Source organism: Thalassophryne amazonica, chromosome 5 (genome assembly GCF_902500255.1).
Source record: "Thalassophryne amazonica chromosome 5, fThaAma1.1, whole genome shotgun sequence".
Classification (NCBI taxonomy): Eukaryota; Metazoa; Chordata; class Actinopteri; order Batrachoidiformes; family Batrachoididae; genus Thalassophryne; species Thalassophryne amazonica.
This window is the reverse complement of record NC_047107.1, coordinates 76,212,849-76,284,937: the sequence shown is the minus strand read 5'-3', so window position 1 is coordinate 76,284,937 and position 72,089 is coordinate 76,212,849. Positions and strand designations below refer to the sequence as shown.

Sequence of the window (72,089 nt, the reverse complement as noted above, 5' to 3'; positions counted from 1 at the left end):
ATGCATTTTTGCCCAATGATAAAATAAAAATCGTACGCTTCTTATTATTCAATAATATTCATTCTTTTAATCGTGTGCGACATACGAGGTCTGTTAGAAAACTATCTGACCTTTTTATTTTTTGCAAAAACCATATGGATTTGAATCACGTGTGATTGCATCAGCCAAGCTTGAACCTTCGTGCGCACGCGTGAGTTTTTTCACGCCTGTCGGTTGCTTCATTCGCCTGTGAGCAGGCTTTGTGTGAGCAGTGGTCCACCCCTCTCGTCGGATTTTTATTGCGAGTAAAATGTCTGAACGATTTGGAGCTTTGCTGCATCAAAGTTTTCCAGAAACTGTGAGAGACAGCCAGGTGGACACCATTCGGAAAATTCAGATGGCTTTCACGGACGATTTTATGGGGATCACACAGATTAAGGAGTGTTACAGCCGGTTTAAAGACCGCCCACAGCGGCTGAGAGCTAATACTACTAATACTATTTATAATAATAATAATAATAATTTCAACAACTAAAATGTTTAGAGAGAATTTAAATATTAGAAAAATGTTAGAAAGAATTTAACAGTTACATTCATTAAAAAATTGCAGGTTAGAAATTGCAAGTTTTACTGTTACATTGCTGTCAACATTTAAATATAAGGTCAAGAAAGATGTCTTTATTTTATTTTATGTTTTGGGGAGGTGATGGTCTAGTGGTTAAAGCGTTGGGGTCCAGAGGATCCTTGGTTCAAATCCCCGCCTGAATGGAAAATCACTAAGGGCCCTTGGGCAAGGTCTTTAATCCCCTATTGCTCCCAGTGTGTAGTGAGCGCCTTGTATGGCAGCACCCTGACATCGGGGTGAATGTGAGGCATAATTGTAAAGCGCTTTGAGCGTCTGATGCAGATGGAAAAGCGCTATATAAATGCAGTCCATTTACCATTTAGATCATTTCCAAAGTGAACGCTGTGTTGATCCGGGACGTCGTCTGACTACCACAGAAATGGCAGAAGACGTGGACATCAGCACTTTTTCGGCACATTCCACTGTTACAGGAGTTTTTGTCATGGAAAGAGGAGCGGAGGAATGCGCCACAGACCCGCTCATGGCCCGGGACAAAAGCACCTCCGTGTTGGTCTCACAGGATGGCTTTCAGATGGCTTTCAGTGGCTTTTCAGTCGTGTGACTATCCGAGAAATTGTGGATGAGCTGGACATGCCAGAACATGTCCTGTGAGGCTTCATCACGGCGTTGCTTTGTGCCATGCGGCTCCGTCCCGACGCGCAAATTCCTCCGTACGTCTGTCTCAGTGTGCCGAAAAAGTGCTGATGTCCACGTCTTCTGCAATTTCTCTGGTAGTCAGACGACGTCCCAGATCAACACAGCATTCAGTTTGGAAATGAATGGCACATTCCACTGTTACAGGAGTTTTTGTCATGGAAAGAGGAGTGGAGGAATTCGCGCGTCGGGATGCAGCCGCATGGCGCAAAGCAACGCCGTGATGAAGCCTCACAGGACATGTTCTGTTAAATAGGAGTCCAAAAATAATTCTGACTATATCATCCATGATGCCATGCACCAACTTTGTGTACTTCCAACAAAAAACCAGACTGTGAAAGAAGAAGCGACAAAAAAATGGTGTCAGAAATTAGTCCATCTTTTCATTCAAACTTCCTGCTAACATCTCTTCATGCCTCCAGACAGCTTACAGTGCAGTGTGTTTGTTTTGTGTGTGTGTGTTAGGAGAATTAGCACTGTCAATTAACTTCTCCAAATCAACATCCATCAGCAAAACAAACTCCGAATGTTTAGCTAAACGCTGCCTGCGCTAGTGGGTTTGCAGAGTGCAATGGTACCAAATGTATGGAACCAAATTTGCACGCTAAATGGAACCAAATTGCACTCTAAATGCAACACAGCACAAATGGGATGAATAAACCATGTCACGTGGCATACAAAGCACCAATCAAATGACAAGTATCTACTCAGCCGTTACATATATATAGTAGTGGATTGATGAGCCGTACTCTGCTGTGTGCAACTTTCAACACTAATATTTCTGAATGTGTGGGCCTCAGAATAACTTTAATACTTTCCTTAATTTAAATTTGTTTTACTGGCTCGATATCCAGGTAAGAACAATATTTTAACATGTATTTTGCAAGCTTTTTTCCATGTGTTTTCACTTGCGTATCCACATTGAAAATGCACATGAAATATTTACACCCGGGGATTTCCTCAATATTTTGCCCAGTTAAGAGGTGTCATGTTGCTGTTGATGAAGGGACATTTGCGTATAGTAGGCAGCATTGTTAGTGCAGACTCGAGTTCTTAAATAGGGCTCTGTGGGTTTTCCACTGCAGGGAACACCCCTTACAGTGTGCATTTTTTCATCTGTGAAACCACCGAATTACAAAATAAAGCACATTATTATCTCTTTACCGGGGTGTTGCCAGGCCGATAGCGTAGATTTATGTCGATGCTACCTGGCTATACCCGCCCGTTGTGCGTAAACAATGACGTCATAGCGCGCGCAGCCCAACAACTCTCCACAGAGGAAAAGATGAAAAGACGAGAAGTGCATGTTGCTCGCAATATGGATATTCCAGATGATTTTCTCATGGATAGTATGACAATGAACAGCACCCAAAGCAGCCAGCTTGACGACGACGCACTGGCGAATTTGGAGAGCAGTGTGCGTCAGCCGCTATACCCAACCGATGTGAGTAAACAAATGACGTCATAGCGCGCAGCCCAACAACTGTCCTCAGAGTGAAACATAAAAAGGCGAGAAGTGTGTGTTGGTCCCAATATGGATATTCCGGATGATTTTCTCATGGATTGTACGACAATGAACAGCAGTCAGCAGCCAGCTTGATGAGGACGCACTGCCAAATTCGGAGAGCAATGCGCACCAGCCGGCACGACAAAAGTTAAAGTGAGCCAACTTTTTATGTACACATTACGTGTTGTGTATCTCAGTAAAGTCATAATAAAGCAAATACAATGCTGTTGTCGTACGGTATGCATTTTCAGAGGCCTGACGTCCATGCCCAGTTGCCCTCGTCTAACTCGGGCGAATATCTGTCATTGCGGGTGACGGCATGGACGGAGGGACTCAGAAAATGCATACCACCCTCCAAAAGCATGTTATTGTATTATTAGCCAGACGCTGCTAAGTGAAAATCATCGCTGCTACCGGAAGTCCATTGACCTGCTAAAAAAATAGATGATGATGATGCAATGTATTCTGAGCCAATTTTTCATATATGCAGTAGAGAGAATTCACTTTAAATATGGCACCAAACTGCAGCATAAGTCACTTCAAAGTGCTATACAGTGCATCTGGAAAGTATTCACAGCACTTCACTTTATCCGCATATTGTGTTACAGACTTATTCCAAAATGGACTAAATTAATTTCTTTCCTCAAAATTCTACACACAATACCCCATAATGTGAACATGTTTTTATGAGATTTTTGCAAATTTATTAATAATAAAAATTCACAAACTTTGATATGAAACTCAAAATTGAGCTCAGGTGCATCCTATTTCCACTGATCCTCCTTGAAATGTTTCTGCAGGTTAAATGGAGTCCACCTGGAGTAAATTTAATTGGTTGTACATGATTTGGAAAGACACACACCCGTCTACATATAAGGTCCCATAGTTGACAGTGCATGTCAGAGCACAAACCAAACATGAAGTCAAAAGCATTGCCTGTAGACCTCAGAGACAGGAATGTCTCGAGGCACAAATCTAGGGAAGGTACAGAAAACATTTCTGCTGCTTTGAAGGTCCCATTGAGAATAGTGGTGACCATTTCAGGACACAGGCACAGAAAATGACAAAATACAGGAAAAAAAAGCACTGGACAGCAATGAGAGATCACTAGGAAACATAAGGTAATCAATCAATCAATCAATTTTATTTATATAGCGCCAAATCACAACAAACAGTTGCCCCAAGGCGCCTTATATTGTAAGGCAAGGCCATACAATATTTACGTAAAAACCCCAATGGTCAAAACGACCCCCTGTGAGCAAGCACTTGGCGACAGTGGGAAGGAAAAACTCCCTTTTAACAGGAAGAAACCTCCAGCAGAACCAGGCTCAGGGAGGGGCAGTCTTCTGCTGGGACTGGTTGGGGCTGAGGGAGAGAACCAGGAAAAAGACATGCTGTGGAGGGGAGCAGAGATCAGTCACTAATGATTAAATGCAGAGTGGTGCATACAGAGCAAAAAGAGAAAGAAACACTCAGTGCATCATGGGAACCCCCCAGCAGTCTAAGTCTATAGCAGCATAACTAAGGGATGGTTCAGGGTCACCTGATCCAGCCCTAACTATAAGCTTTAGCAAAAAGGACAGTTTTAAGCCTAATCTTAAAAGTAGAGAGGGTGTCTGTCTCCCTGATCTGAATTGGGAGCTGGTTCCACAGGAGAGGAGCCTGAAAGCTGAAGGCTCTGCCTCCCATTCTACTCTTACAAACCCAAGGAACTACAAGTAAGCCTGCAGTCTGAGAGTGAAGCGCTCTATTGGGGTGATATGGTACTATGAGGTCCCTAAGATAAGATGGGACCTGATTATTCAAAACCTTATAAATAAGAAGAAGAATTTTAAATTCTATTCTAGAATTAACAGGAAGCCAATGAAGAGAGGCCAATATGGGTGAGATATGCTCTCTCCTTCTAGTCCCCGTCAGTACTCTAGCTGCAGCATTTTGAATTAACTGAAGGCTTTTCAGGGAACTTTTAGGACAACCTGATAATAATGAATTACAATAGTCCAGCCTAGAGCAAATAAATGCATGAATTAGTTTTTCAGCATCACTCTGAGACAAGACCTTTCTAATTTTAGAGATATTGCGTAAATGCAAAAAAGCAGTCCTACATATTTGTTTAATATGCGCTTTGAATGACATATCCTGATCAAAAATGACTCCAAGATTTCTCACAGTATTACTAGAGGTCAGGGTAATGCCATCCAGAGTAAGGATCTGGTTAGACACCATGTTTCTAAGATTTGTGGGGCCAAGTACAATAACTTCAGTTTTATCTGAGTTTAAAAGCAGGAAATTAGAGGTCATCCATGTCTTTATGTCTGTAAGACAATCCTGCAGTTTAGCTAATTGGTGTGTGTCCTCTGGCTTCATGGATAGATAAAGCTGGGTATCATCTGCGTAACAATGAAAATTTAAGCAATGCTGTCTAATAATACTGCCTAAGGGAAGCATGTATAAAGTGAATAAAGTTGGTCCTAGCACAGAACCTTGTGGAACTCCATAATTAACCTTAGTCTGTGAAGAAGATTCCCCATTTACATGAACAAATTGTAATCTATTAGATAAATATGATTCAAACCACCGCAGTGCAGTGCCTTTAATACCTATGGCATGCTCTAATCTCTGTAATAAAATTTTATGGTCAACAGTATCAAAAGCAGGACTGAGGTCTAACAGAACAAGCACAGAGATGAGTCCACTGTCTGAGGCCATAAGAAGATCATTTGTAACCTTCACTAATGCTGTTTCTGTACTATGATGAATTCTAAAACCTGACTGTAACTCTTCAAATAGACCATTCCTCTGCAGATGATCAGTTAGCTGTTTTACAACTACCCTTTCAAGAATTTTTGAGAGAAAAGGAAGGTTGGAGATTGGTCTATAATTAGCTAAGATAGCTGGGTCAAGTGATGGCTTTTTAAGTAATGGTTTAATTACTGCCACCTTAAAAGCCTGTGGTACATAGCCAACTAATAAAGATAGATTGATCATATTTAAGATCGAAGCATTAAATAATGGTAGGGCTTCCTTGAGCAGCCTGGTAGGAATGGGGTCTAATAGACATGTTGATGGTTTGGATGAAGTAACTAATGAAAAATAACTCAGACAGAACAATCTGAGAGAAAGAGTCTAACCAAATACCGGCATCACTGAAAGCAGCCAAAGATAACGATACGTCTTTGGGATGGTTATGAGTAATTTTTTCTCTAATAGTTAAAATTTTATTAGCAAAGAAAGTCATGAAGTCATTACTAGTTAAAGTTAAAGGAATACTCGGCTCAATAGAGCTCTGACTCTTTGTCAGCCTGGCTACAGTGCTGAAAAGAAACCTGGGGTTGTTCTTATTTTCTTCAATTAGTGATGAGTAGTAAGATGTCCTAGCTTTACGGAGGGCTTTTTTTTATAGAGCAACAGACTCTTTTTCCAGGCTAAGTGAAGATCTAAATTAGTGAGATGCCATTTCCTCTCCAACTTACAGGTTATCTGCTTTAAGCTGCGAGTTTGTGAGTTATACCACGGAGTCAGGCACTTCTGATTTAAAGCTCTCTTTTTCAGAGGAGCTACAGCATCCAAAGTTGTCTTCAATGAGGATGTAAAACTATTGACGAGATACTCTATCTCACTTACAGAATTTAGGTAGCTACTCTGCACTGTGTTGGTATATGGCATTAGAGAACATAAAGAAGGAATCATATCCTTAAACCCAGTTACAGCGCTTTCTGAAAGACTTCTAGTGTAATGAAACTTATTCTCCACTGCTGGGTAGTCCATCAGAGTAAATGTAAATGTTATTAAGAAATGATCAGACAGAAGGGAGTTTTCAGGGAATACTGTTAAGTCTTCAATTTCCATACCATAAGTCAGAACAAGATCTAAGATATGATTAAAGTGGTGGGTGGACTCATTTACATTTTGAGCAAAGCCAATTGAGTCTAATAATAGATTAAATGCAGTGTTGAGGCTGTCATTCTCAGCATCTGTGTGGATGTTAAAATCGCCCACTATAATTATCTTATCTGAGCTAAGCACTAAGTCAGACAAAAGGTCTGAAAATTCACAGAGAAACTCACAGTAACGACCAGGTGGACGATAGATAATAACAAATAAAACTGGTTTTTGGGACTTCCAATATGGATGGACAAGACTAAGAGTCAAGCTTTCAAATGAATTAAAGCTCTGTCTGGGTTTTTGATTAATTAATAAGCTGGAATGGAAGATTGCTGCTAATCCTCCGCCTTGGCCCGTGCTACGAGCATTCTGGCAGTTAGTGTGACTCGGGGGTGTTGACTCATTTAAATTAACATATTCATCCTGCTGTAACCAGGTTTCTGTAAGGCAGAATAAATCAATATGTTGATCAATTATTATATCATTTACCAACAGGGACTTAGAAGAGAGAGACCTAATGTTTAATAGACCACATTTAACTGTTTTAGTCTGTGGTGCAGTTGAAGGTGCTATATTATTTTTTCTTTTTGAATTTTTATGCTTAAATAGATTTTTGCTGGTTATTGGTGGTCTGGGAGCAGGCACCGTCTCTACGGGGATGGGGTAATGAGGGGATGGCAGGGGGAGAGAAGCTGCAGAGAGGTGTGTAAGACTACAACTCTGCTTCCTGGTCCCAACCCTGGATAGTCACGGTTTGGAGGATTTAAGAAAATTGGCCAGATTTCTAGAAATGAGAGCTGCTCCATCCAAAGTGGGATGGATGCCGTCTCTCCTAACAAGACCAGGTTTTCCCCAGAAGCTTTGCCAATTATCTATGAAGCCCACCTCATTTTTTGGACACCACTCAGACAGCCAGCAATTCAAGGAGAACATGCGGCTAAACATGTCACTCCCGGTCCGATTGGGGAGGGGCCCAGAGAAAACTATAGAGTCCGACATTGTTTTTGCAAAGTTACACACCGATTCAATGTTAATTTTAGTGACCTCCGATTGGCGTAACCGGGTGTCATTACTGCCGATGTGAATTACAATCTTACCAAATTTACGCTTAGCCTTAGCCAGCAGTTTCAAATTTCCTTCAATGTCGCCTGCTCTGGCCCCCGGAAGACAATTGACTATGGTTGCTGGTGTCGCTAACTTCACATTTCTCAAAACAGAGTCGCCAATAACCAGAGTTTGATCCTCGGCGGGTGTGTCGCCGAGTGGGGAAAAATGGTTAGAAATGTGAACGGGTTGGCGGTGTACACGGGGCTTCTGTTTAGAACTACGCTTCCTCCTCACAGTCACCCAGTCGGACTGCTTTCCCGGCTGCTCGGGATCTGCCAGAGGGAAACTAATGGCGGCTAAGCCACCTTGGTCCGCACCGACTACAGGGGCCTGGCTAGCTGTAGAATTTTCCACGGTGCGGAGCCGAGTCTCCAATTCGCCCAGCCTGGCCTCCAGAGCTACGAATAAGCTACACTTATTACAAGTACCATTACTGCTAAAGGAGGCTGAGGAATAACTAAACATTTCACACCCAGAGCAGAAAAGTGCGGGAGAGACAGGAGAAGCCGCCATGCTAAACCGGCTAAGAGCTAGTAGCTGCGCTAAGCTAGCGGATTCCTACACACACACAAAGTGAATAATGTGTAAATAATTTAGAGGTGATTCAGCAGAGGGAGTGCTTTAGTTAAGGCACGTAAAGATTACACTGGGAAACAAATCGTTATCTAGATAACTAGATCAATCTAACTGCGCAGATTAAACAGCTAACAGATACAGAAAAACACCGCTGTGCTCCGGAACAGGAAGTGATACAATACCGCAGTGAGAGCCAACCACCAGTAGAGGCAAGCAAGAGTGCTCATATCCAAGAAGGTAAGAATGCTTAGTGAACAGAGGTTTTAAAGCACGAGAACTAATCACAGAAAATAAAGTGGTATCCACAAAGCGGAAGTCAAGACAGCAAAAAAAAGGCACGGTTAGGTACTATCAAAAACATACCAAAAGTGGGAATGGAAACTCTACTGAGACATTTACCCACCCAGGGTGCAGCTGTGGTAAGAAAACTCCCTAATCCTTTTTCTTCTTTTTTTTTGATCATTTGAAAAAAAAAAAAACCTCAAGCCGACCAGACTCAGTGATCTGGTGGACAAAAACTATTTTTGGGCAGGAGTGGTTCACTAGTGAGGACTATGGATTGGAATTTGTTTTGAAGTTTAAATTCAAGGGGTGAATGTGTGTGCCTTGGTGTATGTATACACCCTACTGAGCTCCTTTTTTGTTGAACTTAAGCCATAATGTCCTAATCCATCCGTTTCAGTCTATTCTCATGACTATGAGGTCATGCTGGAGGCTGTGGGCCATAAATAAGGGTAATGCCATGAATTAAAGAAAACAAGAAGTCCAGTTTTTCATTTGTGATGCAGAGCGGCAGACAACTAAAATAACACAACAGCTCACTTCCTGATCCACTCAGTCAGTGTTTTGTTTTTAGATTTGTCCGTCACAGGCAGGTTTTTGATTGTGTTGTACTGTAATTTGCTTTATCTCCTTTTTGATCTTTTATCTTTAGACTGACAAACCACTTCCATTATCACAGGAAGTGACCTGCCCTGTTTATTTCTGCTGCTGTGTAACAGCAAGCTTTTACATCCTTAAAAAATCTGGACACAACTCAGCAGCTTGTTTGCGACATCATCTTAGCTGAATTTAAAAAATTATTTATAGTTGTTTAGCGTACATCTTAATACACGCTTAAGACGTTTAATGTGAAGCTGTGATATTTCTCCCACGGTGACACAAAATCAATATCTTCTAAATAAACCTGAGTGGCGTTTCAGGCGGCATGTTGGCGCTGATCTGTTGGGCTTGCGAGTCTTTAAAAGGTTTGATGGAGAGTCATTCATCCAGATAGTTTAGACAGCCATCGAGTTGCTGATATGAAATAGCGTCTCAATAGCTTGTTATCGACTGTTATGGTGTTTTACCATTTATTTTGATAAGTGAAATCAAATCCTGGATGTGGGCCAGGCTGCTATTACCAACTGAGCTACAGTGCTGTGTGTGTGCTCTCAGAGGGGTGTGAGGCCGTGTTTGTGCATCTTGAGAGTGAGGTGAAAAACAATGCCATTATTGTTAATTTCTTAAATGGGAAATGGACCGAATTTGTTGGGTTTTTCCATTTGATGCAGATGCTCAAAATGTGACACACACACACACACACACACACACACACACACACACACACACACACACACACACACACACACACACACACACACACACACACACACACACACACACACACACACACACACACACACACACACAGTGGCCGATGTCAGCATGCTGCCAAGCAAAGTGCTCAGCTGCACACTAGGAACATATTGGAGATGGACTTTGCCCAAGGGGTGTTAGTAATTTTGCTGTCTGACAGAGAATCAAACCAATGATTCTCTCATCTTGACCAGCCCACGCTTTAATGTGCAGAGTTGTGACTAGAGCAGTGGTGGGCACAGATAACCAAAAAATTAACTTCGATAATAGATAATCAGATAACTGAAAAGTTATCTTTGATAAAGATAAAACGATAAACCACCCAAAAATGTATCGGAAGTTACAGATAACCGATAACTTCCAATATTGTCTCTGGTACATTTGCAACTACTAATAAACTGAATTTGAGTTTTAACGCCACAATAGGTTCTAGTAATATTAAAAGTGACAACAGACCCAAACAATGAGGCCACACTTTTGTCTTTGAACATCTTGCCTGTGCTGGAAGCTCTTGTTTACTACACAGCTTCCAGCACAGAGGCACCCTGAGAGCAGCTATAAAGCCAGCTCTTTGCCAATCACAACGCTCCAGTCAGGCGGCGGTCTTGGAAAATAAAGTCATGCTGACTTATGGTTTTGATTTATAAATAACATTAATACCGTATCAGTATGGTGTTAAAGGAAATTTTTTTTTTTGTGTGTGTCACTAGTTCTCTTTTGCCTGCAGAGGATAGAGTGGTTTCTTCTGGAAGCAGCTCTTTTCTGTTTGCAGAGGGTAGAACTATACATCTGTTAGGAAACTTTTAACAGGTAGGTGCTCAACTGATTTTAAATTTTAAAAGGGTTTGTCACTGTTCATCTTTGTTTACTATGTTATCGGTCTAAAAGTTATAGAACGAAAATGTATCGGAAGATAATTAGTTTGATAATGTTTTTTAAAGTTATCTAAAAAGATAATCCGATAATGAAAACATTATCTTTGATAATTATCTGTTATCGGGGAACTGTGCCCACCACTGCACTAGAGATGTCACAAGGGCCAAAATTCTGAAAACACGACTCATTTTTCTGCAGTATTATTAATAGTACTGTAGGCAATAACTCCCCCCTCTGGGTCAGGGGCAAATTATTGCCCCAAGTGGAGGAGTTGAAGTATCTTGGAGTCTTGAGTGTGGGTACATTGGTGTGCAAGATCGATACATGGATCGGGGTGGTGTCTGAAGATTTATGGTTGCTGTACCAGACCATGAAGAAGGAGCTGAGCTAGAGGTCGAAGCTCTAAATTTAACAGCCAATTTACACCCCTATCCTCACCTATGATCATGAACTTTGGGTAATGACTGAAAGAATAAGATCATAGGTGCAAATGGTGGGAAATGAGATTCCTCCTTTGGGTGTCTGAGCTTACACTCCTGGACAGGGGTAGAAGCTTGACTATCCAGGAGAGACTCTGAGTAGAGCCGCTGCTTCTTTGCATCGAAAGGAGCCACCTGAGGTGATTCGGGCATTTGGTGAGGATGCTCCCTGGTTGCCTCCTGAGGGGGGTCTTCCAGGCACGTCCAACTGGGAGGAGGCCCCTGGGGAAGACCCAGGACATGCTGGAGGGATTATATTTCCCACCTGGTTTGAGAATGCCTCGGGATTCCCCAGAAAGAGTTAGAGAACTTGTCCAGTGATAAGGAAGGGTAGGGTGAGCTGCTTGGTCTGCTGCCACTGCGACTCAGACCTGGATAAACGGCAGAAAATGAATGAATGAATAAAAGAATAGGTGCAGAATATGCAATTCTTCCATAACTGCTGTTAAATAAGAAAAAAACATTTATATGAGAGCAATAAGTGCACCATCATCATCAATAGCTCCGCCCGGATTTGTTAACAAGGAAAGAGTCCGGCATAAAAGTACTTTGCGTTAAAGGCAAATGACCAATGAATAACAACTGAGTGGAACAAGCTGTTGGCAAACAGAGATCACAAATTTAGTAAAGTACCAAAAAACCCAGGAATTTTTAAAGATTTCAAGAGTTCATGTTGAGACCATTTTAATTGAGCTTACCAATCCTACATAAGCTGAAACATAGTTGTTATAAAGTAACTATAGCTTGTAGTACTGTCCTGACTGTTCTGTGTCCTGTCCCGTCATTTTGAACTTGTGGCACTTGGAAATATCAAAGCATATCAAAGTTGTCTGATGTTGCCACAAGCAGCATCAGACAACAGAGCAATGTAAATCTCAGCAACAAAAGGCAATAATAACAGTGGTTTGAACAACAGTGGTTCAGGTGTGACTATAGCTGCGACCCTTCTGAGGCGGCATTTGTCTGTTGCATAAGTCATAAGAGGCATCTCTCTCTCATTATGTACCTTCATATATATATATATATATGCAAGATGTGGCAGTCCTATATGTGTGTGTGTGTACACAGTCAAGAACTGTTTAACTTCACTGTCATTGTTAAAAATACTAAATTTCTACTATCATGACAAACACAATCCAGAGTGTATCACTTTAAGATGTGATTAGTGACCATGACACACACACACACACACACACACACACACACACACACACACACACACACACACACACACACACACACACACACACACACACACACACACACACACACACACACACACACACACACACCTTGTTTGATATGCATAACTCATTGGTAAGCCTCTTTCAGTATTCTGTCACAAGAGATAGAGTGCAGAAAGCAGAACAGGGTGACTTTATAATCCCCACTGGTTACGTACTCCACCCAACTGACTCCTTTACTCCTCACCCACTTCTTTATTTATCCTTTCCATTTCTTCTCAGCTTCTCCACCCAGCTCACATTCACACATTTCTGATCTCTTATGGTATGAAGAAGTTCTCTTTATTATTTTACTCATTTTGATTTATTCCATTATATCCTTTCAGCTTTCCTGACCAACCTTTTTCCTACACAGTCTTCCAAGAGATTTCTTCTCTCTTTTTTATTATTTCACCACCTTAACAAAGCTGTTTTTCAAAGACATTAAACTAAATTCCATGATCTCTGTCCTCTATGTACATTAATTCATTCCCTTTTAAATATGTTCTGGCTGTTTTTTTTCCTTCAAATGATTTAAAAAATAAATAAAAAAGACTAGCTTGTTGCCGATGGGGATCCATGGGCTCTTATTTTTATTTAACCAGGTTAGTCCATTTGAGATTGAGATCTCTTTTGCAAGGGAGACCTGGACAATTATGAAGTGTCCAATTCACCGAACCTGCATGTCTTCAAATGTGGGAGGAAACCAATGCACCTGGAAGAAACCCACGCAAGCATGGGGAGAACATGCAAACTCCACACAGAAAGGCCACAGGTGGGACTCGAACCCATGACCTTCTTGCTGTGATTCAACAGTGCTAACCACTAAGCTGCCCAAATAAAATAGGTAGCTGATATTTTTCAAGGGTAGTAATAAATTGTGCAAAGTTTTTTGGCAATGTTCCTTCATGACCCAATATACATAAGCATACCAAACAGTAAATGTCAGCTCTCCCCAGTTTGCCCATGTTTGAAATCGCACGCACGCACAAACAGAGATGTGGTGGAAGACATCAAATGCAGTACACTTTTCACTCATGGTAATGGCAACACGGCCCTTAACTAAACTGACTAAATCAATTGAACTACAAAAACACAATAACCCAATAACACTAACAACACTGTTAAAGTAACATGAACCACAATAACAACATTTAATACCCCAAACTCCCATGGTCCATTGCAGCACAACATCCATTGTTCACTGGTTAGCTAATATCACTAATTTCTCCAAAAATATTAGTCCTATCAACTTTCTGTTTTTGCAGCCTTCATCCTTGATTCAAAATACATGGCAAATGTCAGCTCTCCCCAGTTTCTCTGTGATCGAAGCCATACCCATGCACGTGCAACCACAGAGGCCACTTGGTAATGATAATATAGATTCCTTGTACCTTCCATTTGTGTGTGTGTGTGTTTTGGCAGCTGGTTTGGAACCATAATTTGATATGTCTTGAGAATGGGGTTATTTGCTAAAATACACAGCATTTGTGGTGGCCATATTGGGAAAATGTCCATCATTTTGAAATTCCAAATGATTGTTTTTTGCTGTTTTTTTTTTTTTTTTAATAAAATGACTTCCAAAGAGCACACACACCAAATTGATCACCAACTGAATGATTTGTACAATGATGCGAATGTGGCAGTGCAGATTTTTGGTCCAACTTTCTGATCTGAAATCAAACACAGATTAGAGTCAAATTCGATGGACACAAGAAAACTTCATTTTTCCTGTAAAAGAATTCTAAATGTGCTGTATGGTTGTTAGTAGTGAAGACATCCTCTGATGATGATGATGATGATGATGATGCATCAGATTGGAATGCATCAAGGTCTGTTGGTCATTGTCCATAAAAGGCAACGGACAGACATACAGTATCTGTAAAAAGTGGTTTGTTTATCTCTTATGAAAGCCACAAGCAGCAGTTACCAACATGCTACTACTGCTCTCTTCTTCAGCGGTTGCTCCTCTCATGCCCTGTTTGGTGTTACCATTCTGGACCAGTCCCAAAAGACAAGCCGAGTGTAAATCGGTGTTTCTGAAGTGACATGCTGAGGCATGGCACTGTTTCCCAGGCTCACATCAGACAAACCTTACAAATATAACATGTTGAGCAACACATTCATGATTTTCAGCAAAAGACTAAATTAACACAATTTCAACAAGTTATGCTATAAACACAAAAGCTTGCAATTTTTCCAATCTCCATATTTCACTCCCCAAAAGATCAATTTGAATAATGCTTGCAAATTTTTCCAGTCCCCACATTATTAATGTGTAAATAATTCAATTCAGCCAATTTGTAGCCCAAACAGTCTGTCATATTAAAATTTGAATATCCTCACAGACACTGAAGAACTTTTGAAAAAAGTCCCCATAAAAAGTTTTGCTTTCTCAAAAACAGTTAATAATGTGACAGACTGTGAAACTGAACTCAGAAATACTGCCAGATTTTCTGTATCGCGTAGAAGTTTGAAGACTAAAATAAGTTTAATGACTTTAGTTGCAGTAAATCACATTATGTTTAATGGCATAATGTTGCTCACACATTGCATTAGTTCAAGTCAACATGAAAATATGACTTTATTAACTGTGGTTAGTACTATCATTATGCTATTGCCTGAATAGTGCCTCAGCATACATGCAAACATAATTTGTAAATGTAACCAGCTTTAATAAGCTGTCTGCCATCATCTAACATGCCGACCACAACATTTACAATGACAGCATGTCCAGGCATGCTTGGACTGACCAAAACAGCTTGATTTGTGGGCAGTATTCCCTATTGCACTAAATATAAGGGAGTTTTTGTCTTGAAAATACAGTTGAAAAATAAAAGGTGTATGTTTGGAAAAGACTTTTACATTACACGTGTCTACAACAGTAGGTGATGCCAGGTACTCATGAAATGAGTGTACCCCACTGGCTACCTTTCATTGTCTACTTTTTATTCATGACCACACACATTTGGAAACAACAGGCCATTGTCATTCTGTCAGTTACTTTTTACACTCATGATGTCATCTGGTACTTCTCTGCATTTTAACACCGCAACCACTTATCTACTGTCAGAGCGGGTGGCTGCAAGGACACCATAGTGACTGGACCCACAGTGCAAACTCCCAGACTAGGCTTAGGTGTAGGAGAAAACATGGTCTTTATTCCAGGCTCTGGTTTAGCACACATGTGATCAAGCAGCGGAGCAGAGGTACAATCAGGATCAGGTGAAAACGCAGTCATGGTTGAGCAGGGGTCAGAGGCACGAGCAAACACAGAAATCCGGGATGAGGCAAGAGGTATGGTCGAGGAAAACAGAACAAAGATACGATACATGGCAAGGCAAAAAGCAGGACTGACAAAGACAACTGGAATGTGTACAAGACAACAAACTGGCACTGGTGTGGTGACTGGGAGGAGGTTAAATAGGACAGGGGTTAACAAGGTGCATGTGAGGAACAATCTAGAAAGGGGTGTGGCAAGCGAACGAAGATTAAACACTGTGCAAGATGGGGAGGAAGAGAGTGCACAAAGTGAAGTGATGTAGGAAACAAAGATGCGCGAGCAAGTGCCAAGAGTGAGAGTGAACAAAGACACAGAGCGGAGAGAGACAAAGTGAAAGACAAGGACATGAGGCAGGTGCAGAGATGTGAAGTGAGAACTTAATCGGATGGCTGTGAGAGAAACAGGGAACTGTGAAAAGAGAAGATAATTAGAATGAATTTGTGCTGCTGTGACGAAAATGAGCCGCTTTTCATCACAATATCACGAACCAATAGATTAATGTATATTTCATGCTGCTGAATCACAACTTGCCTTGAGACTGGGCTGGACTGGCATGTGCCTGGCTGGGAGTGAGTCTCGCTTTGTACCTCAGTGCTCAGTGGGGCTGTGTGAGTGAAAGCTGGAAGTCTGGAGGGGAGCGAGACACGGCTCATTGTGGTGAGACGCCCCGTGCTCCTCCCTATACATTTATCCAGGAGCACTTCAGGGGAAAATCCACACTTTGTGTTTGAATACAGTGTGTTATCATCAGCTAACCTGCAAGGGACTGGAAGTATATATATATATATATATATATATATATATATATATATATATATATATATATATATATATATATATATATATATATATATATATATACATGAAATACAAAAAGGTATTATATTGGAAAATTAAGAGAGGGTTTTCATCCAGTGGCTTCACATTGTCATAAATGCGTCATAGTTTTCCCACAATGCACTACGATGTTTGGATTTTGCACTTTTGGTCATTTACAAGTAAAACTTGAAAAATGTTCACCAACCCAACATGCAAAATTTTAGAATTTTTCAATTTCAATTTATTTTCAATTATATAGCACCAAATCACAACAAAGCTGCCTCAAGGCGCTTCAACACAAGTAAGGTCTAACCTTACCAACCCCCAGAGCAAGCACACAGGTGACAGTGGCAAGGAAAAACTTCCTCTGATGAATTGAGGAAGAAACCTCAAGCAGACCAGACTCAAAGGGGTGACCCTCTGCTTGGGCCATGCTACTGAGACATTTTACAATTTACAAAAGAAATATACAGGAAATTTTGCCAGTGCACAGGATAGGAGGGTTTCAGAAACAGACACCACACCCATCTCTGGATGGATGGAGCTGCACCTCAAACAGAGAGAAAAAACAGAATCAGGCATCAGAAAGACAACAGATACAGTATAATTAGTCAGAATTAAACAACAGAAGAAATACTAAGGTGATCGCCAGCCACTAGCCTTAAACTTCACTAAAATACCCAGAATTCAAATAAAATTGAGACAGCGGCCTGCACCGTTTTTTAATAAAATGAATTTAAAATAGTAAAAAGCATAGCAACGTACTATGCCAGTATGCTAGCTATATGAAAGGGAAAATGAGCGCGTCTAAAGTCTGGACTTGAAAGTCTTAACAGAGTCTGACTATTTTATTGACGCAGGGAGATCATTCCACAGAACAGGGGCATGATACGAGAAAGCTCTATGACCTGCAGACTTTTTTTTCACTCTAGCGACACAAAGTACTCCCGCACCCTGAGAATGCAGAGCCCGGGCCGGCACATAGGGTTTAATTAGATCCGCTAAGTAGGGAGGTGCCAGTCCCATGTAATTTAGTTGTTGTTATATAGGATATTTCTAAATCAGGCCCAAAGTGTATAACATCACCCCCCCCCCCCCACACCCGCCACCGTCACCACCAAATTAAATAAATAAATGAATAAAATAAAATAAATAAAAATTAAAGTCCTTACACTTCATGAAGATGAAGTAGAGGTAAAAGTATATATATGAATAATTAGTCAGGAATTCCTTTAGAGCTACGGAAATTGCAAAATCTTTTATGGGCCCTTCAGGAAAAGCAGTAAGATGGCTTGGCACTAGAAACTTGATAACTCTTTGATAGGACAGCTGGATATGTGTGTGATTGAAAACTGAGTTTAATATCATACTGCAGGCTCCCCACAGACATCTTAATGCTGTGTTTTATGAGCCTTTTCTGGTTATTTCTACTTTTTGACAAAACAGTGACTGCTCAAGACAAAAATATGTTATAATGCAGCATACAATTTCTAAGCTTCATAACAACCTATCCCCAATATTAAAGCTGAGCCTGTTTGTAACATTTGACTTTTGAATTTGTAGTTGCTAAAGTGAGTTTTTGTTATTTTCTGTATTAAAGAAGAAGGAGGAAATCAGTCCTATATCGATTTTGAAGCCCATTGGTGCTGGTGCTTATCTCCTGATTTTGTGCTCATTTCTGCGGTAAAGCGTTGAAGACTTAGTTGAACTTGATGTGTGATCTTAACCGGTAGAACTATTCCACAGCAGTTGTGCATGAAAGGAAAGAGCTGTGTGAGCTATTGTCATCTTACTAACCTTAAGCAGCTGCACTATCTCCATCTGAAGACTTTTAATGCATTTAAAAGGCGACCCTGAAAATAAAATATTTACAATAATCAATTCTGGGAGATGCAAAAGCATATAACAGAACCTCAGCATTAGCCAATAATATAATTGTTGTAAACCTTGTCATACTGAGCAAATGAAAAGGGAAATCCTGTGCTGGATCACACAGCCACCCAAAGAAAGAGTGAAATTATCAAACAGGTTTCTTATCCTAGCAGGTGCAGTGACCATCATGGCAGTCTCATCTGATGTCAGCTGAAGGAAGTTAGCTGACAGCCAGATTTATCCTCCAGAGATATCCTCCAGAGCATAACAAACAACATAAGCATCTCCAAATATATATATATATATATATATATATATATATATATATATATAGACACACACACACCCTTCAAAAATACAAAGTCAAGAAATGTGTCAAAATAAAATACTGTAATTTTTTTTTCAATTGCAGTTTTCCCTGCACAATAAGGAAGTTTGCATCTGACATATACATCTACCAAATCAAATATTCTGAACTGTATACAGCAAAACACAGACATCAGTCTGATTGCACAGGCCACTTTTATATTAATCATTATATCAAATATTGCAGTCATGAAGCAAATAAGCAGACTGCAATCGTTCACTTTTTAATTAAAACATCACAAGGCAAACTATTCTTACTATCCATCCATCCATCCATTTTCTTCCGCTTTATCTGGAGTCAGGTCACGGGGCAGCAGCTCAAGCAAAGCCGCCCAGACCTCCCGATCCACACACACCTCCCCCAGCTCCTCCGGGGGAACCCCAAGGTGTTCCCAAGCCAGCCGAGAGATGTAGTCCCTCCAGCGTGTCCTGGGTCTTCCCTGGGGCCTCCTCCCAGTGGGACGTGCCCGGAACACCTCTCCAGCGAGGCGTCCAGGGGGCATCCGCAAAAGATGCCCGAGCCACCTCAACTGACTCCTTTCGACTTGGAGGAGCAGCGGCTTGACTCCGAGCTCCTCCCGAGTGACCGAGCTCCTCACCCTATCTCTAAGGGAGCGCCCAGCCACCCTGCGGAGGAAACTCATCTCGGCCGCTTGTACCCGCGATCTCGTTCTTTGGGTCATGAGCCAAATCTCATGACCACAGGTGAGGATCGGAACGTAGATCGATCGGTAAATCGAGAGCTTTGCCCCCCTACTCAGCTCTCTCTTCACCATGATGGTCCGATACAGCGACCGCATCACTGCAGACGCTGCACTGATCCGTCTATCGATCTCACGCTCCATCCGTCCCTCACTCGTGAACAAGTCCCCGAGATACTTAAACTCCTCCACTTGAGGCAAGGACACTCCACCGACCTGAAGAGGGCAAAGCACCTTTTTCCAGTTGAGAAACATGGCCTCGGATTTGGAGGTGCTGATTTTCATCCCGGACGCTTCACACTCGGCTGCAAACCGCCCCAGTGCACGCTGAAGGTCCTGATTTGACGAAGCCAACAGAACCACATCATCCGCAAACAGCAGAGACGAGATTCTGTGGTTCCCAAACCAGACCCCCTCTACACCCTGGCTGTGCCTAGAAATTCTGTCCATAAAAATAATGAACAGAACCGGTGACAAAGGGCAGCCCTGGCGGAGGCCAACGTGCACTGGGAACAGGTTTGATTACTACCGGCAATGCAAACCAAGCTCCTGCTGCAGTCGTACAGGGACCGGATAGCCCTTAGCAAAGGACCCCAGACCCCGTACTCCCGGAGTACTCCCCACAGGGTGCGCCGAGGGACACGTTCGAATGCCTTCTCCAGATCCACAAAACACATGTGGACTGGTTGGGCAAACTCCCATGAACCCTCTAGCACCCGATGGAGCGTGTAGAGCTGGTCCAGTGTGCTGCGACCAGGACGAAAACCACACTGCTCCTCCTGAATCCGAGGTTCGACCATCATGGAGGCTGAGGAGTGTGATCCCCCTATAGTTGGAACACAGCCTCCGGTCCCCCTTCTTAAACAGAGGGACCACCACCCCGGTCTGCCAATCCAGAGGCACTGTCCCCGATCGCCACGCGATGTTGCAGAGGCGTGTCAGCCAAGACAGCCCCACAACATCCAGACACTTAAGGTACTCAGGACGGATTTCATCCACCCCAGGAGCCTTGCCACCAAGGAGCTTTCGAACCACCTCGGTGACTTCGGCCTGGGTAATGGACGAGTCCACCTCCGAGTCCCCAGTCTCTGCTTCCTCTTCAGAAGACGTGACAATGGGATTGAGGAGATCCTCGAAGTACTCCTTCCACCGCCCGACAACATCCCCAGTCAGGGTCAACAGCTCCCCACCCGCACCATAAACAGTGGTGGTGGAGAGCTGCTTCCGCCTCCTGAGGCGTCGGACGGTTTGCCAGAATCTCTTTGAGGCCGACCGATATATATATATACGAGGTCTGTCCGTAAAGTATAGGTCCTTTTTGTTTTTTTTCAAAAACTATATGGATTTCATTCATATGTTTTTACGTCAGATATGCTTGAACCCTTGTGCGCATGCGTGAGTTTTTCCACGCCTGTCGGTGACGTCATTCGCCTGTGAGCACTCCTTGTGGGAGGAGTCGTCCAGCCCCTCGTTGGAATTCCTTTGTCTGAGAAGTTGCTGAGAGACTGGCGCTTTGTTTGATCAAAATTTTTTCTAAACCTGTGAGACACATCGAAGTGGACATGGTTCGAAAAATTAAGCTGGTCTTAAGTGAAAATTTTAACAGCTGATGAGAGATTTTGAGGTGATACTGTCGCTTTAAGGACTTTTCACGGTGCGAGACGTCGCGCAGCGCTCTCAGGCAGCGTCATCAGCCGGTTTCAAGGTTGAAACCTCCACATTTCAGGCTCTGTTGATCCAGGACGTCGTGAGAGAACAGAGAAGTTTCAGAAGAAGTCGGGTTCAGCATTTTATCCGGATATTCCACTGTTAAAGGAGATTTTTTTAATGAAAGACGTGCGGGCGGATTGCAGCGTCGGCTCGCAGCCGCCGCGACACTCCGCCACAGGAAAAACACCTCTGTTGGAAGCCTTGAGGACAAGTTGGAACATCTCCAGCTGATAAACAATTTCTCATATACTCACTCCACTGAAAGCCATCAAAAGCCGCCTGGATTTTACAAATGGTTATCAACACGGAGGTGTTTTTCCTGTGCCGCCACGCCACGTTGGCTGCGTCCCGACGCGCGGACCCGTCCGCACGTCTTTCATTAAAAAAATCTCCTTTAACAGTGGAATATCCGGATAAAATGCTGAAACCGACTTCTTCTGAAACTTCTCTGTTCTCTCACGACGTCCTGGATCAATAGAGCCTGAAATGTGGAGGTTTTAAGCTTGAAACAGGCTGATGACGCTGCCTGAGAGCGCTGAGCGACGTCTCGCACCGTGAAAAGTCCTTAAAGCGACGGAATCACCTCAAAATCTCTCATCAGCTGTTAAAATTTTCACTGAAAACCAGCTTAATTGTTCGAACCATGTCCACTTCGATGTGTCTCACAGGTTTAGAAAAAATTTTGATCAAACAAAGCACCAGTCTCTCAGCAACTTCTCAGACAAAGAAATTCCGACGAGGGGCTGGACGACTCCTCCCACAAGGAGTGCTCACAGGCGAATGACGTCACCGACAGGCATGGAAAAACTCACGCATGCGCACGAGGGTGCAAGCATGTCTGACGTAAAAACATATGAATGAAATCCATATAGTTTTGAAAAAAATAAAAAGGACCTATACTTTACGGACAGCCCTCGTATATATATATATATATAAGGCACACCTGTGCACTAATCATGGTGTCTAATCAGCATCTTGATATGGCACACCTGTGAGGTGGGATGGATTATCTCAGCAAAGGAGAAGTGCTCACTATCACAGATTTAGACTGGTTTGTGAACAATATTTGAGGGAAATGGTAATATTGTGTATGTGGAAAAAGTTTGTGGAAAATGGGAGCAAAACCAGAAGTGTATATATATATATATATATATATATATATATATATATATATATATATATATATATATATATATATATTATACATTATACAAATAATGGATCGTAAGAATATTGGATGAAGAAAAGTTATATTGGACTACGCCTCATCCAATATAACTTTTCTTCATCCAATATTTCTCTATGTTGGATGACTTGCCATCCATCAGTTGTTATGTTCTCCACCCCCCTCCCAAATTAAGCAAACAACAAAGAGTCAAGTAAATTAGATCAATTTATTTTGTTGTGAACAGCACATGATTGATTCTGATGCGATGAATGCTTCTAAAACGTCAGTAGTGTGCTTGTCTACCTTCTTAGTGTTTTTGGCATCCTTGGAGTTCAATATTTCCACCAGTTCCTCCTCTGTGAACTCAGCAAACCTCGCTGGCAGACGATTTTCTGCTGTTCTGCTGCTTTGACGTGTTTGTTGCCATTTTTTCAACCAGCGTCTGCCAGCTAGTTCCTGACCTTTGTATGCCGTGCTCTGATTGGCTAACTGTTGGCAGTAAGCTCTAACGCTTTTGGTCAGTGGGAACCGATCCAATATAACTTTTGGTCCTAGCCTTTTTGGATCCTTTTGGATCCAACATAACTTTCTGGCGCCAAGCATGCCAAAATACAGGTAAATGATGGACAGAATGGCTAATCTGTGATTGGCTATTGCAATCTGAGTGGAGAACATATATATATATATATATATATATATATATATATATATATACACCATATTTTCCCGACTATAAGTCGCACCGGACTATAAGTTGCACCAGCCACTTTATCCATTATAAAGAAAAATAAACCATAAATAAGTCCCACTGGACTATAAGTCACATGGACATACAGGTATGTTAACTTAACATGAAAAGTTCAGATGATAATATTGTGACGGCTACCGTTTTTGGATGCATATTTCACCAGTCGTAACTTGTAATCTGCAGAGTATGATTTTCTTTTTGGTGGCATTTTTTCGGGCCTTCTCCATTGTCTTGTTAAGTTATCAGTAATGTTGAAATTTTTATTTTTCTATGGTAGTCAGAAGTCGCAGGAACAGTCACACAAGCCTTGAGTGCCCTCTCGTGAGCTGCATTTTACCTACGGATATGTTTGTATTTTGTGGACCACATTGCGAGCCGAACCATAACCCGCACCATCGCTGAACAGTTCTTTTCTGACACATTACCCGCTGTGGACCATAGTACACACCAGGTGTCAGCTGCCGATGTTCGTGCAGCACCTACCTGCGCAGCTCATGACCTCCCCGTGGTGTCGACGCCAACTCCTTCCAAGTGCAGACGCTAATCCTCTGCCGTCGCTCACCCAGTGCTCCCATGCAGCTCTCAGCGTCAACTTAAACACTCTGCTCACACTGATATCCAAGGGTTGAAGCTGTTTTGTTAGCCCTCCCAGAAGAACAGCAAGCACCGTGTTCGTCACAATCATTGTCTGGGTGAGGTGAGGAATACGCATCCAATGTTCTGTTCTCTGATTGGTTATTGCGACCAGCGTGACCTATAGGGCGGCCGCCATACTACAGTGCCCATGATGTATTGCATTTCCGTTTCCGGTGGCCATTTTAAAACATAGAGCGACTCTGTCATGTAAAATTGTTTTATTACGGTAAATTAATTGAGAATCTACCGGTATATTTTTCATTTATAAGTCGCTCTGGAGTATAGGTCGCACCCCCGGCCAAAACATGTAAAAAAGTGCGACTTATAGTCCGAAAAATACAGTATATGTACACCATGGTCAGTGAGAATTCTATGTCTAACTGGTGTGCATTATTTTCATATATACGCACACGTAGTTTGGCGAGTTAAGTCACTGTAATATCACTCCGCTCTGGTTGTCACCACAGCAACACACAAATCATTTGGCGCAGATCAGCTGTGTTTTGACAGGTGAATGACAGAAACACGATAAGCCATGGATTTCCAAGTGAATTTTAATATTTTGGGCCAAAATAAAACATTTGAGGAATGGGAAGAGGAGGAGAGCAGTCGAGAAGAACAGCAAAAGCAAAAAAGCATAAAGATTTAACATCGGAAGAACTGGACAAGATTGAAGACGGAAAAGAAGAAGAGAACGGTTCTGTCCTTGCGGGCTGTTGGAACACACTGCATCAAAACAGCGAGCATAGTTTCTGGACCTGTTGCCAGTTGGCCGCAGCTCCACACAGCAGAGAGGGGGGTGGTGTCAGTGGCCCGCTGCGACGTGAGCCCACAGACACGATAAGCGCATCGGCGGCAAAATATCTTGAAACTGGCCTAACATAGTCCCAAATACTTACGCATTTTTATCAAGTTCTGTTAACTTAAAGAAATATTTGTGAGCTAACACACATACATTGTGATTTCCGGAATTTTTTTTAGATTATGTCTCTCACAGTGGACATGCACCTAAGATGAAAATTTCAGACCCCTCCATGATTTCTAAGTGGGTAAACTTGCAAAATCTCAGGGTGTTCAAATATATATATGTATATATATATATATATATATATATATATATATATATATATATATATATATATATATATGTGTGTGTGTGTGTGTGTAAGGATTAAACAATGAGAAGCCGTGCATTATACGGTTTGAATGCACAACGCAGAGTCTAAAACACCACGACGCGAAGCCACTGTGAACACCTGTGAAAATCAATGTTAATATTTGGTACAGTAGCCTTTGTTTGCAATTACAGAGGTCAAACATTTCCTGTAGTTCTTGACCAAGTTTGCACACACTGCAGCAGGGATTTTGGTCCACTCCTCCATACAGATCTTCTCCAAATATTTCAGGTTTGGAGTTTCAGCTCCCTCCAAAGATTTTCTATTGAGTTCAGGTCTGGAGACTGGCCAGGCCACTCCAGGACCTTCTTAGTTGCCCTGGCTGTGTGTTTGGGGTCATTGTCATGCTGGAAGACCCAGCCATGACCCATCTTCAATGCTCTTACTGAGGGAAGGAGGTGGTTTGCAAAAATCTCGCAATACATGACCCCATCCATCCTCCCTTCAATATGGTGCAGTCGTCCTGTCCCCTTTGCAGAAGAGCACCCCCAGAGTATGATGTTTCCACCCCCATGCTTCACGGTTGGGATGGTTTTCTTAGGGTTGTTCTCATCCTCTAAACATGGTAAGTGGAGTTGATTCCAAAAAGCTCTATTTTGGTCTCATCTGACCACATGACCTTCTCCCATGCCTCCTCTGGATCATCCAGATGGTCACTGGTGAACTTCAAACGGGCCTGGACATGTGTTGGCTTGAGCAGGGGGACCTTGCTGCCCTGCAGGATTTTAAACCATGACAGCATCATGTGTTACTAATGTAATCTTTATGACTGTGGTCCCAGCTCTCTTCAGGTCATTGACCAGGTCCTCCTGTGTAGTTCTGAGCTTTCTCAGAATCATCCTTAACCCACAAAGTGAGATCTTGCATGGAATCCCAGACTGAGGGAGATTGACTGTCATCTTGTGTTTCTTCTACTTTCTAATAAATAATCATAACAGTTGTTGTCTTCTACCAAGCTGCTTGCCTGTTGTCCTGTAGTCCATCCCAGCATTGTGCAGGTCTACAGTTTTGTCCCTGGTGTCCTTAGACAGCTCTTTGGTCTTGGCTATGGTAGACAGGTTGGAGTGTGATTGATTGAGTGTGTGAACAGGTGTTTTTTATACAGGTAACAAGTTCAAACAGGTACAGTTAATACAGGTAAAGAGTGCAGAATAAGAGGGCTTCTTAAAGAAAAATTAACAGGTCTGTGAGAGCCAGAATTCTTGCTGGTTGGTAGGTGTTCAAATACTTATTTGTAGCAGTAACATACATATAAATTATTAAAAAAATCATACATTGTCATTTCCGGATTTTTTTTTTTAGATTATGTCTTTCACAGTGGACATGCACCTAAGATGAAAATTTCAGACCCCTCCATGATTTGTAAGTGGGAGAACTTGCAAAACCGCAGGGTGTTCAAATACTTATTTTCCTCACTGTGTATATATATATATATATATATATATATATATATATATATATATATATATATATATAATACATTTATCAGGAATACTGCCCATAACTAGTTATTGATTATATTTGTAGGTAATAATTTGTCTTGTCTTGCACACAGTATATCACTCACGATCATTGCTGTTTGCATCTCCAGGCTAAACAGCTCCTCGTAGCCTCAGAAATACAGGAGCAAAAGGAGCCAAGCTAAAGGGCTAAATACGGATCTTTCACAAGTACATGGAGCAAAATACAGTTTTGAAGTTTAGTTAGTCAGTTTAACCATTTTTAAATTCTATGTACTTAATTAGTATCATTTGTAAGACAAAAACTCACCTGCAAACACTAACCTTCTGTTGTAGAACTGTTGAAATGGTGTATTTAGCAAAGCAAAGCTTTACAAATCTACATCGTGTAGGATTTAACGGTGTTCATGAGCAGAACTGGAATATTGCATTTGTAATCATCGGTTCATTGGTGTTTAATTACCTTCAACAATGAATCAGTGTGTTTTCATAAGCTTAGAATGAGGCTTTTATATGTAGATGGGAGCGGGCCCCCTCACTAAGGCCAGCATGCAGTATCCCAAAAAAGGACACACTTACTCTGCCTTTTACATTTTTCAGTGAGCAGTTGCTCACTTATATGTCTACTGGTTGCTAATGCAGGATAACAAGTTTAAGAGCCCTTATTTGTATGAAATTTAGGATCATACATATTCCATATCACAAGCAAAAGCAAGGTAGCACGAATCCCTATTGCCAAAGATCAAAAATATGAAGGGGAACAAAGTCATGACCTGCAACACCATAATGCAGTCTGCAACCTCACCACTAAACGATACTTAATACTACACTCTGTAGCTTTAAGAACAAATTGAACCATAACTTGCATTAGACACTACAACTTGTAGTCTGTGTACAAATTAATGAATTTCTTCAACTGAATTTTGTCATAGCAATATGCATCAGTGACAGGACACACATTACTCTTTTGTCCCTTATCATTTTTTTTTTATGATCTCATTTTCTGCCTTATTGATTTCTCATCTGGCTCCCTCTCTGGCTGTCTTCTTAATGCCACATAGGCACAGACAACTTAGACAACTTGTAAACCCACATATGGAGGCTGAAAGCACATCTCACTCTGACATATATGGGGTCACTTTTACAGCTGCTTTATACAATCTTTGCCCTTTTACTTCCTTTCTTTATTTCTTCCCTTCACAGGCTTACAAATTAGATGGCAACTTTTACATGTAGAGGCTGACACAAACGGGTCATGGGAGTCAATCACAGCAATTTGCCGTCGGTGCGTGCGCGAATGCTGTGGCTGAGGTGTTTGTTCAGAGCTGGACATGCTGCTGTTATAAGTGCAACAGAAGATACAAATGCCCTGAGGATCCCAGAACAGCAATTTTATTGGACTCTCTGTCGTACAGTTTCTCACTGGACTGTGTGGGAGGGAGATTTACACATCTGCAGAGTAACAGGGTAACAGCCACTTAAGCTCGGGCATGGGAAGTGGAAAGAGCACAGCCTTCTCTCGTTAACTTTAATAAAACACTCCCTCAGTGAAGGCCCATGGCTGTAAAACTGCAGCATCCTGCAACTGTGTCCATCTTAAGCTGTATATGGCACAAATATTCTCTGCAAATACCAGACAGTGGACAGTTTGATCATTTTACGGATCAACATCTCTTAATGTCTGTACTTACAATGTGAAAAAATGGTGTTATTTCAAACAGGTGATATCAAATGGGAATTCTAATCATGACTTGATACAAAAACAGTATCCACGAAAGGCAGAGGCTCCCTAGTTTGTCAACAAATTTATGCAAAATTTATTGAAATGTTTAAAAACAATGTTCCTCAAATAAATTTTGGAAGGAATTTTCCCCTCTGCAGTGCATAATATCATTAAATGATTCAAAGAAATATTAAGGAACTTCAGTGCATAAAGGGTAGGGGCATAAGCCTCAGCTGAACACCTGTGAGCTCTGATCCATTAGAAGGCCTTACATCAAAAATCATCATTCATCAATAGCTGATATAACCACATGGGCATGGGACTACTTTGGGAAACCTTTCTCAAACACTACAATATGCAGCAGCATTCACAAATGACACTTATACTTTTACTGTGCAAAAAAGAAGCCTTATGTTAATCTAGTGCAAAAGTGGTGTTGACTTCTCTGGGCTCAGAAGAATCTGGTGTTACCAAAGTTCAAAAGCCAGGGTCTGTCATGGTATGGGGGTTGTATGATGGAAGTATTAATGCGGAAACGTACTTTGACATTTTAGAGCAACATATGCTGCCTTCAAGATGACAGCTTTTCCAGGGACACCCTTTATCTTTTCAACAAGACAATTCAAAACCACATTCTGCACACATTACAAAGCCAAGGCTATGGAAGCAGAGGGTATGGTTACCAAACTGGACTCCCTGTAGTCTTGACCTGTCACAAATAGAGAATGTGTGGAGAACTTGAAACAAAATTGCAACAATGACCCTGTAATGTTGCACATTTTCAGATGTACAGTAGGTAAAATAAGTATGGAACACATCGCTATTTTTCACAGAAAATATATTTCTAAAGGTGCCATTGGTATGAAATTTTTGCCAGATGTCAGTTGCAACCCAAGTATTCCATAGATGCAAAAGAACCAAAACAAACTAGAGCACCACACTCGTACAGTGCAATTCCACAAAAGTTTATCTTGGAAAAACATTTCAAGGTCAGAGTCCTGTTAGAAGTGGCTTTTCATAATCTAAATTTAATTTTTATTTAACCAGGTTAATCCCATTGTGACTGAGATCTCGATTGCAGGGGAGACCTGGACAATTATAAAGTTTCCAATTCACCTTACCTGCAAGTCTTTAAATGTGGGAGAAACCGTAGCACCTGGAGGAAACCTACGGAGAACATGAAAACTCCACACAGAAAGGCCACAAGTGAGAATCAAACCCATGACCTTCTTGGTGTGAGTCCACAGTGCTAACCACTAAGCCACCGTGCTGCCCATCAAGTTAGATGTGATCAAATGTCAGGAGTACGTATTTAGTTCATGCACTTAAAATCAAAGTTTTTTTGTGGTGTTGTCAGGTTTTTTTTTTCTACTTTTTTCAGTTTCTGAATAATTTTTCAAATCATTTTCACAGAATATTGAAATTTATCATTATCTCTGCTATGCACAATTTGTCATTGCTTTTTGGCACTTTGTTTCTGACTGATAATTGGAAGATAGACAAGCATAAAATTGGAACCTTTATTCAATTTAAGTGGTGTAGGTAAATTCACAAAGGAGACATGACAGTGATTGAGGCACCTTTGATTAAGATATAATGCAAATTCTAATCCAATTACACTTTTCTGTAAATCTGATTGTTTAATCGTGTGAGATTTCAGACTTTGTAATATTGGGGTAACGGTGGCAAAATATTCATTTCATATTTGGATGTATTACTCCATGCCTTGACTGGTGTTCTGACAAGATGTTATTCCTGTCGACAGGCCAGCCCGCTGCGCAACTGCGCATGCGCACATATGCGCAATATTGTCGGGACGTGGAACTGTTGATTTATACAACAAGACGCACAATTCGACAGAACACTGGCAGCGTGCGCTGCTAGCTGTTAGTGCTGTTAGCAGACAGCGAGAGAGAGTCGCGTACCAACGCCGAAATGGGTGAATTTAAGATACCATACGAAAGTACTGATGTGGATTCTGATACAGAATTACCATTTCGTATTTGATGGATTACGCCGCACCCTGACCGCTATTGGAGCGACGCTGCCTCACGGTAAGCCTCGCCGACTGAATTACCCACAGAAAAATTAATCTTGCAAACGATGGAATTGGATTCGAATGAGAATAACCCCCTTGTGTCTGATGATTTGCAGACGTTCATGCTGTTATACAGTCACAAATATCCGTTTTACTGTAAAGGTCAATTTGCGACCGTATAACCAGCATGAATGTCCGCAAATCATCTGACACAACAGGGTTATTCCCTAAATCTACACCAAATGGGCTTTTCAATATTAAATTCAAATGTCCACAACATCCACAATCCAGATCAAATCTGGATCAAAGGATAAAGGATACCATCCTACATAACACTCTGAAATATGAAAGAAATTTTACCTTTTTTGACAGTTATGAATTTTTGAAAATTTGTTCAGTGCTAAAGATAGGGATTTTTCCTGACTTTGACTTTTGACCTATGACCTTGAAAACTGAATCAGTCTTGCCTATCAGGATATGAATCTTCAGTAAAAATTTCATAACGATATATGAAAAATTGTGAGCTCCAGGCTGTTCAAAAACAGACAAATAAGCAAACAAACAGGGATGAAAACATATCCTCCTCCAGCTTTGTTGGTGAGGTAATATGCACAGAAAATAAGCTTTGTGTAATTAAATAGAATGATACAGGGAAAAGATATTGAACACACTTACTGAAATTTATTTAGTACTTCATTAAAAATCCTTGGTTGGTAATGACATCTTCAAGATGCCTCCTGTTTGGAGAAACTAGTCACATGAATTGGTCAGGGTTGATTTTGGCCCATTCTTCCACAAAAGCAGTCTTCTATTGTTGAAGGTTCCGTGGACCTCTTCTATGAACTCTGATTTTTAGTTCTTTCCATAGATTTTCTATTGGATTCAAGTCATCTGATTGGCTGGGCCATCGTAGCAGCTTTATTTTCATTCTCTGAAACCAACTGAGAGTTTCCTTGGTTGTGTGTTTGGGATCATTGTCTTGCTGAAATGTGTACCCTTATTTCATTTTCATCATCCTAGTACATTTTTTTTCAAGAATGTCTCTGTACATTTTTCAATTCATCCTTCCTTCAATTATATGAAGTTCGCCAGTGCCGTATGCTAACAAAGTAGCCCTACACCATGATGTTCCCACCTCCAATCTTAACTGTTGGTGTGGTGGTTTATGCTGATGTGCAGTGCCATTTATGGTGTGTATTATGGCATCCAAAGAGTTCAGTTTTGGTCTCATCTGACCACACTATATTTTCCCAGTATTTCACAAGCTTGTGTAAATGTTGCGCAGCAAACTTTAAACAAGCTTTAAAATGCTTTTTTGTCAGCAATGGAGTCTTGCATGATGAGTGTGCATAGAGGCCATGGTGGTTGAGTGTATTACTTATTGTTTTCTTTGAAACAGCTGTACTTGCTAATTCCAGGTCTTTCTGAAGTGGTCCTCGGTTCTTAGACAACTCTTCTGATAATTTGCTTCACTCCTCTGTCAGAAATCTTGTGAGGAGCACCTGGTCATGGCCAGTTTATGGTGAAATGATGTTCTTTTCACTTCCGGATTAATGGCCTCAACAGTGCTCACTGGAACATTCAGAAGTTTAGAAATCCTTCTGTAACCAATACCACCAGCATATTTTGCAACAACAAGGTTGTGAAGATCTTGTGAACTCTTTTCTTTTTCCCATCATGAGATGTTTCTTGTGTGACACCTTCGTCATGAGGCACCTTTTTATAAGCCATCAGTTGGGACTGAACTAGCTGATATTAATTTGCACTGACAGGCAGGATTACTTTTTAATTACTGATAGGTTTTAGCTGGTGTCTTGGCTTTTCATGTCTTTTTGCACCTCCCTTTCTTTAGATTTTTCTATACTTTTTTCCTATGTGATTTCACATTATTATCACATTATGGACATCTATGGTTTGATCACTTTGTATGTGTGGATTACTTGGGTTGTTACCAGCATCTAGTGAAAATATCATGTCAATAACACCTTTAGAAATATATTTACTGAGGAAAAATGACGTGTTCAATACCCACTCTATCTGCAAGAAGAATGGGACAAAATAACAGCTGAAGCATCGTTTGGTATCGTCATTGCCAAAATGTCAAAATTAAATTTTATGAGAAGGAATGGCAACATTACAAAAGTGGTAAATGCGTTCACATTCCAACTTTTGTGGAATGTCTTGTTGACCACTAAACACGAAATATCTTGGCTTCATACTGTCTCAAATGAAATAGAATTCAAAATTAATGTAAAAATCACTGCATTTTTTTTTTAAATCTACATTTGCCATATAGTCTGAACCTTTTCTGATGTAGGGTTTATTTCGAAATTAAAACAACCAATTACATTTGCTGATCTAACCATGCTACCATGTTGGGTTTTGGATAAACACAATATTGACAGTTCTGCTTTCAAAATTGAAGTTGGAAGGTTTATAATTTAATTAGATCAAATATTTATTCATTTATTTAGACTGGGGTAGGGATATGAAAAAGAGCAAGCTGATACTTATAAACCTCATCTGCTCGTGCTTCATTAGTGCGATGTTACGCGCATGTGCAGAATGGATCAGGCAGGTAGTACAGATCTGGTACTGGCACTGTCCATGCCGTATGGCAGTGGTCACAGCTATCCCGCTTCATCTCATACTGTAAAATTCCCACTCACCAAAGTATAAAGTGTTTCAAAAACAGATTTGCATGGTTTGTAGTTAACACAACACTGAACAGTACAAATGTTGATTTAAAGTGTTAATTTTTTATCTTGTTGTCTAACTAGGTGTCTTAGATTAGATTATATTAGATTAGATGGTTACTACCGCCGGTCTGCTCTGTGTCAGCCTGATCCCGTCAGATCTCAGAAGCTAAGCAGTGCAGGATCTGGTTTGTACTTGGATGGGAGACCTCTTCGGAACACCAGTGGCTGTGTGTGTTTCTCCAGGTAAAACTGGGGTTGTGTCAGGAACGGCGTCCTGTGTAAAACTTGTGTCAAATACCAGTGTGGATCTGGCTGTATCCGCTGTGGTGACCCCAATCAAAATGGGAGGAGCCGAATGGATGACAACAGATTAAATGTTTACTAAAAGACCTTCAAACTGACAAATTAAAAATTTACTTAAAATTCCATCCATCCATTTTCTATACCCACTTACTCCAGGGTCACAGGGGGTCTGGAGCCTATCCCAGCAGTCATGGGGTGTGAGGCAGGATACACCCACATGTAAACAAACAAACACATTCACACCTGCAAGCACACCTATGGTGAACTTAAAGTTTTCAATTCACCTAACAATGCATGTCTTTGGATGTGGGAGGAAGCCGGAGTGAACCCATGCAAACATGGGGAGAACATGCAAAATCCACACAGAAATTCCCCAGGCGGGAATCAAACCCATGGCCTTGTTCCTTGGAGGCAACAGTGCTGTCTTCAGTGAAAATTAACCAATAAATATCAGACATTGCTTTTGAATTGTGGTTTCACAGAATCATCTTAAAATAACAAAATAACGAAACTGGCCTGGACAAAAATGATGGTACCCTTAACTTAATATGTTGTTGCACAACACTTTGAGGCAATCACTGCAATTTCTGTAATGCTCAATGAGACTTCTGCACCTGATGGCAGATATATTTTACTCTTCATGAGCAAACAGCTCCAGTTGTCTCAGGAGTGAAGGGTGTCTTCTCCAAACTGCATGCTTCATCTCCTTCCACAGATGTTCAATAGGATTTAGATCAGGGCTATAGAAGGCCACTTCAGAATAGTCCAGTGTTTTGTTCTTAGCCAACGTTGGATGTTTTTAGTTGTGTGTTTTGGGTCATTATCCTATTGGAGGACCCATAACCTGTGACTGAGACCAAGCTTTCTGACATTGGGCAGTACATTCTGCTCCAGGATGCCTTGACAGTCATGAGATTTCATTGTACCCTGCACAGTTTCAAGACACCCTGTGCCAGATGCAGCAAAGCAGCCCCAGAACGTAACTGAGCCTCCTCCATGTTTCACAGTAGGTACAGAATTCTTTTTGGGATGCTTCATTTTTGTGTCTGTGAGCATAGAGCTGATGTGACTTGCCAAAAAGCTCCAGTTTTGTCTCATCTGTCCAAAGGACATTCTCCCAGACACTTTGTGACTTGTCAATATGCAGTCTCACATTTTTATGATTATGATAGATTAAGATGTGCTTTCAACAGTGGAGTCCTCCTTGGTCATCTTACATTAATTCCACTTTGGCTCAAACAGCGATGGTCTAGGAGTTCACCTCTAATCTCTTTGGGAGTTCTTCTGGGCTCTTTGGTTATCATTTGTATTTTCTGTCTCTTCAATTTGTCATAAATTTTCCTCTTGCACCCAGGTCCAGGGAGGTTGGTTACAGTCACATGGACTTTAAATTTCTAAATAATACAAGTGAAGCGCCGTGCAATGGTGCAAAGCTCGCTCAATGGTAGATGAAGCCACAAACCGGAAATGGCACAAAAAATCTACCCATGGGAAACAAAGCCACAACCCAGACAACACTGTCGTAAAAGCCACAAACCGATGGTAGACGAAGCCACAAACCGGAAATGGCACAAAAAATCTACCCATGGGAAACAAAGCCACAACCCAGACAACACTGTCGTAAAAGCCACAAACCGATGGTAGACGAAGCCACAAACCGGAAATGGCACAAAAAATCTGCCCATGGTAGGCGAAGCCACAAACTGGACAACATTGTTGTAAAAAGCTACAAACCAGTGGTAGATGAAGCCACAAACCAGACAACACTGTCAAAAAAAGACACAAACCAAAGGTATACAAAGCCACAAACTGGAAATGGCAAAAAAAAAAATCTGCCCATGGTAGACAAAGCCAAACCCAGACAACATTGTCGAAAAAAAGCCACAAACCAAAGGTAGACAAAGCCACAAACTGGAAATGGCACAAAAAAATCTGCCGATGGTAGACGAAGCCACAAACCGGACAACACTGTCATAAAAAGCCACAAACCTGAAATGGCACAAAAAGTCTGCCCATGGTAGACGAAGCCACAAACCGGACAACACTGTCATAAAAAGCTACAAACTGGAAATGGCACAAAAAATCTGCCCATGGGAGACGAAGCCACAAACCTGAAATGGCACAAAAAGTCTGCCCATGGTAGACGAAGCCGAAAACTTTGAATATTAATTTACATCTACATTAAAATAATGCTTGAAGTGGCAGGGGTTTAAAAGGGCTGTAATTAGGGAGTATGGGGGTGGAACTCCCCCTCCCCAGAAGCTGAAAGGCAAAAAATTAAAAATGCTTAAAAAGGAGGGGGCTCTGAAAGGTTTTAGCCATGCTAATGCTCCCCTGAAGCATTTACTCAAAAAATGTCTTAAGGACCTAAATGACATGGTGAGATGCTGAAGAGCTTTGCTCGTTCTTGTCCGTGACATATACATATTATGTGCAGCTATATAGTCACAGGAACATCAAGCTACTTGCAGATGGTCTTGTAGCCTTTACCTTTAACATGATTGTCAGTAATTGTCTTTCTAATCTGCTGAGGCAACTCTATCCTTAGCTTTCTGTGGCCCATGTTCAGTATGGTACTCGCCATGATACCAAACAGCACTGTGACTACGTTTCACCCTTTCATTAGGCAGACTGACTGATTATAAGTTTGAAGACACCTGTGGTGCTAATTATGGTCAAATTATTTCCAATCTGTTCTAGGGGTAGCATCATTTTTTGTCCAGGTCAGTTTCATTAGTTTAAAAAAAATGATTCTGCTGAATCACAGTTCAAAAGCAATGCCTGATTTTCACAAGTTTCACAAGTTTTAAGAGCTGATGTAATATGTCAATTTCTCCACTGTGAGATCAATAAAGTCTTATCTCTTATCTTAAGTTTCAGTCATTTATTATTACTATTACTTTTGTCAGTTTCAAGTTAATCCAGTGACCACAGTGGGTTATTCTTTCTTTAAAAGAAGGGTACCAACAATTTTTCCATGTCTAAATTAAACAGAAGAAACACACTGATGCTAATCTGTTTGAATGTTTTATGAACCGTAAAATTTCCAAAATCTAACAGCTGAGCTTGTTTTTTCCTCATGAGTGAGTTAACATAAATTCTGATTTGAAACATCCAATCATTTCTGTTCCAATAAAAAATCAAAAGTGAAATTTGTTTTCAATCTCATTACAAAAGTACCACATCTCATTTTCTGAAACAAAGAAGAAAAGAACAAAAGAAACAACTTGATTGAAAGTTTCCCTAAGGACCCCTTCACACATAGTACGAATAAGTACAAATCAGGGTGAATCGCAGCGGAACAGCTCGTATGAGCGAACCACAAACACATCGAGCCGATGGGCAGGCATGAATGATCCCACTGCAACGGTGCCATGCACGACAGTGGACCACACAGTTGGGAACATGGTGTGAGCAGTGGGAACATGTATAACCATAATGCACAGCTGCTGTGGAAAAAAAGAAAAGTACATGCCACCCATTGGATTCGAACCTGCAATTTACAAAAGCTGTGATTGCCAGCCAGAAACTTTACCACTGCACTACCATTGCTGGCCTGTAAATGGTGCAAAAAAATGCCTGAAATCAACAAGGACATGGACGAGGTGCGCTGTGTGTGGCCGCTGCATCCCAGCGCAAAGGCAAAAGATGTTTTATGTATTTCCATGTGAGGACAGCAGGCAGAGACACGCGCCTCACAGAGAAATGTTGTAAGTTCATGTCCTTCAAAGCACGGTACGTGTTCTCCAGCTGGGACATCCAGGAGCAGAGATCACAACAGCACACCCCCCTGTCTGTTCAGCGTCCAGACCAATATGTCACTCTGTGTTATGTGGTCATTCATTTTCATTATTTGTTATGTAACTGTGTATGTAAGTATTGTCGGAATTATTTAAATACCTGTCCTGGTGGTGGTTTCTGTGTTTTTAAGCCGTCATCCAGCGGCAGTCAGTGTGCTGTGATCAGCTGACAGGCCCCTCCCCGTGCTGTGTGCGATCAGACCTGGCTGTCCAGCCCCCATGCGATCAGATCTGTACATACATATAAGCATTTTATGCAAGTGTGCCCCCTCCCCCGGCATGCCACATGTTAGAGGGAGTAGGGGAGTGCTGCGTCACATGCGCACATGTGCGAGACACATGCACCACATGTGTGTTGACTTTTTTGCAATGCCAGAATTGTGGGGGCACTTAGACAAATTTCACATCCAGCTCGAAAGTGATCATCTGCTGACTGTTTTTGTGCTAATAGCGCGAATGGCCACACATTTTCTAAGTGCCAAGCGAGTGGTGTTAGGTGCTCGTGTGTGTCAGCTGGAATTTGGCCGACACCTGTCTTAAGAGTGATCGAATGGGCTCTCACTGGGCACACTATGTCTTTCAGCTGCTGTGGTGCGCAAATAGTTGTAGTAACAGGTGTATGAGGCATTGGATGCAGCTCCGATTTAACACGTATTGCATATGATTCCTCCTTCATGTGCAATTCGACTATATTCGTACTAGGTGTGAAAGGGCCCTAAAATAAAAAAGAAAATGGCTGTTAAGAAAAACTAATTAAGTACAACCTGTTTGCTTATAAATTATAGGATACCACCTAAAACAACTAAAAGACAGTGTAATTTTACAGATGAAAAGTGGTCACACATTTTACGTATTTAAAAATATCAGATATCTTGCAGCTTTTTGCCATGTACCTATAACACTTGCATGCTGCTCTTTTATAAATTTAAAGCTAGTAAGTCATTATAGGCCCTGAGAAACATCGGGCGCATGCTGATCTCTGGTTTCTGTGGCATGAAGCAGACATCATCGGGGCACCGCAGGTTACTTCACAGCCAAGGCTGGTACCATTTACTTTTTTATTACCTCTGCCAAGGAGGTTATGTTTTCGGTCAAGTTTGTTTGTTTGTTTGTCTGTCTGTTTGTCAGCAGGATAACTCAAAACGCTTTGAACGGATTTTGATGAAATTTTGTGGAGTGGTTGGAAATGACAAGAGGAACAAGTGATTACATTTTAGTGGTGATCCGGATCACTATCCAGATCCAGGAATTTTTTAAAGGATTCTTCACCATTGCGGGATAGGGGGAATTTTGACATTCTAGTTTCTAACTCCACAAAAACAAGGCAGAAAGGCTTGAAAAAAATTAGGGTGTAACATAGCCAAATGTTCTATCAAACAACAAAGTTTGGTGATGATCAGATCTGGATTCTGGATCTGGCGATCCAGAATATGCAAAAATATAGGGAAAATAGAAAATGTGTCAGTGTGAGGTGACAAATGAAGCTAGAGATGCACAACTAACACCAAATTGTAGCTGAATCTGTACTGATTCAGTAAGGTGTCATCAGATTTGATGTAGCTTCAAATGTTATGGAGCTAGATCCAGAAGAAAACCGCCATTACCGAAAAATCATTTTTATACAATACCTTTTGAACTAATAAAGACATAAAAGTGATTCCAAGTTCTAGTGGTATGTTTTCATGGTCAAGGATGTCAAATATAAAGGAAAGAAAAGTGTATGTATCATAGTTTTGGTTGTAACACTGAATTGTTGACAGTGTTGCCACAGTTACTTTGATAAAGTAATCTAATTACTGATTACTGATTACTCCTTGAAAAAGTAACTTAGTTACTTTACTGATTACTCAATTGTAAAAGTAACTAAGTTAGATTACTAGTTACTTTTTTAGTTACTTTCCCCAGCTGCCGACAACAACCCTCTGCCACCTCAACATGACCATGATACCTGTTTTGCCAAAACTCACTTTATAGTCACCCTTTCTTGACTTCAGTGAAAATAAATACTTGTTTTATAAAAAGTAAAATAATCTCCTTGACCTCAGATTTAACTGTTGACAGCACTGTAACAGTAAAACTTGCAATTTCTAACCTACATTGTTTATAAATGTAACTATTAAATTCTAACATTTTTCTAACATTTAAATTCTCTATAAACATTTTACTTGTCAAAAATTATTATTATTTTAAGTAGTATTAGTAAGTAAAAAAACGGCTTCAAAACTGGACCTTTAATCTAGGGGTGTTGTGGGGGGCACATCCCTGCCCACCGCACCCATTCCATCTGGATTCGCCCCTGCTTTGGCGTTTGAGCACAAAGAATGGATAACATTTATTTATGCAGAAAACATGACCAGATTTACAGGTAAGAAAGTTTTATTGAGTTTTCACATCATGTGGTCCTCAGAAAGAGAGTTTAGGTGCATTTGAGTGGAAAATAGTGTTAGTTGTTGACGTGTAGTGGAGGATCAGCTGTTTTTAAGGAGACGATACGGAGCGGCTCAGCTCAGAATTCTAAATAAAGGAGAAAAATAAAGCATAAAAATGTCTTTGTAAAGCTCAGTGCAAGTGTGCTGTTTTCACTGCGCTTTAAGAGGTGAGGACGAGTCGTAGCTGATGAAAAGCTCACAGCTCGCTTAAAGTGGGCAGTTCAGTCGAACCCCGACCTCCTGCCCATGGACCAAGTTTAATGCTGCTATCGACCCACAATGAAAAATAATAGTAACGCACAGTGACTTCGAGAAGTAACTTTAATCTGATTACTGACTTGGAAAGATTAACGCATTAGATTACTCGTTACAAAAAAAGTGGTTAGATTACAGTAACGTGTTACTTAGTAACGCGTTACCGGCATCACTGATTGTGGAATAGATCACTGTGCCAAGGAGGGAATCTCTTTAGGGTCAGTGACCCTATGGCCTTGTGTAGCACATGCAACACTTAAAAAAATGGTTCTATTTCAGAATTTACTGTTATTTATTTAGAGAAGTGTTTCATAAATGTTAAAAAATTCATATATTTGCAGTTTAGTTGAATAATAAATTGAATTTTGTCTCATTTGTTTTTGTCTATAAGCACATGCAATATCAATATCAGTGCTCAGATGACAGTAGCTTCTGGGAAAGGTACAAGTTGCAATAAACTGTGATGCCAAGCGCTAAGGATACATGCTATCCAGTCACAGCAGATGAAACTTTTTTGCAAACATCATTGTTAGACTTTTTTAGGTTCAATGATTCCACGGTGTGTAGATGTTATGGCGTCAGTGACCCCATGGCCTTGGTGGAGGTTTGCACTCTCTGAGTGCTTCTAGTTTTTAATAAATTTGCAAAAATCTATAAAAACAAAACAAAACAAAAACCCAACAACAACAAAAACTTTTTCACATTGTCATTATGGGGTATTGTGTACAGAATTTTGAGGAAAAAATTAATTTAATCCATTTTGGAACAAGGCTGTAACATAAAATGTGGAAAAGTGTAGAGCTGTGATTAATTTCCAAATGCACTGTAAATCAAGGTCACAGCATAACTATTTCTAGCATATAAAATGTCATAGTCTTTTCATAATAGCCATTGTAATCATAATGAAAGATAAATTAAAAATAATTATTTATTTTGGGGATGACTGGTGGTGAAACACTGCAGTATTCTCAACATACTAGTGTTAATGAATGTGAACCACCTGAGGCTGCCTGCTGCTTAAGCAGATGTTAATCACTTAATCAGATAAGAGACTGTGCTTTGTGAGGTTTAATATATGGAGGCACACACATTCGCATACAGACGTGCTGAGTGATATGGGGGGGAGGCCTGATTAATAAGTTGGGATGCGATGCAATCTCCATCTTTATTAACATGTTGAAAGACACAAGACCTTCAGCCACACCCCCACAAAGGGAATCTGCTTTATGAATGACCACACAAATAACAGACTGGCAAAAGCAGAGAGGACGTGATGGTGCAGTGGTTGGCGGTCTTGCAAGAAAATCCTGGGTTCCCGTCCAGCATGTTTTCCCACTGTCTGCGTGGGATCTGGGTGCTCTGGTTTTCTCACATGTGATATATTAATATCACATATATTTTCTCTTCATAGTATATTTGGAGTTGCATCTGGCATAAAACCTTGTGACATAAAAATATGCTCTTCATAAAAACTGGAGTTCCGTCCCTGAGATGCATGATGTACTGATACATGAAAAAAACAAGAAAGGAAAACACCCCCGTCATGAAGCATGTTTGTGTGTTTGAATACTACGTTGAGCTTTTGGGAGTGTGTCAATCACACACTGATGATGTAAGAGCAGTTTAGCATGTGATCCTTTAACTGTCTGAGTTAGTGAAAGTAATTTGATGTGTGACTGACAGGAATGACCCAACCCCCTGCGGTGGAGTCCCCAGTTTACATGCAAACTACAAAACACACAATTTATCTTCTTTCTTTAAATGCATCTGTGTTTATGTTATTCTGAATACAGAAACTGCAGGTTTATTACCCTGTCAATTAACACTAACATCAGGAATCACTACACACAGCAGCACTGGTCACTACAGTTGTAATAATTATCACTGTTGAACTATACCAGTGATGTTTTAGGAAGGAAATTAGTCAGCTGTGTTAGACTACAGTTGCAGACTACAGCATGTGATACTCTGCTTCATAGTGCAGCATAGTGTGGTGCTGCATCAGCCACACTATGGAACCAATCTGGGTTCTAGTTGGCGAGCAACCATTTATCTGCAGCAGCAATTTGATATGTAGAAATCCCTTCATCCTTTTCCAGTTGCTTGGATTTTCAGGACTGAGGAACCTGGGCTCTGGATCATGCCCATGGATCAGTGGTTAACATCCAGGTCTTTCAACTGTGCAGTAAGGCTGGAAACACCAGGACACTCAATACTTATTCTCTTTTAAAGATATTGACGTCCCCAACAATCTTTGTTCAGCAGCCATAACTCTGTATGCACTTTCCAATAACCTCTTCCAATCATCTCTCAATCTCAAAGACTGAGGTCCCAAAGCTACAAATGTTAATGAGATAAGTGGCTCTCTCAACAAGTTTGATACTTTTGCCACATACAAATGCAATTTTTTTTAAGCTGAGACCAGGTAGACATTGAAAGCCTGGATATTAATCTTAGTCTTGTTTCATGGCGATCACAAACCCACAAACTCCCAACTTCTCATTCTGCTCCTCAAGTCCTGTAATCATGACATTCATTGATTCTATAAAGATCACAGCATCAACAAGGTCAGTGAACCTTTCTTCACAAAAAAGGCACCTAAATTGCCAGACTCTACGACCTTACCCAACATGGAGTTCATGCAGACACTGAACCGAGTAGGAAGTACATCCTTGATGAACACCAGAATTCAAAGACTCTCCCCTACTCCACACAGCATGCACAGTACCTGTAGATAAGCTGGTTTTGATGTCCAGCAAGTTACTGGGGATCCAATAAAGGATGCTGAATCAAACATTTTTTGAAAATCAACATAGGCTGCAAAGAAGTACAGCCAATATTCACACTTGTGTTCAATTAATTCTCACAGAGCTAGGATATGGTAACAGTTGACTTCTTGGGCATGAAGCCATAGTGCTGAGCAGCAAATAGCTCAGATTGAATTCTGTTGAGAATGTCACTTACAAGAACCTAGCTCAATGAACAGTACTATACTGCACTCCAGACAAGCCAGACAATCGTCTTTACCTTTACAGAGAGGAGCAACAAGTCCTTTCTTCCAGGCTGTGGGACAGTAGTGGTCTCCCAAATGGAGGCAATCCTAGCAGAACAGCATGTCCACCCAGGAGTCCAGCGTCCAATACCGCAGATCGCTGTAGCTTTTACCCAACCTCAGCTTTTTCACCACTTCTGCAATCCCACTGACATTCAGTGGTTTGCAGCTGACCGGTATATCAGCTACCAGAATCCTGGCACTGGACATGTCCAACATCCTCGCAGCAGGATCAGTCTCACACAACTGCTCAAAGTAACTGGACCAATGGGACACTACAGCAGTGTGTGCCAGGACCGTTCCATCACTTACCATAATTGCAGCTGGATGAGGATGAGTTTGTAGTAACACTGTGCTTCCATTGGTCTAGAAGCAGGATAAGGGTCACTAAACCACATATGGCATCATGTCATGTGCTCACATAGTCTTCTATCATGTCTCTGCTTACCTACTCTCAGTGCCATCACAGCCTCTTTCCCAGCTCTTTATACAGCTCAGAATTTCCATTAACCTGTGTGCTATGATCCCTCTGGATGGCACTGAGAGTGCCCTTAGAGTTCAAATTCCTCCTCCTGTGAACACTAGTGACTTCACTGGAAATGTAGGCAGCTTTCATGGTGTTGTTTTGAACTGACACATTCATTCATTCTCTATACCCACTTACTTCAATCAAGGATCAGGGGGAGCTGGAGCCTATCCCCACAGTCATATTTTGTGGACAGGGCCATATGTAGACAGACAAACCTATTCACAAATCTACGGTCAATTTAGAGTCATCAATTCACCTAAGATGCATGTAGTTTGAAGTGGGAGGAAGCCAGAGCACCCAGAGGGAACTCATGTAAACAAGTGGAGGACATGCAAACTCCACACAGACAGGCCCAGGCAGGAAGCGATCCCATGACCTTCTTGCTGTGAGACAACAGTGCTAACCATTAAGCCAAGGTGCTGTCCATAGACACATTCCATTCAGATAATTTGTTGTGTTCACATTTGTCAATCCTATGTCCAGATTGCGTGCAAACTCCCATAAAAAGGTCTTACCTTGAAGTCTGGCCAGATTAGGTCTAGGACACACAGCAGCAAAACCAGCTCATGGCATAGTTGGTGTAGACAAACACTGTGGGTGACAATGACCCATAGAGGTCACCCCAAATAAAGACAATGTTTTTTCCCCACTTACACATTCTTTACAAATATTATCTTGACCTCATTAACAGTGCACTTAATGATAACAATTACAAAATAGCTTACAGGTGTGAGTCCAGAATGTTTTTTTTTTAATCACACACCATTTCAACTCATTATAGAAACTTCACACAATTTATTACCACCCTTGAAAAATGTCAGCTACCTATTTTGTAAACACTACCCAATCTGGAGCCCGTGGATCCCCACGGGCAACGCAATAGTTATTATTATTATCAGTATCATTATTTCATTTTTATTTCTATTTTGTCATTTGATTTTTAAATGGACAGCAATGGAAATAAGTGTTTTCACTTTCTTGTGTCATCCATGTATTTTTATTAACGCATTTACAATTATATTATGTACTTATATAGAACTTACAAAATAAAATAACGCACTCACGGTTTTAATATAAAGATGATTTACCACCCCCTGCTGGAATAGTGTGTGAGTCCAGAATGTAGTTATCAACATCCATTGTTCAGTGCTTTTAGTTAATATCTGTAGCTTCTCCAAAAAAATTGTCCTATCAATGTTCTATTTTGGTGGCGTTCATCCGTGACCCAAAATACATAAGCATACCAAATGGCAAATGTCAGCTCACCCAAGTTTCTCTGTGATCAAAGTTACACACATGCACACACGGAGAGCTTTTTGTCTTTTCCGCATTCTTCCACAAGCAGGTGCTCCTAATTTTAGACATGCAGAAACAGAGGCGGTGGTGGAAGACATCAAATGCAATACTCTTTTCAGTCATGGTACCAGCAACAATTAAACTCACAAAAACAACTGAACTACAAAAACACAATAAATCACTAACACTAACAACATTAAGCTAACATGAACCACAATAACAACATTTAAAACCCCCAAAACCCCGAACTCACATGTGCTTTGCAGCACAACGTCCATTGTTTACTGTTCACCTCCAAGATCGTCTGAGACCAGCCACTCGGACAGCTGCTGAAACAATCGGTTTGCATAACCAAAGAATTTCTGCACAAACTGTCAGAAACCATCTCAGGGAAGCTCATCTGCATGCTCGTCGTCCTCATCGGGGTCTCGACCTGACTCCAGTTCGTCATCGTAACCGACTTGAGTGGGCAAATACTCACATTCGCTGGCGTTTGGCACGTTGGAGAGGTGTTCTCTTCACGGATGAATCCCGGTTCACACTGTCCAGGGCAAATGGCAGACAGCGTGTGTGGCGTCGTGTGGGTGAGCGGTTTTCTGATGTCAATGTTGTGGATCGAGTGGCCCATGGTGGCGGTGGGGTTATGGTATGGGCAGGCGTCTGTTATGGACGAAGAACACAGGTGCATTTTATTGATGGCATTTTGAATGCACAGAGATTCCATGACGAGATCCTGAGGCCCATTGTTGTGCCATACATCCAAGAACATCACCTCATGTTGCAGCAGGATAATGCACGGCCCCATGTTGCAAGGATCTGTACACAATTCTTGGAAGCTGAAAATGTCCCAGTTCTTGCATGGCCGGCATACTCACTGGACATGTCACCCATTGAGCATGTTTGGGATGCTCTGGACCGGCATGTACCAGTTCCTGCCAATATCCAGCAACTTTGCACAGCCATTGAAGAGGAGTGGACCAACATTCCACAGGCCACAACTGACAACCTGATCAACTCTATGCGAAGGAGATGTGTTGCACTGCATGAGGCAAATGGTGGTCACACCAGATACTGACTGGTATCCCCCCCCCCCATTAAAACAAAACTGCACCTTTCAGAGTGGCCTTTATTGTGGGCAGTCTAAGGCACACCTGTGCACTAATCATGGTGTCTAATCAGCATCTTGGTATGGCACACCTGTGAGGTGGGATGGATTATCTCAGCAAAGGAGAAGTGCTCACTATCACAGATTTAGACTGGTTTGTGAACAATATTTGAGGGAAATGGTGATATTGTGTATGTGGAAAAAGTTTTAGATCTTTGAGTTCATCTCATACAAAATGGGAGCAAAACCAAAAGTGTTGCGTTTATATTTTTGTTGAGTGTATTTGTCCTTTCAACTTTAGCATTCATCATTGACCCAAAGCATACCAAACAGCAAATGTCAGCTCTCCCTGGTTTCTGTGTGATCAAAGCCATATGCATACATGCACGCACGCGTGTATGTGTATGACCCCAAGCAACTGCTATTTTTGCTGTGGTTTACAGCTCCACAAAGACCAAATCAGTCCTCATAGCCAATGCTGTGAGTGCCTGCTGCACTGAAAATCACCCATGACAAGAAGTGTCACCACTGTGGTTGACAATCACTGAGTGAGTAAAAAAATAAATAAAAACTTCCCTCTGCCCGAGATGTTAAATGCTGTGAATTACCTGATTCAGTAGCTGAACATGCAATAAACTGTTAGATGCATCATCTTCTGTGCAAGAATGAACCAAATCTCAAAATTGCTTCTGCACACACTGAAAACTAAAGTGCAGAACATCAGTAGGGGAGGGTGATGCTGTATTCAAGGCAAAACTGGAATCATCATCATCATCATCATCATCCCCCAATCACCAGATTATCAGGCCACATCTGTTGGCCATTCACCGGCTGCATATGTTCTTGTCATGAAGTGAGGAGTAATTACCATTATGCAGCTTTGTGACTGTGAAAGGAAGGCAGCAGGGGCACCAACTGCTTTTTTAAAAATCATCCACATTCCAAAGGGGTAGTTGAAAGAGTTAGCAGTGACAGATCTTTGGAAATGACACCCAGAAAAATGTCTCATAAGATAATATGAAACAGAGGGTGATTTTGTGGAGAGGTGTTTGTGATGTGGAAATTTTCTATGTGGAGTGAAACAGAGGTTGATGGTAACTGCTGTACAGGTGTGTCTGTGCGTGAGGGTAACAGGTTAAATGTATGATGGAGGACAATTATTTTTTTTCTCCAAAGAATATCTGGCCATTGAAAAATAGAATGAAAACTGCTATTTGCCTCTATATCATTCAAAAAGCTGATTATTAAAAAAAAAATACTGGAGCCTAGCCTAGCAGTCATCAGGTAAGAGGTAGGGAACACCCTGGATATGGTGCTAATCTGTCGCAGGGCCGACACATAGAGGCAGACTAACACATTCACACACTCATGAACATGTACAGTTACTGATTCACCTGCCTGCATGGTTTTGGAAGTAGACGAAAGTTGGAGCACCCAGAGGGAACTCACACAAACATGTGGAGAACATGCAAATGTCACACGGAAAAGTGACACAGTTGTTGAGGGTGTACCTCACCTCCCACTGGGACCCAGGTCCCCCATCTCCCATGACCCTTAACTGGAACCAATATATAAAAATGCAAATAATAAATAAAATAATCATATTAACCTTTTAGGAGTTATGGCTATTTATATGCACAAGTGCTCAATTTTCAGAGCCCATAAGTAATTGGACAAACTAAGTATAAGTATTATTTTTAATGCATTTTGTGTCACTGTCCAATCACTTGTGGACACATGACTCCAGATGGATGAAATATAAACAGTATGATGACATGGATTCCCTAGGATATGCCAAGGCTTTTTTGTAGTGTTTGTAGTGCATATTGATGTTGACCATTGTGCAAGAATACTATTTAAATGTATCTTTTATATCTGGTGTGTTGTGTGGGCCGCTGAAGAGGAGGTACTGCTGGCCCACCACCACCAGAGGGCGCCCCGCCTGGAGTGCGGGCTCCAGGCACCAGAGGGCGCTGCCGCCTCACAGGAGCAGCCCAGGTGACAGCCGTCACCCATCACCTGCAACAGCTGACATCCATCAGCTGAGGGGTATATCAGCTGGACGGCATCTCCATCTCATTGCCGAGATATCGTTCTACCAGGAAGGTAACGCACTCAGCCAGTCATCTCATTTCTGAGGAATAACCTTTTTGCTTGTGCTTAAGACAGCTGAAGACTGAACTAGATTCATATCGGATAAGTACCCTACACTGCAGTATTGTTTGTGACTAGAGGTGGAGGTGGTGTTTCCACCCTACGTGTTGCTGGGTGCAGCCGCACCCACATCTGACTGTTTCTGTTCCTCGCCAGCAGTACCGGATCCGACGAGCGGAGGCAGTGGCCACCTGGGAGTTCGGGACTTGGCGGCTCCAGTATTCCCGGGGTTCGGTGGCAGAGGAAATCGGGTGGTTCCGGTTCGACTCGGACGGACGTCTCCTATCGTCGAGCCTGCCCACACGACACCAGTGGAATTGGTTTATTTTTACAATTGTGATCTGTTGTGTTTGTTGTGCGAATTCACAACAGTAAAACCTTGTTATTTGACTTCTTCATTGTCCGTTCATTTGCGCCCCCTGTTGTGGGTCCGTGTTCCTCACTTTCCCCAACATGGTGTCTCCCTTAGAGATAAGGTGAGAAGCTCGGCCATCCGTGGGGAGGTTTCTTCTTATTTACTATATTGGTTCAAATTTGCTATTACTTCAGATTGTCCTGTTCAAGACAAAGCTTTAAATTCTGTATGGTTTCATTATTCTGATGTTAAATTTTAAGTTGCTGTACTTCTTAGGGACACTCGTACTTCCAACAAAACACTCAAATGTAATCATTATGAACATGATATACTTAAATGTTGAGCAAAAATTGGCACAGTTCATTGTAAATCAAAATGTCTTGACAAGAAACATTATTGCTGTGCAGTCAGTTTTCATGCTCACAAAGTCATAACCCTGTCACACATAGCCAGAATAACGATCTAACCCACATCCGAAAAGTGTCCAGTTGCAGTTCTGTTGGCCATCTGTGAGAGTCCACACAATTGGTCAAAATCGGCCAGCGGCCCCGAGTGTGATGCACATGTTCAAAACCCTCCGGGTGCCATTGAGATGGGACATGTATCTGACAGTGGTCCATGTGCAATCTGAGCACCAACTGACTGCAATTTACATATTCTGATGGCAGCAAAATAGGATTCGAAACGATTTGAGGACGTATGAGGGAACATCGAGAGGATCTGGCATGGCAAAGCCTGCCGGTAGGACCTGCACGTGCCATGTATAATAATTTACACACCCATTCCCCTGCCCCCAAGAGCGCAAAGGAACTGTTGATATGTATGTGACATGCTTCATCATGTACAATGAATGTGAACAGCGGCTATCAAACCGAAAGCACTGTGCGCACGCCGCCACAAATATGAACAGGTTGTTATATTCACAACAGACCTTACAGTACAGATATTTGTTCATTCCTTCCCATGGGCAATGTAAATAATATGAACTATTGTCTCCATCATATCTCTATATACCAGAAGCAGCTGCGCCTCTCCGTGGTCTCATGAGCAGCAACACGTCACTGCACTCGTCAGGCTGAACCGATCTCACCATGGTAATATATGACCACCTTCTAACTCTGTAGGAGAAATGACATGGAACTGTTGCGCCAGGCCGTGGCAGCACTAATAACATGAATCTCACCTCCAACAACGGCCCAAGAATGTTTCATAGCGCGGACATGCAGCCGGACCCCAGGCTGTGGTTAAAATCCTCTCTCTGTGCTGTTGTGTGCTGAAATCAACCACACAAAAATAAATCTCATGTGATAATCCAACCATCGTGTTGTCCAGAGTTGTGTTGTGCTGCTGATATGAGCCAAAACACACACAAAAAAAGAAATTTTAAGTTCCCTGGAAAGGCTGCATCTGACGCATGGGACAGCATGGTCCACTGCCAGCAGTGTCCAGTAACTGGCAACAGCCCGCATGTGCGCCCCTCGCGCACGCGCGCGCGCACACACACACACACCCAACGATCATGTCATCAGTCCAGCAATTCTGCTCCATGCACACATGTGAGGTCACTAGTGCTGGAAAGTGGAGGACAAGCACAGATGTGATTGCATGAGTGAGTGAGTGACCGCACCATGCCAGCTTTGACACATATGGCATGAGTCTGGTCCATACGTTGGCTGTACTCTGATGTTCAGTACCGGCAGGGACTGTGCAAAAGGACGAACACAGCGCTCCCTCCTGTGTTTGCCATCCAGACGTTTGGACATTGGGCAGTCTTCAGCAGTCTGTGTCATCTACCTGTTGTCTATATACGCTTTGGATGCCATCGTGCAGGTGTGGATGAGGCAGTCTGGATGCATTCTGATACTGCTGACCACTCCTCTTTTCCTCCTGACTTTGTCCGATTATGGAAATTTTTGCTGTGTCGGGCTGGTTCCTGCACATTTTTGCTATGTGTGATGGGGGCTTCAGTGTTATTCTGGATCAACCAATCTGTGTCTTAAAGCTACCTGCAGATTCTGTTATTGCGATGCCCAGTGGTTTGTCTTGCACTCACAGGTGTTGCATGTGAATATGTCAGTGTTATTGAAGTTGTTCCTTCAGGTTGCCTTTGTGGTTCTGTTGACTCAAAAACGTCAAAATATTGAGTACTTGTGCATCCTGCTGCTGTGATATTCCACCCAACATGCATGACAGATGTGCTTTTGGGATTCTTTTCAACATAACTGTACCATCTGTGTGGTGGATTTTGCTTCTAGATGATGCAAACCCTGAATACTTATTCATCAAATTTCAAAAGATTGGCTCAAGACAATCCATGAACATAAATGAAGCAACAAATTGCAGACATTGTAAAATCAACTGAGACTTTTTTTTGGCACAAAAATGTAAGCTTGTAAGAATTTTTGAGGACTGTGTGCCATAATCAGTGGTACTTTTTATTCCTTCAATCATTTTCTATACCTGCTTATTTCAATTGAGATTCATGGGGGTGGAGCTGGGCAGCACGGTGACTTAGTGGTTAGCACTGTTGCCTCACAGTGAGAAGGTCATGCCTGGTTCCTGCCTGTGGCCTTTCTGTGTGGAGTTTGCATGTGTGTTTGCGTGGGTTTCCTCCGGGTGCTTTGGTTTCCTCCCACATCCAAGGACACGCGGGTTAGGTGGACTGGAATCTTTAAATTGTTCATAGGTGTGTGAGTGGGTGTAAATGTGTTTGTTTGTCTGTTTGTGGCCCTGAGACAGACTGCCGTCCTGTCCTGGGTGTACCCCGCCTCACGCTCTATGACTGCTGGGATAGGATCCAGCCCCCCGCGACCCTTGATTGGAGTAAGAGGTTGAAGATGAGTGTGAGAATGAGTGTGTGTGTGTGGGGGTGGAGCTTTGGGAGTGGCTGGAGCCTGTCTCAGCAGTCATGGTGGGATACACCCTGGAAAGGACCGCAGTCTATTGCACACAGTCTCTCTGTGTCCATGTGGGTTCCCTCTGTTCTTCCCACTTCCAAAGACATGCATGTTAGGTGAAGTGGAAACTGTAAATTATCCGTGAGTGAGAGTGTGACTGTTTGTATGTCTATATGTGGCCCTGCAATAGACTGGCGGCCTGTCCAAGATGTTCTCCACCTCTTGCCCAATGATTGTTGGGATGTGCTCCAGCAACCCAGTGACTCTTATCTGAAACAAGCAGGCATAGAAATTGAATGAACAAATGTATGTATTTAAAGTGGAACCTCTTAGAACATAATTTGCAACAACTGAGATAATTTCAGCTGAATATCAACTGGTTTCACTTAAACAGACTGCATTTATATAGAGCTTTTCCCTCTGCATCACACGCTCAAAGCGCTTTACAATTATGCCACACAATCACACGCTGATGTCAGGGTGCTGCCATGCAAGGCGCTCACTACACACCAGGAGCAACTAGGGGATTAAGGACCTTGCCCAAGGGCCCTTGGTGATTTTCCAGTCTGGCTGGGTTTTGAACCGAGGATCCTCTGGTCTGAAGCCCAACGCTTAACCACTAGACCATCACCTCCCACTTCACAACTCAGCAGGAACTAAATTGGTAACCATGAAGACATCATGACAATTTGAGCAATAGTCTATATGCACATTGATTCCAATACAAACAGATGGAAATATGTTTCCTGGAATGCACCTTGCTTTCACAAATGGTGCGATTCCACAACCAGAACATATTTGGTGGAAAAGCAGTTTCTGTGTCCGATTGCCATTGTTCCCCTCCTCCTCTCCTCTCCCATTCTCCCACAGACAACCCAGCAATTTGCCTTAATCCATATTGACTGCTCTTCCATGACCTCACTCCATAGGGTCCAGCACAGAGGATTTACTCAGAGACAGCCAATCTAAACAACCTGATTTAACTTATTTTTCTTATTGTGACATTGTGTGTGGTGTGTGTATGTGTGTGTGTGCAAAAGAGAAAAGAGAGATGGGTATACATGGGTAGGTAAATGTAGGAAATATGGCAGAGCAGCTGCTGTGTACATGAGCAAAGCTTTTCACTATCAGACTTTGACATGATGAATGGGACTAAGATGTAAAGTCAGAGATAAACCAAAGCCCCCAGTGGCTCTGTGGGAGCCCCACAGCTGAGCCATAAAAGTCTCCTGTTTTCACAACCAATTGTTAGCTCCATACATGCAGGCCTGACTGTGCAGCCGGGCACATATATTTTAACAGCAGGTTCGACTGTGGGACAGAGGGGAGGGAGGACATGAGGAGGAACCGCCCAGGCACATGGTAGAACAGAATGAATGAAACCATTAAGTCAAAATGTTTCCTTACTCACTGACTAATTGTTTCTTGTCTGCAGGTAAAGCCTCATCAATGTCTAAACGCCGGTTTTGTCTGAGCATGTTTGTGTGTGCAAACATTATTGTTTGCTCATTAGTGCATTTCAGCGTATGCACAGAGGAGCGGGCCTAAACACGCGTGTGCATTGGATCGGGGTGTACTAGCGGAGTATTTCATGTGTATAGGTTGTACCACCAGCTGGGTCAATTTCGATCTCTTTGCTTAATTAATGGGTTGCCTGTGGTACCACTGTGCAGAGAGCTCTGATCAGTCTGCTCCTACAGCGTATGCACGAGCAGCAGTGTGTACGTGCAAACTGGATACCACACACACACACACACACACACACACACACACACACACACACACACACACACACACACACACACACACACACACACACACACACACACACAAACAACAGGTGCATACAGTTTTGTGTGCAGAAGATAATAAGAGAACAAACAGCGAGTCTTTAGATTGCTTTCTTACTGTGGAAAAAGAGAAAGTAGTGGCAGAGGACACGTCTGCTTTTACAAACAACACTTGCAAAGCTTTGTGTGAATGTATCGACTTTCTTTGTTGTGTTTGAAGAGATAACCTCAGTCAGTCAAGGAACAAATGGTGGCAGTACTAAAGCTGTATATGTACTTCAACTAACACATTATAGAGACTGCTGAAAAAGAGGCAGAAAACCTCAGTTTGGCAATGTAAAGAGAGTGAGGTACTTCTGATAAAGCTATTCATGTTTTGATTGGGTAGGTGTGCATTTGTGAATTTCAACTTCATATAGAAAAAGAACTAAATGGTCACGGAATGCATTTATATAGTACTTTCATCTTCAAAGGGGGAGGGGGGTGGACTTGCCTCTGTTAGCCATGTTGTCCATTGGAGCCATTAGCTTTTGATAAACCTGTAATGTTAAATAAATGCATTTATATAGCGCTTTCCCATCTTTCCCATCTACGTCAGACGCTCAAAGCACTTTACAATTATGCCTTACATTCACCCATTCACACAAACACACACTGATGTCAGGATGCTGCTATACAAGGTGCCCACTACACACCTGGAGCAACTAGGGGATTAAGGACCTTGCCCAAGGGCCCTTAGTGATTTTCTGGTCATGCTGGGGTTTGAACCGAGGATCCTCTGGTCTGAAGCCCAATGCTTAACCACTAGACCAGTTACCATTGCACCATCAATGGTACTAATTTCACCAAGCTACCTGTTGTAACAACTTGAGTACAACCCAAGACCTCTTTGCAGGGAAAGACACAGGTAAGTGAGTTAAATGTTCTTTAATTGACTTCCTAGTCTACTCCAGGGTGCTGGAAAGGAGGGTTCACCAATAGTTGAACCTCGGATTGAAGAGGAACAATGCAAGTTCCGTCTTGGCCGTGGAACAACCGACCAGCTCTTCACTCTCACAAGGATCCTGCAGGGTGCCTGGGAGTATGCCCATCCAGTCTACATGTGTTTTATGGACTTAGAGAAGTCATATATTCGGGTACCCCGGGAGATACTGTGGGAGGAGCTGCGGGAGCATGGAGTGAGAGGGTCCCTTCTCAGGGCCATCCAATCCCTGTACTCACAAAGTGAGAGCTGTGTTCGGGTTCTCGCCTGTAAGTTGGGCTTGTTTCCGGTGGGGGTTGGCCTCCACCAGGGCTGCACCTTGCCACCAATCCTGTTTGTGATATTCATAGAAAGTATATTGAGGTGTAGTCGGGGGGGGGAGCGTCAGTTTGGTGGGCTCACGGTCTTATCATTGCTTTTTGCAGATGATGTGGTCCTGTTGGCTTCATAAGCGTGTGGCCTCCAGCATTCACTGGATCGGTTCACAGCCACGTGCGAATTGGCTGAGATGAGGATGAGGACCTATAAATCTGAGAGCATGGTTCTCAGCAGGTAACCGATGGATTGCCTATTCTGGGTAGGGAATGAGGTCTTGCCCCGAGTGAAGAAGTTCAAGTACCTCGGAGTTTTGTTCATGAATCAAGGGATAACAGATTGTGAGACTGGCTGGAGAATTGGCGCATCAGGGATGGTGTTGCATTCGCTCTGCCATACTGTTGTGATGAAAAGGGACCTGAGCCAAAAGGCGAAGCTCTCAATCTACTGGTCAATCTTTGTTCATACTCTCACATATTTTCATGAGGGTTGGGTCATGACTGAAAGAACACGATCGTGAGTACAGTGGACTTGGAGTACAATGAAATGGACTTCCTCAGGAGGGTGGCTGGTGTCTCCCTTAGAGATAAGGTGAGAAGCTTGGCCATCTGTGAGGAGCTCGGAGTACATCCGCTGCTCCTTCGCGTTGAAAGGAGTCAGCTGAGGTGGTTCGGGCATATGGTAAGGATGCCCACTGGGCACCTCTCTAGGGAGGTGTTCCAAGCACATCCTGCTGGGAGGAGACCCCCAGGGCTAAGTGGAAAGATTATCTTCACACTGGCCTTGGAACGCCTCGGGATCCCCCAGTCAGAGGTGGTTAATGTGGCCCGAGAAATGGAAGTTTGGGTCTCCTGCTGGAGCTGTTACCCCTGTGACATGATCCCAGATAAGCAGTTGAAGATGAGTGATTATCCAACAGTCCAACATAACTTTAAATAGAAATCCAGTCCAATCCAAATTACGAAACATATCAGCTTTGATAATATCAACATCTCTTATGAGCTTAAAATGACGATGTAGTCCATACCTGAAGCCATGCATTGACTTCTTTGTGTACAGACTGCTGTCTGCTTTCCTCAGTCCACCAAAAAATCACGACAGAAATTTGCTGAGCTCAACATCCGACAGTGTTTGTATTTCAGCTAGAGACATCCCAACAAATACTGCAAATGCTTCCAGACAGCTTACTGGAGCTTGTTCAAATCATCTTCTGCCACCAAAACAAACCCCATTTTTAAGCTAAACACTGTCATTGCTCATGTGAGTGCACGCTGTTCATGGTGTACAATGGTACAAAACATATGGAACCAAAATTGCACGGTAAATGGAACACAATGGCAAATGGGACGAATGATCCATATCATGTGACATACAAACCACCAATCAAATCACAAGGAGTGCAAATTTGGTTCCATACGTTTGGTACTATTGTACTCTGCACACGTGCACACACACGCACACATGCACTAAAACTATATTTTACAGCAGACTATAAATATGATTAGTTTTGATGTGAAATTGGAGATTTAAACATGGGTTTCTAAAGGGAGTGAGTTGCTTTTGGAGATGGCTTCAAGTGGCCATTCGAGGAACTGCAAGTGGTGGCACTTACATGTCAGCTTCATTTTTCAGGATTGAAGGTCGCCGTATGGTTTAAATCATCGCCATACTCTTTTTTTGTGTCTGTTATTTGGTTCTAACACATATAACAGCAGACTTTGTTTCATCAAATCTCTGTTTGCCTCTCAAAAAATTAGTTGCATGGCATTTTTAAGCACTTAATTCATATCCTCCTGCAAAACTTCCTGTTTTTTATTTAAGCATCCTACCTCATTGTCTGGATTTTCCAAATTATTTGTTAGCCTTCTAAAACAATGACCTCTCCACCCCTCTGCTCCACCATCTTCTTCAAACTGTCTTCAATCTGTCTTCTCCTATTCATTGGTAACCCTGTGATGCGGATGCAGCCCTTGTTGGGCTATTCATGCATTCTGCTCTGGTGGGAGCCAGAAATGTGATTCACTATAACTATAACTGCAGAGAGCGCCGGAGCTCCCATCCAGGCTTGTTTTCCCATGCAGTCTTATTAAGATGCATATGTTTAATTTATGATGGGAGACTTTCAAAGGAGATCTGTTGTCCCAAGCTTTGTCCAGGTCTTCCATATATATTGCCTCATTCTCCGTCTCGCTTAATGTCTCGCACTGCCTTCTTATCCCCTTCATCTTGCATGTGTTGTCATGCCGACTTTGCAGAACCTCACAGTGCCCACATGTGCATGCGCATACATTCCTGTACGGCAAGCACTTGTGAACCAAACAGGCGCACAAGGACTGCAGGACCATCAGCACACCAGGAAGAAAATCCCCATCTTATTCCAGTTAATACCAGAACAGCAGCATTAGTTGTGGTGTGTCTGATATACCATTGTTTCACAGGCAGAGAGAGCTTATCTGAAATATATCCTGTGTCAAGTCTGTAATGGAAGGGCCGATAAATCTCTTGAAGGTTTGTTGGGCTGAGATCAGTCTGCATGCAGGATGTGGAAACACAGCAATAACAAGAGAGAAGAATTGACTGTGTTTAAAATGACTAACTGTAATGGATAATGTTAAAATTTACTGACAATCTTTTTTTTTTAGCAATAATGAAAATGTATTTAATGTAAATATGCTGAAAAGATTATTTAAAAAAAAAACAGTATTTATATGGACGCTATGGGTCTTGAGAATTTTTAAAACAATGTGTAAATGCTTGTTATGAGATGTTGCTGTTTTTGTTGTCTATTTTCTTTCTATTTGTCTTTAAATTGCTCTAACTGGTGTTTTGATATTGATAGGAGCATGCAGAGGATTGTTATAGGTATTTAGATGGTGGTTAGTAGTGCTTAGATGGTTGTCGGGGAAGTTTAGTTTCTTGGTACTTTTTCGATAGCTTTTGGAGATGTCTGAAGGGTGTCCAGGCTGGATCAGGACAGAGAGTTCAGGTGGTCATCTGGGAGGCAGGATGAGGGCCCAGAGTTCAGGAAACCAAACGAGAGGCCAAAAACAGCACAAGGACCTCTTGGAGCCAATTGGGACACTGCAGCAGAGCAGACACATCTGGAGTGTGACCATGCCAGAACAGGACAGAAAGATCAGGAGGCTGGATAGGAGGCCAGGTCAGGGCAGAAGATTCAGGAGTGTCCCATTTCAGGCCAGTTCTGTGAGCATCCAATAATGCATATCATGACATCCATCATACTATGGCAACTGTTCTGGCTTCTGGTTTGCAACAACAAAGGCAGATCACTGATCCATCACACTTTCTGAAATAGTAAGTCCTTGTCTGCACTCAGGGTTGCCACAGCAAATCTGAGGTGGATCTGCTTGTTGAATTGGCACAAGTTTTGCGCCAGATGCCCTTCCTGATGCAACTCCACATTACATGGAGAAACATGGAGATTTGAACCGGGAACCTGCCGCACCAAAACCAAGTGCACTAACCACTTGGCCACCACCCCAGCTGAAATAGCCTGGTTATATGAGTGTTGTCTCTTGTCTCTGAGTAGCGTCATATATTTTGGTGCACCATTTGATTAATTTTAATCAGAAATAAAGTTTACTGCTCTGAATTTGTCGATCTTTTTTCCTGCATTTGTTCATGGAATTTTGCAAGGATCGGTCAATCTGTGTGACAAGTGTAATCCAAAGTTGTGCAGGGTCACTTATGACCCCGGGAAGATCTATTGGATGCTCAACGTTATAGCTTCAGATGGTTTTGTAGTTTGCAAACTCTAATCATTAAATTTTATTGTTTTGGAAGGAAGCATGGCCAACAGACCCAGAATAGCAAGATTTACAGCTGCACGAGCATTGAGACTGATTCTTGATGCCCAGAGTGAGGGGAAAAAAAGGATGATGGACAAATATATTAAAGAGTGAAATAAATATGAAGAACCCTAAGGAGTATGCCAATATAAAGTAAATTGGGTCATAAATGACCCCACTCGGTCATATTAGTTGCTAAAATAGCTTGGTCGCTTGAGGTTTTTAAAGTTACTCAGTACTGAGATATTGGATCATGATCACATTGGATCATGTTCAGGGGAAGCATGATTGTTTGACACAAAGTCATTCCAGCATAGCCAAGGAGTCACCAGAGAAACCTAGAATGAAAGAGATAATGGATCAGTCAGTGAAACATACATACTTCACCACCATAGAGTTATAATTGTTGTTCCTTCACAAAACAAGTAGAACACTGCATCTGGGTCTCTCTAAACACAAAATCATTCCAGTAAAATCAAAGCCCTAATAAAAAAATAAAAAAAACAAGCAAAAAAACAAAAACAACAACAACAAAAACGAGTCATAGGTCAGTGGTTAGCATCCAGGTTTCCATAGCATAGAGCAAGTCAAGAAGTACCAGGATACTCAAGATTTGGATGGAGATTCACCTACAAAGGTATCAGCATCACCAAACACCTATGTCCACCATCTTTTTGACACAACCTTTTTCCAGACGACTCCTGACATTATTATTAATATATGAATAAAAATAAATTTTAAAAATTACAATTTGACTCTTTTATGACAACGAATGCTGAGCCATTAATTATACAGAAAAATCAACACAAACGTGCTGATGCAAACAGCTTAATGCTAATTTTAACAATGAAAATGCCATAAACATGCTAACGCATTAGCATCTGTCCCGTTTTTAAGTTATAAAATACATCTATCTATCTATCTATCTATCTATCTATCTATCTATCTATCTATCTATCTATCTATCTATCTATCTATCTATCTATCTAGCTATCTATCTAGCTAGCTAGCTAGCTAGCTAGCTAGCTAGCTAGCTATCTATCTAAATGTTTCAGAAGACCAAACAGGTCGGTTTAACATAAAAATATTAAATATTACTCACAGACATATGCTCTTCAGGGTTTTAGCGGGGAAAAATTAGGATAAAGCGAAATAAACAAACCCACAAATCATAGATCAAAGCACTGCTTCGACTGTTTCAAGGTTCAAAGCAAAGCCGCGCTGCAGAAAAGTTGATTACAGACCCGCTGCAGGTCTGTAATCAATGTAGAGAAATGATCATTTTCCTGACAAACACCCCCCAAGTGCGCAACTGCAAAAAAGCCTACCGGACAGGCTTCATGACAAATTGGCCTGCCTTTGTTGCAATCACTAGTAATCAGTGGTGTCTCTGGGTGAAAACACGACTTTTTTTCATGTGTGTGTGTTTTTTTGTAAAGAGTAACGGCATGGCGCATACAAAATGTGTCGGAGTAGAAGTATGCAATTAAGGTCGGAAATGTAGTGAAGTAAAAGTGAAAGTAAGTTGAATTACAAAAACTCAAGTAAAGTACAAAGTCTCCCAAAACGTACTTAAGTACAGTAGTGAAGTATTTTTACTTTGTTACTATACAACACTGGTGGTTAGCACTGGTGCCTCACAGCAAGAAGGTTGTGGGATCACTTCCCACCCTTTTTGTGACAAGTTTTCATGTTATCCCCATGTTTGCATGGGTTTCCTCCAGACACTCCGGTTTCCTCCCACAGTCAAAAACATGCTTATTTAGGGTCTGCTTCTTTCTGTGATCCTGACTAGGGCAGAGTCAGGAGTTGGTCCCCGGGCGCCGGACTGTGGCTCCCCACTGCTCCTAGTGGTTGGACTGTGTCTAACTGTAATTAGGATGGGTTAAATGCAGAGGACAGATTTTGTTGTATGTATGTATATATGTACGTGTAATGACAATAAAGACTCTATTATATTATAAAATTAAATCAAAAGTAACGGTGAAATCACTTTAGATTCTTGCGTGTTTACATAAAACAAATACAATACCATTGTCTAAAAACAAAGATAATATATTCACGAGAGTTTTAAGTACAATTTACAAAGCGTTTTATCTTGCGATGTTGATGCCATTGTCCGTGTGCAGCGGTGAAATTGCAACGTTATCTGAGCGCCTTGTAGCAGTTCACCATGTTGATGACATCTCGGTGTGCAGCCACGTCTCTGAGATTTTGGGAGATTTGAAACCTCAATAGGGCAAATAGAAGTATTAGATCCAAATACATGTAAGATCAAAAGTCAGTGATATAAATTTAAATATGTATTTATTGTCTTCAGACATCATCATCATCATGTTCACAATCATGTTCACTAAAGCCTAGTTATCCTACCACATTAGTGGCATGGTTAGCCTTGAGTGTCAGCTTGTGAGTTGTCGCTGCGGTCGACTCGAGGCTCAGGCTACTGGCTGCAGCTGCTGGTGTAGGCCCGACTTTAATTGAGCATTTATTTCAAATATCTTCATTAATATTGCATGTTGTGTGGTTAATTCTCACACCTGATCATCTCAGTGTATGTTCGTATTTTCAAGAGTGGAAATTATTGTGTGATATAATTTGGATGTTGATATGTTTGCATTTTTAGCAGCCATCAGTAGCTTCATGTCATTACAATCATTAATACACGATTACTAAGGAAATATATGGGTCATAATTTCTAATGCCCACACTAAAGCAAAACCACCCGCTCAGTCACCAAAATATGATTTAATAAACATCTGAATCAAGGTTAGCTTGTTAGCTGAGCTTATCTGCAAAATGCTTGAAGTAGCTTGAAGATGTTAGGTTGTTAATCCACGATTGTGGATGAAATAAAAATGTCTGAATTTTTAATGCCCACACCAAAGCAAAACCATCGTGAGAACCACCACTCGTGTTTCAGTAAACACCCAAACTGAGGTTAGCTTGTTAATAATAATAACAATAATAATAATAATAATAATAAATTAAATTTAAATTGATTATTAAATTGAATTTATAATTCACTTTACATTTGCAATAAATCCCAAAGTGCTACAGCAATTAAAAGGAAAGATTGATAAAAACAGAAATAAAAAGTAGGCAGATTATTAAAACAATCACTAGAACAATAGCAGAAGCAAAAATGCAATTCAATGTCAATTAAAACATCGGGTAAAAAAAAGTTTTAAGGCCCTTTTTAAAAGATTCAATGGTATGTGGCGCCCTTAGATGAGGAGGCAGGGCATTCCACAGACGAGGAGCTGCGTGGAAGAAGGCACGGTCTCCTATCGTGTGGAATCGGTTCCTAGGAATGAGAAGAAGATGGCTGTTGGAGGAGCGAAGAGAACATGCACGACAGTGAGGCGTGAGGAGTTCTGTTAAGCACGATGGGGCGTTACAGTATAAACATTGAAAAGTAAGCAGTGAAATTCTGTATGTGACCCTGTCAGAAACAGGAAGCCAGTGAAGTGAACGGAGGATGGGAGTGATGTGCTCATGCTTACCCACTCTCATCAGGACCCTGGTGGTGCTGTTCTGGACATAATGAAGTCTTTGTATGTTCTTGCCAGGAGTCCCAATGAGAAGTGCATTGCAGTAGTCCAGTCTGGAGGAGACAAAAGCATGGACGAGCTTTTCAGAATCAGAAAGGGACAGTGTGGGCCTAAGTTTAGCTATATTACGAAGGTGAAAAAATTAGGTTTTACAGATGTGTTTTATATGGGTTTCAAAGGTGAGTTGTGGATCAAAAATGACACCAAGGTTGATGACTGTGGTGGAAAGAGCAATATTTTGACCAGAAAAAGCTATGCTGAGGATTTTGTATTGTTGAATTTGATGAACAGTGCCAATTTGAATTGCTTCGGTTTTTGAACTGTTAAGATGTCCATCATTTACCCTGATGGACTACCCTGCAGTGGGGAATAAGTTTCATTACACTAGAAGTCTTTCAGAAAGCGCTGTAACTAGGTTTAAGGATATGATTCCTTCTTTATGTTCTCTAATGTCATATACCAACACAGAGCAGAGTAGCTACCTAAACTCTGTAAGGGAGTTAGAGTATCTTGTCAATAGTTTTACATCCTCATTGAAGACAACTTTGGATGCTGTAGCTCCTCTGAAAAAGAGAGCTTTAAATCAGAAGTGTCTGACTCCGTGGTATAACTCACAAACTCGTAGCTTAAAGCAGATAACCCGTAAGTTGGAGAGGAAATGGCGTCTCACTAATTTAGAAGATCTTCACTTAGCCTGGAAAAAGAGTTTGTTGCTCTATAAAGAAAGCCCTTCGTGAAGCTAGGACATCTTTCTACTCATCACTAATTGAAGAAAATAAGAACAACCCCAGGTTTCTTTTCAGCACTGTAGCCAGGCTGACAAAGAGTCAGAGCTCTATTGAGCTGAGTATTCCATTAACTTTAACTAGTAATGACTTCATGACTTTCTTTGCTAACAAAATTTTGACTATTAGAGAAAAAATTACTCATAACCATCCCAAAGATGTATCGTTATCTTTGGCTGCTTTCAGTGATGCCGGTATTTGGTTAGACTCTGTCTCTCCGATTGTTCTGTCTGAGTTATTTTCATTAGTTACTTCATCCAAACCATCAACATGCTTATTAGACCCCATTCCTGCCAGGCTGCTCAAGGAAGTCCTACCATTATTTAATGCTTCAATCTTAAATATGATCAATCTATCTTTGTTAGTTGGTTATGTACCACAGGCCTTTAAGGTGGCAGTAATTAAACCATTACTTAAAAAGCCATCACTTGACCCAGCTATCTTAGCTAATTATAGGCCAATCTCCAACCTTCCTTTTCTCTCAAAGATTCTTGAGAGGGTAGTTGTAAAACAGCTAACTGATCACCTGCAGAGGAATGGTCTATTTGAAGAGTTTCAGTCAGGTTTTAGAATTCATCATAGTACAGAAACAGCATTAGTGAAGGTTACAAATGATCTTCTTATGGCTTCGGACAGTGGACTTATCTCTGTGCTTGTTCTGTTGGACCTCAGTGCTGCTTTTGATACTGTTGACCATAAAATTTTATTACAGAGATTAGAGCATGTCATAGGTATTAAAGGCATTGCGCTGCGGTGGTTTGAATCATATTTGTCTAATAGATTACAGTTTGTTCATGTAAATGGGGAATCTTCTTCACAGACTAAAGTTAATTATGGAGTTCCACAAGGTTCTGTGCTAGGACCAATTTTATTCACTGTTATACATGCTTCCCTTGGGCAGTATTATTAGACGTATTGCTTAAATTTCATTGTTACGCAGATGATACCCAGCTTTATCTATCCATGAAGCCAGAGGATACGCACCAATTAGCTAAACTGCAGGATTGTCTTACAGACATAAAGACATGGATGACCTCTAATTTCCTGCTTTTAAACTCAGATAAAACTGAAGTTATTGTACTTGGCCCCACAAATCTTAGAAGCATGGTGTCTAACCAGATCGTTACTCTGGATGGCATTTCCCTGATCTCTAGTAATACTGTGAGAAATCTTGGAGTTATTTTTGATCAGGATATGTCATTCAAAGCGCATATTAAACAAATATGTAGGACTGCCTTTTTGCATTTACACAATATCTCTAAAATCAGAAAGGTCTTGTCTCAGAGTGATGCTGAAAAACTAATTCATGCATTTGTTTCCTCTAGGCTGGACTATTGTAATTCATTATTATCAGGTTGTCCTAAAAGTTCCCTAAAAAGCCTTCAGTTGGTTCAGAATGCTGCAGCTAGAGTACTGACGGGGACTAGCAGGAGAGAGCATATCTCACCCGTGTTGGCCTCCCTTCATTGGCTTCCTGTTAATGCTAGAATAGAATTTAAAATTCTTCTTCTTACTTATAAGGTTTTGAATAATCAGGTCCCATCTTATCTTAGGGACCTCGTAGTACCATATTACCCCATTAGAGCGCTTCGCTCTCAGACTGCGGGCTTACTTGTAGTTCCTAGGGTTTGTAAGAGTAGAATGGGAGGCAGAGCCTTCAGCTTTCAGGCTCCTCTCCTGTGGAACCAGCTCCCAATTCAGATCAGGGAGACAGATACCCTCTCTACTTTTAAGATTAGGCTTAAAACTTTCCTTTTCGCTAAGGCTTATAGTTAGGGCTGGATCGGGTGACCCTGGACCATCCCTTGGTTATGTTGCTTTAGACGTAGACTGTGTTTCATAATTATTGTATGGCCTTGCCTTGCAATGTGGAGCGCCTTGGGGCAACTGTTTGTTGTGATTTGGCGCTATACAAGAAAAAAGTTGATTGATTGATTGAAGATGGAGAAAATTTTGCTGCATCCAAGCTTTAATCTCCTCCAGACAGACTGTGAGAGTAGAATGAGGGGTAGCTAGAGAATGAGAGGAAGCAGAGGGTGATGGAGATGCAGCAAAAGCAGATGGGGTCTCAGACACACCGCCACCCAGCCTCAGATACAACTGTTAGCTGAGTTTATGTGCATTTTTGGGCTTGTCCTGCCCAGGTCATACACGGTGTCACTCTCACTCCAGTTCTTTACCCATATATGGGTTGTCCCTGCGGACACACAGCAGCTCAAATCAGAGATGCTGTCTCCACTTTGCCCAGCACTCATAGTGATCTTATATAGGACAGCTATGATATACAGCACCCTTTTGGGCACATGGATACGTTGTTAAATTGTTTTCTTTATGAGTGTTCCTTGTTATTTTGAGCCTGTGTTGAATAAATTCATTCATTCATTCATTCATTCATTCATTCACAGTGACTAAATGCAGATTCTGAAAATTCTCAAGATGTCCAGGGAAGCAGCCACATCACCCAAATCAAACAAAAAATCACCACTATACAGTCGGCTGCAAAGAATTACTGCTGATATTCAAACTTATGTTCAGTGAGTACTCACAGAGCTAAGACATGGTCAAAGGGTTGACGTTTTGACTGTGGAACCAGATTGCTCTGGTTGCTGAGCAGCCCAAGTACCTTGTCTGACACAAATAGAAGTGTAATACACCTGCAGCTATAAGGCAGGCACTCACCCCTTCCGTTGTAGAGATGGTTCCAGCAAGTCCTTTCTTCCAGGCTACTGGGATGGCAACTGTCTCCCAGGTGGGAACAAGGATTACTTGCAACACCAGGAGAACAGCATCTCCCCTGTCACTGGACGAAGTTCCACAGATCCCTGGAGCTCTACCGATCCTCAGCTGTTTTACCACCTTTGTAATCTCACAGTGATTCTCATAATCTCCCAGTAGAGATTTCCACACTGGCTCGGTGGAGGGTCTAGTACTCCAACCACTATTAAAACATCAAACCACATGCTGTTGGAGGCTCGGGTGGTGTTAGATATAATATCTGTGCTAATTCCTTATTTTATGTTATCTGTTTGGAAGTGTCTGGAACCTGGTTCAACATAAGTTTCACTTCTATCATGGGTCTATTATTATTGGCCTCTACTGGTGGTTGGCTCTCACTGCGGTATTGTATCACTTCCTGTTCCGGAGCACAGCTGTGTTTTTCTGTATCTGTTAGCTGTTTAATCTGCGCAGTTAGATTGATCTAGTTATCTAGATTACGATTTGTTTCCCAGTGTAATCTTTACGTGCCTTAACTAAAGCACTCCTTCTGCTGAATCACCTCTAAATTATTTACACATTATTCACTTTGCGTGTTTTTAGGAATCCGCTATCTTAGCGTAGCTACTAGCTCTTAGCCGATTTAGCATGGCGGCTTCTCCTGTCTCTCCCGCACTTTTCTGCTCTGGGTGTGAAATGTTTAGTTATTCCTCGGCCTCCTTTAGCAGTAACGGTACTTGTAATAAGTGTAGCTTATTCATAGCTTTGGAGGCCAGGCTGGGCGAATTGGAGACTCGGCTCCGCACCGTGGAAAATTCTACAGCTAGCCAGGCCCCTGTAGTCGGTGCGGACCAAGGTAGCTTAGCCGCTGTTAGTTACCCCCTGGCAGATCCCGAGCAGCCGGGAAAGCAGGCCGACTGGGTGACTGTGAGGAGGAAGCGTAGTTCTAAACAGAAGCCCCGTGTACACCGCCAACCCGTTCACAATTCTAACCATTTTCCCCACTCGACGACACACCCGCCGAGGATCAAACGCTGGTTATTGGCGACTCTGTTTTGAGAAATGTGAAGTTAGCGACACCAGCAACCATAGTCAATTGTCTTCCGGGGGCCAGAGCAGGCGACATTGAAGGAAATTTGAAACTGCTGGCTAAGGCTAAGCGTAAATTTGGTAAGATTGTAATTCACGTCGGCAGTAATGACACCCGGTTACGCCAATCGGAGGTCACTAAAATTAACATTAAATCGGTGTGTAACTTTGCAAAAACAATGTCGGACTCTGTAGTTTTCTCTGGGCCCCTCCCCAATCAGACCGGGAGTGACATGTTTAGCCGCATGTTCTCCTTGAATTGCTGGCTGTCTGAGTGGTGTCCAAAAAATGAGGTGGGCTTCATAGATAATTGGCAAAGCTTCTGGGGAAAACCTGGTCTTGTTAGGAGAGACGGCATCCATCCCACTTTGGATGGAGCAGCTCTCATTTCTAGAAATCTGGCCAATTTTCTTAAATCCTCCAAACCGTGACTATCCAGGGTTGGGACCAGGAAGCAGAGTTGTAGTCTTACACACCTCTCTGCAGCTTCTCTCCCCCTGCCATCCCCTCATTACCCCATCCCCGTAGAGACGGTGCCTGCTCCCAGACCACCAATAACCAGCAAAAATCTATTTAAGCATAAAAATTCAAAAAGAAAAAATAATATTGTTGTGTGGGCCACTGAAGAGGAGGTACTGCTGGTCCACCACCACCAGAGGGCGCCCTGTCTGGAGTGCGGGCTCCAGACATCGGAGGGCGCTGCCGCCTCACAGGAGCAGCCAGGGTGACAGCTGTCACCCATCACCTGAGACAGCTGATGTCAATCACCAGGGAGGTATATCAGCAGGACGGCATCTCCACCTCATTGCCGAGATATCGCTCTACTAAGGAGGTAACGAACTCAGCCAGTTGTATTATTCTGAGAATTAATACTGTGTTGCTTGTGCTTAGGTCAGCTGAAGACCGTATTGGACGAAGTAGGATAAGTACTCACATTCCAATCCTACAGTACTATTTTGAGTAGAGGTGGAGGTGGTGTTTCCACCCCGTGTGTTGCTGGGTGCGGCCGCACCCACACCTGACTGTTTCTGTTCCTTGCCAGCAGTACCGGATCCGACGAGCGGAGGCAGTGGCCACCTGGGAGTTCGGGACTCGGCGGCTCCAGTATTCCCGGGGTTCGGTGGCAGAGGAAATCGGGTGGTTCCGGTTCGACTCGGACAGACGTCTCCTATCGTCGAGCCTGCCCACACGACGCCATTGGAATTCGGCTTACCGCTATAATTGTAATCTGTTGTGTTTGTTGTGCGTGTTCACAACAGTAAAGCTTTGTGATTTGACTTCCTCCATTGTCCGTTCATTAGCGCCCCCTGTTGTGGATCCGTGTACCTACACTTTCACAACAGGATATCTCGGCCAGCGTCATGGATCCCGAGGGGCGTCAACCGGCTGTTGAACGGCCAATGAAAGAACAGGACGCGCAGGCGTCCGCAGGAGGGGTAATTGGTGAGTTGCAGCGGATCCTCACCGCTTTCACGACTCGGTTAGATTTGATGACTGAGCAGAATGTCCTCCTGAACCGCAGGGTGGAGGCTCTCGCCGCACAGGTGGAAGCGCGCCCTCCGGGCGCCGCTGCGGCTCTCCCTCCTGTAGATCCTGTGCGTAATATTGACGTTCCACTAGTCGTTCAACGACCCCTCCCTCCTTCCCCGGAAGCATACATAAGCCCCCCCGAGCCGTACGGAGGCTGTGTGGAGACGTGCGCGGATTTCCTTATGCAGTGTTGGCTCGTCTTCGCACAGCGTCCTGTTATGTACGCGACCGATGCTAGCAAGGTAGCTTATGTCATAAATCTGCTTCGCGGTGAGGCACGCGCTTGGGCTACAGCGCTCTGGGAGCAGAACTCACGGCTCCTTCAGACATATGATGGGTTTGTGAGGGAGTTCAGAACTGTGTTCGATCACCCTAATAGAGGAGAAACCGCTTCAACAGTGTTACTGTCAATGAGACAGGGGCGTCGGAGCGCAGCTGCCTATGCAGTCGACTTCCGCATCGCGGCTGCGAGGTCCGGCTGGAATAGCACTGCCCTCCGCGCCGCCTTTGTAAACGGACTGTCTTTGGTTCTTAAGGAGCACCTGGTGGCTAAGGACGAACCGCGGGATTTAGATGGGCTTATCGATCTGGTCATACGGTTAGACAATCGGTTAGAAGAACGTCGTCGGGAACGAGACGAAGGGCGTGGCCGGGCACGCGCCGTCCCTCTCCCTTCCGTTTCCGACCGCGTCCCGCCTTCCCTACGCTCCACGGTTCCGGCGCTCCGTGTGGCTACAGCTCCCCCTGCTGACGAAGCTATGGACACGAGCAGGGCAACATTTAGGGCACCAGATACACAGAGGAGGCAGGTCCACGGAGTATGTTTTAATTGTGGCTCGACAGAGCACCAAGTGAGAGACTGCCCCGAGCGGTTAAACACCAACGCCCGCCCCTAGAGACTGGGCTAAGGGTGGGCCGAGACATTCACGTGGGACACACCCACATTGCCACACGCCTCCCAGTTACGATCCTCTATGAGGAATCAATCCTGAAAGCCCCAGCACTGGTGGACACGGGCTCTGAAGGGAATTCTACAGCTAGCCAGGCCCCTGTAGTCGGTGCGGACCAAGGTAGCTTAGCCGCCGTTAGTTCCCCCCTGGCAGATCCCGGGCAGTCGGGAAAGCAGGCTGACTGGGTGACTGTGAGGAGGAAGCGTAGCCCTAAACAGAAGCCCCGTGTACACCGCCAACCCGTTCACATCTCTAACCATTTTTCCCCACTCGACGATACACTCGCCGAGGATCAAACTCTGGTTATTGGCGACTCTGTTTTGAGAAATGTGAAGTTAGCGACACCAGCAACCATTGTCAATTGTCTTCCGGGGGCCAGAGCAGGCGACATCGAAGGACATTTGAAATTGCTGGCTAAGGCTAAGCGTAAATTTGGTAAGATTGTAATTCACGTCGGCAGTAATGACACTCGGTTACGCCAATCGGAGGTCACTAAAATTAACATTAAATCGGTGTGTAACTTTGCAAAAACAATGTCGGACTCTGTTGTTTTCTCTGGGCCCCTCCCCAATCAGACCGGGAGTGACATGTTTAGCCGCATGTTCTCCTTGAATTGCTGGCTGTCTGAGTGGTGTCCAAAAAATGAGGTGGGCTTCATAGATAATTGGCAAAGCTTCTGGGGAAAACCTGGTCTTGTTAGGAGAGACGGCATCCATCCCACTTTGGATGGAGCAGCTCTCATTTCTAGAAATCTGGCCAATTTTCTTGGATCCTCCAAACTGTGACTGTCCAGCGTTGGGACCAGGAGGCAGAGCTGTGGTCTTATACACCTCTCTGCAGCTTCTCTCCCCCTGCCATCCCCTCATTACCCCATCCCCGTAGAGACGGTGCCTGCTCCCAGACTACCAATAACCAGCAAAAATCTATTTAAGCATAAAAATTCAAAAAGAAAAAATAATATAGCACCTTCAACTGCACCACAGACTAAAACAGTTAAATGTGGTCTATTAAACATTAGGTCTCTCTCTTCTAAGTCCCTGTTGGTAAATGATATAATAATTGATCAACGTATTGATTTATTCTGCCTAACAGAAACCTGGTTACAGCAGGATGAATATGTTAGTTTAAATGAGTCAACACCCCCGAGTCACACTAACTGTCAGAATGCTCGTAGCACGGGCCGGGGCGGAGGATTATCAGCAATCTTCCATTCCAGCTTATTAATTAATCAAAAACCTAGACAGAGCTTTAATTCATTTGAAAGCTTGTCTCTTAGTCTTGTCCATCCAAATTGGAAGTCCCAAAAAACAGTTTTATTTGTTATTATCTATCGTCCACCTGGTCGTTACTGTGAGTTTCTCTGTGAATTTTCAGACCTTTTGTCTGACTTAGTGCTTAGCTCAGATAAGATAATTATAGTGGGCGATTTTAACATCCACACAGATGCTGAGAATGACAGCCTCAACACTGCATTTAATCTATTATTAGACTCTATTGGCTTTGCTCAAAAAGTAAATGAGTCCACCCACCACTTTAATCATATCTTAGATCTTGTTCTGACTTATGGTATGGAAATAGAAGACTTAACAGTATTCCCTGAAAACTCCCTTCTGTCTGATCATTTTTTAATAACATTTACATTTACCCTGATGGACTACCCTGCAGTGGGGAATAAGTTTCATTACACTAGAAGTCTTTCAGAAAGCGCTGTAACTAGGTTTAAGGATATGATTCCTTCTTTATGTTCTCTAATGTCATATACCAACACAGAGCAGAGTAGCTACCTAAACTCTGTAAGGGAGTTAGAGTATCTCGTCAATAGTTTTACATCCTCATTGAAGACAACTTTGGATGCTGTAGCTCCTCTGAAAAAGAGAGCTTTAAATCAGAAGTGTCTGACTCCGTGGTATAACTCACAAACTCGTAGCTTAAAGCAGATAACCCGTAAGTTGGAGAGGAAATGGCGTCTCACTAATTTAGAAGATCTTCACTTAGCCTGGAAAAAGAGTTTGTTGCTCTATAAAAAAGCCCTCCGTAAAGCTAGGACATCTTTCTACTCATCACTAATTGAAGAAAATAAGAACAACCCCAGGTTTCTTTTCAGCACTGTAGCCAGGCTGACAAAGAGTCAGAGCTCTATTGAGCTGAGTATTCCATTAACTTTAACTAGTAATGACTTCATGACTTTCTTTGCTAACAAAATTTTGACTATTAGAGAAAAAATTACTCATAACCATCCCAAAGATGTATCGTTATCTTTGGCTGCTTTCAGTGATGCCGGGTATTTGGTTAGACTCTTTCTCTCCGATTGTTCTGTCTGAGTTATTTTCATTAGTTACTTCATCCAAACCATCAACATGTTTATTAGACCCCATTCCTGCCAGGCTGCTCAAGGAAGTCCTACCATTATTTAATGCTTCAATCTTAAATATGATCAATCTATCTTTGTTAGTTGGCTATGTACCACAGGCTTTTAAGGTGGCAGTAATTAAACCATTACTTAAAAAGCCATCACTTGACCCAGCTATCTTAGCTAATTATAGGCCAATCTCCAACCTTCCTTTTCTCTCAAAGATTCTTGAGAGGGTAGTTGTAAAACAGCTAACTGATCACCTGCAGAGGAATGGTCTATTTGAAGAGTTTCAGTCAGGTTTTAGAATTCATCATAGTACAGAAACAGCATTAGTGAAGGTTACAAATGATCTTCTTATGGCTTCGGACAGTGGACTTATCTCTGTGCTTGTTCTGTTGGACCTCAGTGCTGCTTTTGATACTGTTGACCATAAAATTTTATTACAGAGATTAGAGCATGTCATAGGTATTAAAGGCACTGCGCTGCGGTGGTTTGAATCATATTTGTCTAATAGATTACAGTTTGTTCATGTAAATGGGGAATCTTCTTCACAGACTAAAGTTAATTATGGAGTTCCACAAGGTTCTGTGCTAGGACCAATTTTATTCACTTTATACATGCTTCCCTTAGGCAGTATTATTAGACGGTATTGCTTAAATTTTCATTGTTACGCAGATGATACCCAGCTTTATCTATCCATGAAGCCAGAGGATACACACCAATTAGCTAAACTGCAGGATTGTCTTACAGACATAAAGACATGGATGACCTCTAATTTCCTGCTTTTAAACTCAGATAAAACTGAAGTTATTGTACTTGGCCCCACAAATCTTAGAAGCATGGTGTCTAACCAGATCTTTACTCTGGATGGCATTTCCCTGACCTCTAGTAATACTGTGAGAAATCTTGGAGTCATTTTTGATCAGGATATGTCATTCAAAGCGCATATTAAACAAATATGTAGGACTGCCTTTTTGCATTTACGCAATATCTCTAAAATCAGAAAGGTCTTGTCTCAGAGTGATGCTGAAAAACTAATTCATGCATTTATTTCCTCTAGGCTGGACTATTGTAATTCATTATTATCAGGTTGTC

At 42.1% G+C, this 72,089-nt stretch overlaps 1 long non-coding RNA gene across 1 annotated transcript; it reads right to left on the bottom strand.

Moving 5' to 3' along the window:
- Nucleotides 1-16,385: 16,385 nt before the first annotated feature.
- Nucleotides 16,386-41,138, bottom strand: LOC117509818. The gene is made up of 3 exons (XR_004560541.1): nucleotides 41,127-41,138; nucleotides 31,627-31,636; nucleotides 16,386-16,588 (listed from the first exon to the last, which is right to left on the bottom strand). It is a non-coding gene; the product is annotated as an uncharacterized LOC117509818 (long non-coding RNA).
- Between the last annotated feature and the right edge of the window lie 30,951 nt (nucleotides 41,139-72,089).